This window comes from Vanessa cardui, chromosome 3, assembly GCF_905220365.1.
Source record: "Vanessa cardui chromosome 3, ilVanCard2.1, whole genome shotgun sequence".
Taxonomy (NCBI): domain Eukaryota; kingdom Metazoa; phylum Arthropoda; class Insecta; order Lepidoptera; family Nymphalidae; genus Vanessa; species Vanessa cardui.
In genome coordinates, this window is record NC_061125.1 from 3,350,436 (window position 1) to 3,422,524 (window position 72,089).

Genomic DNA, 72,089 nt, shown 5'->3' on the forward strand with positions numbered 1-72,089 from the left:
TGTTTTTTATCGAGAGGTTGTCTGTAAGAGATCGCAATACAACTACAGCCTGTAGATTCCCACTGCTGGGCTAAAGGCCTCCTCTCCCTTTGAGGAGAAGGTTTGGAACATATTCCACCACGCTGTTCCAATGCGGGTTGGTGGAATACACATGTGGCAATATTTCTATGAAATTTGTCACATGCAGGTTTCCTCACGATGTTTTCCTTCACCGCTGAGCACGAGATGAATTATAAAGACAAATAAAGCACATGAATCAGCGGTACTTGCCTGGGTTTGAACCCGCAATCATCGGTTAAGATGCACGCGTTCTAACCATTGGGCCAAAGTCAAGTAAAAACTGAATGTATATTTATGGATTATATACAAAATAACTTACAAGTATTACAATTTTCACTTGACTTCACCTGTTACAAACATGTTTTTTGTTCTCTTATATTTTATAAAAATATTAGTTTAATAACTAATATACTCCATCTGTAAAATTCGAAATAAGAAAGTATTGTCCGAAATTCTCATCTACAACCTAGTTGAAATATTGATCAAGAATGAGTTTACAATTTATGTACATTTGAATTGAATACAAAGAGAAAGCCATGCATAGCTTGTTTTTCAAATTATAACAGGTAGTGTTGACAATTTGCAAGAACGCTGTCTGATGAAATTACAGCCACTTCTGGTTTCGTTGCAGATGACCAAAATATATTTTAAATTACCCACGATGGCTACGGCATCATTTTTTATTCTTTTTTCAATTCCTGCGGTACTGGGCGTTTAAGACCTCGTATGAAAACTATAATAAAAGCTTATACAATGCGTATTAGACTCCGTTACGTCGATATGATGATGTGATGCGATCGAATTATATTTTTTTTAGTGCGGTACGTGGTTAAAGAGACCTCGTATGAAAGTAGGTACGCCATAGCATTCAGTTTTCAATAGGAATCATTTAAATTATTATATTTTTATTTGTATTTATCGCTTTCTGAGAATACATCAAATACACAGACGAGGAGTATATGACCTCGCTCCGCATTGAACGTGTCCCAATAATATATAATCTATTCTAAGTGAGTACTTAGAAATGTTAAAAATAGAAGTAATATCAAATGCAATAACAATTAAAGTATTTATAAATATCTGTCTGGTCTTGACAAATGTCCATCGCAATATTTTCACGGTCCGAGAAACAATTTGATTAATTCTGACCTCCTTCGTTTATCATTCTAGATAGAAGGTCGTAAATAGAATTTGTGTGGAGGCGTGACTCTTCAGATAATCGTTTTATCAATTATTTGGGTTGTTCATTTATTATTGTTATTTTGAGGTAATAAAACTAAGGCAAATGTTCCAAACCCTCTCCTTAATGGAAGAGGAAGCCTTATCCCAGCAGTGAGAAATTTACAGGCTGTGACTTTACTTTACATCGAAATCGTGTTATTTTGTATTAATGTAAAAAGTTAATAACTTCTGGCTTTGATATTTTTTAAACTTGAATGATTGGTCGATTTTTTATCGTATTCATCGTTTTGAATTCAAAGTGTATTGTGCCAAGATATAGTTACAAGGTTGCCGAGTCTAATAGTCGGATAGATCAACCAGTTGGGCCGGACATTGGGGTAAAAAACCGGACAACCCACATTATTGAAGATTTTGTGTCTCAGTATTAATAGATACTGAAAAAAAGTTTTAAAATTTAAAATCAAAGTTTTCTGATTATTACCATAAATCTTGTTAAATTTTAATAAAAAAATGGAATGTATCTGGTTTGCGAATATATAAATAAAATATAAAAAGTCCAACAAAAGTCGAACAAGCCGGAAAACATTTATATTCGCCGAACACGCAATCAAAAAGCCTCACAATTTCCGACTATAAAGTCGAAAATTTAGCAACCCTATGCGGACACTTAGCAACCCTATGCCAAGATCTGAAACAACTAAGAATAAGAAAAACAAACTTAGTGTTTCTTAAATTTAAGGGTATTTTTTTCAAATCTTCGAATTTATTTTTTATTTAATTTTTAATCAACAACAACAACATCCTGTAAATTTCCCACTGCTGGGCTAAGGCCTCCTCTCCTTTTGAGGAGAAGGTTGGGAACATATTCGACCACGCTGTTCCAATGTGGGTTGATGGAATACACATGTGGCCGAATTTCTACGAAATTAGACGCATGCAAGTTGCCTCGCGATGTTCTCCTTCACCGTCGAGCACGAGATAAATTATAAACATACATTAAGCACATGAATATTCAGTTGTGCTTGCCTGGGTTTGAATCCGCAATCATCGATTAGATGCAGGCGTTCTAACCACTGGGCCATCTCGGTTCATCCATTTTTAATTATAACATTAAATTAATTTTGAATTACTATTTCCGCTGTCATTATTTCGCTTTATTTCATATTGAATCAAAGTAGCATGAACTTTTAATCTTATTAATGTCATAAATTGAACGCAACATTTAACAGAACAACAAGTCTGACATTTAAATTTATGTCGACATTTTATGAAGTTTTTATTAGATTAAAGAGCCTTCTGCATCTCATCCGGGGCAGGTAACTCGTTGACAGGGCAATTTGTCTATAACTGTGTAAAACGTAGCTTAACCTCACAGAAGTTGTAATTATTTTTGAACAAAAACTAGACAAATGCAACTTAATTGGAATCGCGTAGCGGAAACGCTCGAAAAGGTCACATAAACCGCAGTATATTTAGATATTTGATTGAGATTCCATCTTTGAAATAATAAGATATCAGGAACTGAAATAATAAGCAGAATAATCATTAAATCTAGAATGTTCATTTACAACTATTGTGTTAAAATTATGGCTTCCAACATAGCGTATATGAAAGTTTTTAGTTACTTCAAGTTCTATTATGTTAATACGTATTATTTTTGTGTCATAGAACCGATAACTGTTAAGGTAAATGTGTTCTAGAGTGGAGACTGCGTCTTGGCAAACGTAGTGTAGGACGTCCTCAGGCACGGTGGAGTGACGATTTACGCAAGATGGGTGGCAGGAGTAGGATGCGAGTAGCCAAAGAAAGATCGCAGTGGCATGCATTTGGAGAGGCCTATGTTCAGCAGTGGACAAATATGCTGGCTGCTGCTGACGATGATGATGACGATGTAAATACGAAGAAATATGTGTTGTATAACAAAACTTCTTTTCGGCAACGTAATTTGTCTGTTTATAAATTGTCAGGAAAATCATATACATTTTACACAACACAACCCTTTTCGGTCCTTGTTCACATCTTGGCCGTAGTCCAGAGCCGCGAGACGCGAGGCCACATCTTATAATAATACTTCGCTAAGTTTTTATTCACTTCGATTGTCATTTGCAGACTAAAGGAAATGTTCTTCTCAGCCTTCGTATTACAGAAAATATACTCTTTATATTGTATAAGACTCAATCTCTAATTCCTTGGCTTGGTGGACTCATGTGGTAAAATTCTATTAATAAGTCACATCGAGGCTCACTATGAGCTTGAAACTGAATTATAACAAATTAACTATGGAAATGATTTGATATAATTATACGATTTCCTAAATTCATAAAAAAATCAGTATATCTCTAAAGAATAAAACCGAAGATTGGATCTTTACTCACAAATATTTTTTGTTATTTATTTTTTATGAATAATCTCCAACCAACCTTTGACCTCCACACCTCTTACGGGAACTAAATAATAAGTAATTGTGTTTCTACAAACTGCTATTTTTAAATCATATAGAACGCTATTCAAATATTAATTCTCTGAAAAAAATATTCGTTCTTTTGTAGTGTCCCGCCAGGTACATTTCACTGTATGTATTTTTTAAAATTTAAATAATCTTTATGGATTGGTTTTAATTTATTTTTTACCTTTGTCTTTCAGATTTAACTTAAAAAAAATACATTAAATATTAAAACCAATTCAGCGCTGCAATATAATAGCAATACTGAATATCATATTTCATTCTTAGCTCACATTTTACATTTATGAAAAAAAAAAAAACTTTTCGCTCAAAATACTCTCTCAATAGCTGCTATAATCATTTTCATACCCTTTTTGGTTGAAAAAAAAAAAAAACATTTGAAATTATGACAACCTTGTAAAAATATAAACTTTATAATATTTTTTAGTATTTTTTTCATTATATTTTATATTTTCATCTGCCAGTCATGCTTGTTGGTATATAAATAAACCCTACGAACACTCTTAAAGCGGCTTATTTATTTGGGTCTCTAACTTTTTCAAAAGCCACACGGCAATTAAACGCAAACTACAGCGCAAATATATTTTTACACGTTGTTCACATATTTGCAGGCCGCTAATGACGCAGTTTGGCATAATATAAAATAACATACGCCCTCTTTGCTCTAGTGGTTCGATATAAGGCTGCATATCCCGAGATCTTAGGTTCGACCCCAGGTCCGGTCGATAAAAAGTTGTTTGTTTTTTATAAAAATGTGAAAAATTCTCAGTAATGTCTCCCATACCTCGGAAAGCAGATGGAGCCGTAAGTGCTGCGCCTGAACTATTCCGGTCGTGTTAGAATTGCCATTCCATCGGATTACGAGGGTGATTACGACGTGGCTTGTGGACGCAATTGTGCATTGTAATATGTCCTGCGAATTTGGCTATTCTCCGTTGGGTTCAGCCGTGGCCGATATCGGTCATACGACATAATAATTTAGTTTTATAAATACTAACAACGTGTACCATGAAATTACGAAAATTGAAAATTCGCAATATGAAATGCCTCCATTTTCCCCTCTAACCAGGACTTAATTCCGTTGCAACTATTTCGAAACTCAAGCAACACCTAATATAACAACAGAATGTCATAAGTGATAGGCAACATAGCACAACAATCGAATTAACATATATGAATCAAAATAGCACACCTAGGTCAGCGAGTTTTCAACATATTTTTATGTGAGATACGTGTCTGAGTGAGTGTAATCGTACCTTTTCATTCTGAAACCGAAAGGCTTTTTGTTATATGAAAAGAGCAATATCCTAGGACTTAGTTATATTGAAGATTCAAGTAACAGCGTATAAAGAGATCAAAGGCCGAACCATTCATCAAAATTAATCCGAATGTGTTATTCAAAAAAAAAAAATGAATGAAAAGATTTTGGTGAAGGTTAAAATATACTTTATTCAAGTAGCCTTTTACAAGTACTTTTGAATCGTAATATAACAACTATATTGAGTAGCGGCAACCACCGGTTCGGAAAGTAGTTACTCTTTTTCAACGTTTAAAATATAGCTATGTTTGTTAATTACAATTATATATATGTATATTTAATATATCCTACCTCAAAAGTATTAATTCCATTTTTTATCGTCTGTATAGTCTTGTTGTTGCAACAGACTTGAAATCAATTAATTTACAACAGAAAAGTCCTCGACCAGCTGTGACGTCGTTTTTTTTAAAAGCAATCAATTTCTTCAAACTTCTTTAGCGGGAAATAAAAGATTCGCACAAAGAAAGACGCGGTTGAGTCGTTTCCTTAAAGTTTGAGTGTTTCACCCTCATATAGCCGACACGAGCGTGCAGCCATTGAACAGTTGAATGGATTTCTTTTCACGTTTCATTATACATAAATAGACACTCTTCATATATTTTAATAAAATTATTAATTAATTTTTATTTCTTTGGGTGTCAATCACACGAAAACTATTGATCGTATCGGTATGACACCAATCAACGAAATTCCGTTCTTGTTGTTAAATCTTTCACCCTTAATTTTAATGAAAATCCAACAAAGGTCGGGCAACATCTGGTATTAATGAAACTAGTGGCGTAATTTACAATGATAAAGATTCTGGCCTTGGTTTTGTATTTCTAAGCTGATAGGAGATCTTGAAGCGGAAAACGGAAAGCTTGAAATGAAAGAAAGAAAGACAGAAATGTTTATTAGGACACGGTACAGTATAAAAGAATAAAAAGTATAAAAAAATTAAAGCAAAGAAAAACAACAATACAAAAAAACACAGTGATACTTAACGTGTCCTAAAGGTTACCATTCAGCTTCCAGGGTTCCAAGAACCCAACGCTGATTTTCAATGGTACCCTGTGGGCTGTGTGGTTGTGTTGTTGTGTTGTTGTATGAAATGCATATGATACACAACATAACATACAATGATGTTTAAGCATATAGACATTTAATTGCTTGCCCGAGCTTGAATCTTGAATGTTTTATCCATCATTATTTTTACCTTAATAAAATATGTGTGGAACCTAGTCGCGCGTTTTGTAATGTACTTATTCCATTCTAATGGTCAGCGATGAAAGTGGAGTTGAACAGCCGAGGTTCCGTTTTCATTTTTATTCCATTACACGCAAAGCACATTAATGCCACAATTATGTAATTTGTTAGAGTTGACATAACCATTAAATATTTAAACTTGCATTAGTCCAAATATAATTTATTTTTCAGGAAATATAATGTTTGACTCTCTACGTAGAATATTACCACACACATAAGTGTTGTGTTTGTAAAGGAAAAACAAATAAATACGTAGTAATAAATAATATACGTAGAAAGTAAAAATTAATATAATAGAATTAATATAATAACATTAAATGCTTAAATATATACAAATAATAACTAAACCTAGTCACTCTAATCTGTGTGTATGCGTGTGTGTGTTTGTGTTTTTTATAAAAACAATGTTTTCATATCATTATTCTATATGAAAAACAACACGTTTCAAATCGAAAGTGTGATAATTTATTAGCTGAACTTGTATTTTTATTGCAGACATTTTGTCATTTACTAGGCATTCGTTCGATTAAAATAAAACTTATAATTTTTTGTAAAATAAAAATATGTATTTTTATATATGCTTTATAAAAAATTAAATACTTTGAAACTGGAATTTCACTTGCTCAAAAGAAAATGAATAAACCATAGTCGAGTTGCCTATGTAAATTTTTTACAATGGGTAGGAGTTTCAGAGGACGAGGAAGTGTTGTTCATCAACATAGTTTGTAATTCAAGTAACAGATACACAGTTGTGATTTTTGTATATTTTAATGCGACACAGGTTAATGAACTTAATCGAGATCGTCTAGCGGCTAACGTGAATCTGAAACGACGATGGCCGACCGTAATTCAGATTACCTGTGAGTTTTTACTTGGACGATAAGTGCATGTCGAGATAATTTTTGCAAAATATGTATCCGCATTAGAGCACTGCAATAATCTCCAAACCTTCTTGTCAAGCGCGAGTCCAGCTTTGAAATATTTACAAGCATAGGCTTTACGCATAAGCCTTAAAAAAAAACAATATAAAAATAAAACATACAAAATTGGAATGTTATACCAGCCTTATGAATATAACTTTTAGGTACGTTGTCGGTTACGTGAAGCCGCTAGCGGATACATTAAAAGTATAAAGTATTTCTTGTTTCATTATATTATTTCCGTTGGCTCTTTATAAGTAAGTACTGAAAAAGATTCTTTGACAGAGTTTTATTCATAAACAAATCATAAAATTATTCTTTCACGTCTGAGTTAAAAGTACTTTTAATTTTATTGGTCATTTGAATGCCATTATTATATTCGTAGCTATTTCCAGGAAAGAAAACATATTTTTTCCTAGTATTGCGAGAGAAATTAACGCGTTTTGAACGATGCAGAAACCTTCACATCTGGACTAAAGCGTTGTAGGTCCCATAACACTCTGGGTGAATTGTACCTCTCTTTCTTTTTTATATTATTATATTACTTAAACTTATTTTTTATTATTGTGATTCACAGACGAGTAAGTACCAGCTTTATTTCTTGTCTTAGTCGCATAATTACTTTAATTGTGTAACTATGGCAACAGGAAAATAAACGGGAAGACACTTGACATTTTTTTGTTCAATATAATTGTGAATAATAACATATTTAAATAACAAAAATAATCAACTTTAATTGGAGATAAGCTTTGATCCTTTTGTAACGTATCTGTCTTTATGTTTTTTTTTTTTATAAATTCGCTCAAATCATTTTGTAAACTGTAGAGATTTTCAAAGGCTAGGCATAGTTTACACTCGTGGACCGAATGATGTGTTGGGTAATGCACTTGAAATGCATATTAACGTCAATGTTTGATGTTGACGTATACACAGGTACTGTATATACAGATATTCATAGGATGTATTAGGAATTGATGCGAATGACGGCTGCTCGACCAATAATTTATGTATGAGAAATTATGCAATTACTATAGCCCGATGGGACTTTCCATTAGTAACACCTCAGGTAAAAACATACAAAATTACGTCTTCTAATTAACATTCTTTGGGAAATACCTTACAAAAAAGCTTTCTAAGTTTATATGTCATAATTTTTAACCAACCGGTTTAACCTTAGTGTTGTACGTCAGTCAGCTTAAAATATTTATTAAGTAGAAAAAATTATATTTAAAATAAATATATATCATAGGTTTATTTTTTATCTAAATATCGTAGGTGTGGAAATACATGGAATGAGTCTAAAAATACTGAAAATAGTTTATTATTAAAAGATGAATGAAAACATCATACGTAAACCAGTGGGCGTAAGAACCAACTAAGAGTTCGTTTGTTTCAATCGTATTTATCAATGCAAAGAGTCTTTAAAAACCATTTGGTAGAGGGATACCGCCCACCTGAGGCTCATTTCCAAGAGGCACGGCTTCAGACCGAATGCAAATCGTTTTTTTTTTTTCGTGTTATAAAATAGCATGCACCTGTTTAGAAAAAAAAATTAAGAGGCAAGTTCAGGAAGCGCTTATCAAAATAAATGCTTACTTTAGAAAAATTATATTTAGATCTATTATTTTCTGAAATTAAAGAGGCAAATATTCTTTGTAAGAAGTGTACAAGTGAAACTAGATTCTATCGAGAAGAACCGGCAAGTAAATTAGAAATTACTTTTTGAGATCACTTTAACTACAGAGTATGTCAGTAAAATATAGAGTTTTTTAAATTAGTTGATTTCTTGCTGTATTTTTTTAATGTAACAAGAAATCTTGTACTGAGAAACATACCTTATTTATATATTTTTTTTTTGACATGAGCTTTAAATTATTTTAATAGGACATGTTAAAACTAACTCTGGCTAATGTCTTGTCCATGTGGGACGTATTAACATTGCGATGACAGAAACTAGTTTATTAGTTTGCTTTTCCTCCTCCTGTCTACATAATGATTATATTTACGTTTCTTTCAAAAATATCTATATTTTAGTGAATAAACAATATTATTCTAAATATAATTGCTAAGCAGCTGTAAGTATTTCTACTTCATTAAAAACATCAAGAAGAGAGTCTCGAGCTCCAAAATTATAAATAGAACTAAGAAGCTCCAAATAGGACGCCGCTTATGTTATTGTGAAAATAGATTACTATTTTAGTTTTAATTAAATATAATTATATAGATTTTGTTCCCACTCATATTATGTTTATTATACAATAGATCTTTATTTTTATAAATTGATTATTACCTAATATCAGTTTATTTCACAAAGAACTTTTTATGAAGCGTATCTATAATACGGGGAAAAGTATATTTCTACGGTTTTATTCCACATTGAAAAGGAGAAAAAACTCGAATAGAATTAATTAAATTATTCTTTGATAACATTTGAAAAATATATATATATAAAATTACTTATAAACTGACATCCGAGATAGCCCAGCGGTTGATTTTGGTTTCGATGTCGGGAAGAATTGTTTATGGTATTTATTTGTGCTTGTAAATCATTTTATGCTGCATGCGTTGGTTGAAAATATGTCATCGTGTGTCCACGAATCCGCATTGGAGTATGATGAAGATGTATGAAAACAGACGAACATAAAATACACTAATTGAGCACATAAAAATTCAGCGGAGCTTCCCTCAACAAACCCGCATAAGTCTCCTAACCACTTAATTATCTCCATCAAAAAATTTTGCGTTTATTTCGCTTACTTCATTCCGTATAAAGTCACTTTTTTTTCAAAGAATATGGAAAATAAAACACCCATTACTGGAGACAAATTAATTATTCACAGAAGATTTTCAACGATCTTTCCTTATATTAATAAATTACACAATTATGTTACAAATGATTCAGTAATATGTCTATCCTCTTTGGTAAATATTCGAACAAATAAATCAATCTCATGATAAAATACAATCCGCTAAATAGATATTGGAAGTCTGAAAAGGATTAACTAATGTCTCATGGCTGGAAAAAGCCCTTCTTGTGTAAGAGGTTGGATTTTATTCACTATACTGCTTCACACACACATCTGACATTATGCCACACGTGGAAGTTTCTTACTCACGCACACATGTTCATTATTTTATCTCTTAAAACCGAAATGGTTCAGGTCGACAGTACTATGTTTTTCGTTTAATTCATGTACAAATACCAAAGGGATCGGAAAAAGACTGACGGACGTGAATCGAATCGTAAAATGACTGTTTGATTGAGAATTGTAGTAGTTAGGAATATTGCTTTTTGTCAATATTCAACTTGGAACTATTAATCCGTGATTTGCGTATTAAATTATTTATTATTGTAAATCGATTACAAGCTAAGTTACTTCAGCGAACTTGTCAAGCCATTAAACGGTTTTCAATTTAATAATCGATGTGAATCGTTTTGAGATAATATCGGAATTTTAAATTGAATTAGCCCGGAATAGTTATATTTATAAAATTGTAGATTATAATTTGAATCAAGTAGTGGTTTATATTTTGTTACATTATCATGAAATATATCATGATACATATCTGAAAAGTTATGACCACTTATCAATACATATCTTAAGTTACTATAAATAAGTTTTCTTTTAACATAAGAACTACCTGTAGTTCAGATGAACGGTTTGCCCTTACGCCGACAGATTTAAAAAAAAATGAATATAAAATAAATTTCTTTAAACAAAGATTATCCTAATTGTGATCAAAGTATTTTTGAGACCCTATATTTTTTTTAAATCTGTAGGCGTATGGGCAAATAGTTCATCTGATTACGTAAGAATTGTTAACCAATTCTTATAACCCCAGTTTGCGATCAGGCTTAGGAACTAAAATGTATCGTACGCAGACATCGTTAATTTCTCAGACAAGATGTAAATACATATAATTGACCGCAGAGCACAGTTCGTTCGTTTTTGTTCATTCGTTCGTTCCTGTGACGATTCCTTGTTTGGAATAGACAATACGTTAGTGGGAAGTCTGAACAAATAAACAAACGGAACTTCTCTCTCATAAAACGAGAATAGAACGGTCCATGCGCTTATTCAAATTATTTATTTATAAAAGGTTTATATCAAAAATAAATCTAGAATACTTTATAGCAGTAGTCGGGTTTGACTTAGAATGAGTTTATAAGCTTGTGTTAGATACAAATCTGTTAGCACCTGGCCTGTTTGATGAGAAACAGAATTATACTGTAATTGGATAAACTCTCAAGTTGAAAGTAAAATATTAAATTGTATTCGATGTAGACTGATTTGTTTAAATGAATTAATTCTTTACATATTTAGAACAAGTGCTCGCTTGAATTTAATAAAAAAGTTATTGCTGTAGTTACTCCTTATTTCATCAGCCTTCTGCCAGTAAAAGTCCCATCAAAATCGATCGATCGATTACAAAGATTAAACACACAGACAAAAATTAAAAAAAGATATATTATTTTAGTATGTGTACCGCGTATACATACTTATTGCATTTTCTACATTTAGTAAACTGTAATTATTCTTATATTACAAATAAGCACTCCAATCTAATTATATAGATATCCAATATGTGATTGTATGCGAAAATAAAATGTGATAATTTTGTATTAAAAACCTCAAAGAGATTTTTGTAACTATAAATTTATATGTTTAAAAATAATTCAAATAATATAAAAACAATAGAGGATCTTGATATGCAGGAATGTAGCAACCCATAAGAGCACTAATTAATGTTGATAACAATTAAACGAAAAACACAGTTTCGATATGCTTTTAAAATACGCATAATATTAAATACCTTAATATTGTTACTGTCACTATACAAGTGTAATGATTGCTTCTGAGCGTCGGCCCACTTCGGCACAAGGTTCGTAAGCTCAGCGAAGCACGGAATGTTACTTACGAAGTAATATTTGTTTATAATACAACATACACGACGTTATTCTTTGTATTTGTAGAACACATTGTTTCTATGCACTTAATATTTTGGACCAAATAATTAAGAACATTAGATTTATAACCTTATATTATCTTGTTGACTAAGTAACAAGTTTATAAAGTTACATATACTAATGTCCAGTTCATTTACTAATCGGACATTTGGGTTTTTGTTTATAAAATTTTATTGTGATTTTAGTGACTAGTAGCATGATAGGGGATTGCTGTTTTGGAAAATATTTAAAACCGTTTGTGTCTTTAGATAGTGTCGGATAAGTTTTCAATGGACTATGGAAAATAGGACTTCGCTATGATATATTCTGCGCAACTTCAGACTTTGTGTTTTTCTGCAGTGGCCGAAACCCGTCAACACGATTGGCTTACTGTCTCTATTACTTATTTGACTTGATAGATGCACAACATATTAAGAGGAAAAAGAGCCTTGAATAGACGCAGCACTCAGGAGTCACTAAAAAGTCTCGGAAAAACAAGAGAATATCGAAATCAATATAATGGACTTATAATTTAAAAAAATACGTTTAACGAAACTCGTTTAAGACAATTTTGCAACGTTTAAGTTTAAGTTTAAACGTTTAAGTTTCGACGTGTTGTGCTGTGTTTTTTTTTTTTAATTATGACTTACAACAATATTAACAGATCGTGAATTTCAAACTGCTAGGCTAAGGCCTCCTCTAATTATGAATTACTTCAGTCAATTACGCAATGACCCATTTGGCAAAGAGATCAACCTCATGTAGTACTGCGTGGCAGTAAAGGGGAATAGTTTGCATCGTCCGACACTATGACCATTTAATTAATACTATAAATCATCACTGCCATTCGCTACGGCATCATTCGTTGCATATGATAAATTGCTTTGAAATCAAGCAATTTCCACTGTGAACTATTCAATGCTAGATATGAGCTATATATAATTATGATTAATATCGAAAACAAAATAATAAGAATCACTACATCTACAATTACATGCACATCAAATATTTTAATAATAAAGAAAGATTATTACAAACGGTACTGTCTTTTAGTTGATTTGTGCTGTATGTTAATATATACTTAGTAGGTGTATGTTATAAATATCTTATAGTGAAAATATACGTATAATGCAATCCAATTTATTCTTTATTCCTTTATCAAAGTAATCATTTTCAAGCCCTTTCATTTATATATATTTTTGTATGAAATAAGCGGACAGAGAAATATCCTGAAAAATGAAGGTAAGTTGTCGCTAACGCTTATAGACACTGGTGATGTGATCGATTTTCAACCGACTTCCAAAAGGAGGAGGTTATCAATTCGTCTGTATTTTTTTTTTTTTTTTTTTTTTTTTTTTTATGTTTGTTACCTCATAACTTTTCACTGGGTGGACCGATTTTGATAATTTTTTTTTTGTTTGAAAGGTAGTGCTTCCCGTGGGGTCCCATTTTTTTATTTTTTTTTCCAATGATGGTATCCATGTGAAAACGACATAAGTCTTAAATTTGCATTACGTGTATGCGCGACAAATAGGTGAATAACTGAAAATCATGTTAGCCAATTTTGATAATTCTTTTTTTATTATAAAATATATACTTCAAGGGTAATTTGGTGAAAGTTTGGTAAGGTTCTGAGCACAGGATCCATGACAAAGTAACGGAACGGAAGGGAACGGAACAATTTTGAGGAGCACGTTAGCGATACTCAGTCTAATCTTTTATTTATAGGTTATTTGGATATTTGAGTCACCTTCCGTAATGTGGTTATGTTTATGTAATTATCATAGTCGAATATTATAATCAACTAGCTACCCACCCCGGCTTCGCACGGGTGCAATACTGATACTAAATATACTACAGAATTTGTTTATTTACGACATCACATCGCAAACTTCTAAAATTATGAGTGTTTCTTTACTATATTGTTCATGTATTATATACACAAACCTTCCCCTTGAATCACACTATCTTTTAAAAAAAACCGCATCAAAATCCGTTGCGTAGATTTAAAGATATAGGGACAGAGAAAGCGACTTTGTTTTATACTATGTAGTGATGGAACTCCTATACGGCTCGCAGTTAGGGTGCGATATGGGGCAGAATTTCTTACTATCTTTAATCAAATTTTGTGTATGTGATGTGATGTCATATGATGTACGAAATATAGTTGGTCTTTTTCAAAGTTTTTTTGCTGAGTTCGATTACAGCTCTTTCGAGGGATCCTTGTAGTTTATGCCGCGTGACGTATTAAATCCGCATTTTCGAAAGTCTATTTTTGCTTTATTCGCAATTTTCCTTTGAAATTGTCCTCGAAGTAGTTTCTGACTCATATAAACGGAACGCTTAATCTATCTATATTAAAAAAAATAGTTAGTCAACATCAGCTTCACTTAAAATCAAAAAATAAATAAAAATTTTAACAAAAAGAAAAACCGACTTCAAACAAAACACTATTTTAAAACAAATGAATATGCACGAAAAAGTAATAAAAATAATTGCGTATTCAACATATTTTTTAGAGTCTTCCTAAGTTAAATGAAATGAAAAATATTAGACTACTTAAAAGTCGATTAACGATTATATCATGTAGTTATAATTATTGTTATATTTGGAGTCGGTGTCAGCCAATAAAACCCTACAGTATATCTATCAAAAAACAATACGAGAATACTTTAACAAATATGTTTTTTACAAATTACCTTTTATACAATAATATACTGGATCAATCAAGGGGCTCGTATCGCTTCTTTCTTTTAATTGTTGAGGTAAGGGCACCGTGGCTGACACCGGCTCCAAATATACCAATAACTATAACTACATGATATAATCGTTAATCGACTTTTAAGTAGTCTAATATTTTTCATTTCATTTAACTTAGGAAGACTCTTAAAAATATGTTGAATACGCAATTATTTTTATTACTTTTTCGTGCATATTCATTTGTTTTAAAATAGTGTTTTGTTTGAAGTTGGTTTTTCTTTTTGTTAAAATTTTGTTGATTGCATCTAGTTGTGTTTACATCTCTTACAGGCTGAAGTGCTGTGTAGAGTTGTAATTGGAAAGCAGATTTATTGTTAAATATGTTAAGTACTATCTCATGTATCTAAATGTTTTAATCTGTTATCTGTTACTGTACCAAACAAAATAAATAAATAAATAAATAAATAAATAAATAAATAAATAAATAAATAAATAAATAAATAAATAAATAAATAAATAAATAAATAAATAAATAAATAAATAAATAAATAAATAAATAAATAAATAAATAAATAAATAAATAAATAAATAAATAAATAAATAAATAAATAAATAAATAAATAAATAAATAAATAAATAAATAAATAAATAAATAAATAAATAAATAAATAAATAAATAAATAAATAAATAAATAAATAAATAAATAAATAAATAAATAAATAAATAAATAAATAAATAAATAAATAAATAAATAAATAAATAAATAAATAAATAAATAAATAAATAAATAAATAAATAAATAAATAAATAAATAAATAAATAAATAAATAAATAAATAAATAAATAAATAAATAAATAAATAAATAAATAAATAAATAAATAAATAAATAAATAAATAAATAAATAAATAAATAAATAAATAAATAAATAAATGTGCACGGGTGCTTATTCGGATTTTTTTAAAGTTTTTTATTACGACCTGGCTTTGTTTAAACAGAAAATTACTTTTAAAATAAAAAAAATATCGTTCCTTAGCATTCATTACCCATTCATTCAATTATTTTCACCTCACTAGTCGAACGCAAATGACATATCAATTCAAGGTCAAAGTTGTTTATTTACATTTTCTCCTCTTCCCATTGGAATAGACTATATACATATAATAAAATTGGAGTTTCTGTTTGTAATGTTATAAAATAGCCCTTTTTTACTCAATGCATATGTATTTATACGTGCTACATATACCAAAATAACATTATTTTAAATTTTTGTCTGTATGTCTGTCTGCCTGTCTGTTTATCCAACTAATCTCTGGAACGGCTGGACCGATTTTGACGGGACTTTCACTGGCAGACAACATAACATATAATAGAGAGTAACTTATGCCACAATATTTTTTTTTTGATAAATTCAAACTCGTACAAGTTCTCGGGCACATCTAGTATTCGTATAAAATTATTGTTGTTAAATGTCACACTGCTACGAAAAGACTTTCGTATTGCTTTGATGGAAGGAAGATTTCTGTATAATTTACATATGGCCTACAAGTCAAGTATGTAACTTACGATATCTTTCTTCACCACCGACCATGAAATGAATTAAAAACTAAAATTCAGTAGTTGCTCGAATTTGGAACCTGCAATCTTTTGTTAAGATTTAGTTGCTTTTACCTCTGGGCTGGTTCCTACTTCGTGCTTTAATAAAAATTCACAAGTTTCAGCAATTTCACAGAAGATTGATTACAATTATTTGAAATAAAACATCTCAGCCTCAAATATCATGACAGACCAATTTTCCTTTAAACGATTACACTTGAATAAATTATAAAGAAAAACAAGTAAGCTAATTCAATCATTCTAAATTGTATTTTATGCTCATGTTTAATAAATTCGATATTATGTTAACATTATTCGTTTCCTAATAATATTTCATTTTCTCTATATGAGTTGGTAGACACAATATTCGTTAACGAATTATGTTGTATTTTATGAATATATTTCTTATAAATACGTGACGTGCCTCAAATGGATTTTCTAGTGTATTTGTGCGTATGAATGATTTGAAATACAAATTATGAATATAACGATATAGAGATACAAATTCTAATTAAATTTCTTATTAATAATGCGATGAATAACAAGGGTAATTTATTTAAATATCTCTAATTAGTAATATGAATTTGGTTTTTAAATAATAATATTGTGACAAACAGGTCCAATAAATGGTTGGAATTAACCGATGTAGACGTTTGCAGAACAATTCATGTTATGCTATACAATTTTAAATGATTCAATTATATAAATATAAGCTGAACTAATAATGCAAAAAATATATCACAACAAATACTCCAACAATTTTCAAACGAATATTTATCTTTATAGTAGATGACAGTCATAGTAATAAGTAGTAATAAATTAATCTGGAACGATGCAACATGACTTGAACTTGAACATGACAACACAGCAAATATAAAAACATGTTAATAAAATCTATTCCAATAAAAATTTCACTGAATCGTTTAAATTGATCTAATTTATAAATTATGGGAATGTTAAAACGAAGAGTTGAGTTAGCAACACCAAATATTAGGAATAAGTAGAAAATAAATTAACGGCACAGATTCCAGCGAATGCATAGTTAATGTCGGTGTAGATTAAAAATTGAAAATTGAAATGGATTTAATATTATATGGTTTATTATTATAAATCTCAGGATTTAAAAATAAATGAATATATGACAATTAAAATATATTTATGACTTAGTTTTCACCTACTAATTAAACTTTCATCATGTACGTAACAATCACGACAACAGCCTGTAAATTTCCCTCTGCTGGGCTAAAGGCATTCCTCAAAGGGAGGGAAGCCTTTGAAAATAAGGTTTGCAACATATTCCACCACGCTGTTCCAGTGCTGGTTGGTGGAATACACATGTGGCAGCATTTCTATGAAAGACACATGCGTGATTCCTCGGGATGTTTTCCTTCACCACCGAGAACGAGATAAATAAATGACAAATTAAGCACATGAATATATAGTGGTGCTTGCCTGGGTTTGAACCTGCAATCATCGGTCAAGGTGTACGCATTCTAACCACTGGGCCATCTCGCCGCTTATTTTATATATTTTACGTATAAAATTGGTATTAAATTTTGTATGTAAAAAGAAAAAACATGTTCACACAAAAGTTGGCTACACTGTCGTGTCGTTTAATTTTGAACTCCCAAATTTCATAAGAAGTTTTCCAAACATCGTTGAATGTCATTTGTTTTTCTTATCTTTAACTATAGCAGACGAAAATATCCTTTAATCCTTATACATTTCGGTATAAAAATAGACCTAAATAAATAGGTGTGTAATGTATATTACTAAACGGATAAGGTTACTGACCCGTAACGAAAGCCTGTGACAACATTTAATTAAAAGATATTATTTTCAGGATAGCGTTTCAATTTGTTTTTAAAGTATTTAAAGAAAAAATAAACCCTTTAATGGTGGATTAGAGGACCACCGCTAGTGGACATTAATAAAATTATGTTGTAATAAAAATAGAGAGAAAAAAGAAATACATGTTTTTTCCCGTCAAGGAAAACAAATCTAATGGCAACGCTCACATATTATAGTTTGAAGTAAAATCCTAATAGCTTTGAATTCCTTACAGAACTAATGATATTAGTACGATGTTTACGTCATGAAACAGGGTGATTTGTGCAGCAGATCAATAAAATTGGTTTAAACCATATTATTGTTGTCGGTCAGATTAATTTCGTCGAATACCAACGCTGTCTGTACAAATTGCCTTTGAATAATCAAGATTCCCAAGGCGTTACTACGCTTCACGCAATAGTAGGCAGCGCTGTTCTATAAAGTCTCACCTTGTAACTGACTGGTGAAATGATGAAAACTGATTTTAATACCTTGTTCTCAAAGTATTATAACTATTACAATCAATTTATATTTCTAAATAAAAATCATTATATTTAAACGCGTAGTTCCATGTCAAATTACTAAATCGATTAATATTTAACTTTCATAGTATTTTAGTTTCATATCGGACATAGACTAAGTATACATATTTAATTGTACATTTTTGAGTATGTTGTCACAGTTGATGTGACATTTGAGTATAACTTTATCGGTATGTGCGTTGATCCGTAGGATTGTGCAATATACACACAAACTGTATATTAATTGGTCCTATGTTAAGAGGCAAATTTCGGAAAGTAGTATTTACTGGAGAGCTGTTTTTATTTTGTCTAAAAAGTCTCTCAATTGATTTTTCTGAAATCTCGTACATATTAGCCGCTGAACTATTCGAAGTGGAAATGATAGCCACTTTATTTTTCACGGGCGGCCCACTTATGCAAGCTTCAAAACTAGAGCTGTTTCCGGGGTGAAGACAATCTGTCCTAGTCCAGGCGACTTGGGGTATAAAAATAATTAGGGTACCTTACAAGGTAGCCTAATTATTTTTATGTAAATACTTCTTTTTATATAAAACTACGTACGGTGAGCTATTTAAATATAAACAAGTTACTAAATTTAAAAAAATAATAGATGAACCGATTCATATGATACCAGCTTAAAACGTATGTAGTTGCTTTTGCTATACGAGTATTCTATGTATGAAATCACAGTCACAACGAAATAAATTAATAACGCTTCAGAATAGGATGTTTTCTGATTTAGAGTATCAAATTAAATTACAAGAAATAACAAAATAATGACTAATAAAATGTTAAATAAAAAGAGACACAATCAGAAAGAGAGATATAGGGCCCCTAGAGGGGGCTTAACGCTATTTTCTTATGTGATGTTTCAAAATGTAAAACTGAATTTCGTTAATAAATCCTCGAAATATTCATGTTACTTTCCAATCATATTATTTCGTTTATTATAGATTATTTTTTACTTTATAAAAAAAACCTTAATTCACAACATCATTATATTAATTATCCTGTTTAGTTAAACATTTAAAACTGATAGATTTTAATTCATTCCATTGCCTGTTTCGTTTACCATATATTTCAATTGCCAATTGGCGCGTGTTTAACATTGCGGCGTTTTAATATGGTAATGTAATTTTACAAAGCATGTCAAAACCATGTCACAGTCTATTAACCGCAGCCTAAAAGTTTATTAGATTTCAAATTATAACACAATGTTTGATATTAACGACCGGCAACTATAATACGAGTGTGCACAATGTACTTTCAATGAATTTAGGTACAAATACAAATAAGCCAATATTATTGTTCAGTGAAATCGAATAAAATTAAAATATGCTTCGGTGTGAAAGCAATTAATTAAAACCCATTCTGAATTTCTAGTCAGTACAGTATCTTAAATTAACTGTCTTCGAAGTGACATGACATTTCGTTTAATTTTAATTAATTTAAACTATATTATTGTTTTATAAAATATACAATTTTCTAGGATATTTTATGCTCTGTTATTATTTTTGAAATCATTTTTTTACTGTACTAGAAGCAGGCAATACAGTAATGAAAACATTAAAAAAATACTATTTTTATATTTACATAATCTGTTCAAAGTGGATACCTGTACCATTCTTTAGGCGACTGAATTAATTATCTTGTATTGTAACATTTTAGTATCTTAAAGTATTTATCAATATTTTTATGTAAGTTAACAACAACTATTGCCGAATGGTGAATATTTCTATTGGTAGTCCGTTACCATAATTTGTCCGTCCGTCTACCAATTCATAAAAAAAAGTTTAATAAAAAAAGGATTAATCGTTCTTGTTCTAATATTTATATGTTCGTAAGTGATAAAGTTTTAAACGCGTTAGTGGTTCACAGCTAGAATAAAACCAAAGCGTTTTACCTTTATTACCGTCGACAAGGGACAGTATAAATTAACATTGACAAATGGTTATTGCCTCGCGAGTCTAACTCGGTGATATGTGAATGTGTGCGTGCTGGGAAAAGCCAAAGTTTAGTGGAGGTTTATCCACCTGAGGACATAAAACACCCTACCTGCACCATTGGTTTTGTTCTTTACGGAGACTTTATTTATTTTAAAGATATTGGAACGAATTGTACTTAAAGCATTATAAAGTCTGGTTGGGAACTGTATGTATGCTTAAAACTACTTTCTCGTTGGATAAGTTCGTTGCTTCGGGCTTGGACCAATGTAAAGGTCTGAAATAAAAAAAAAATACTAAATGAAAAAAATTACACGAAGAAAATGGAAACTCTTTGCAGTCGTCTCGGTTTCGCCCCAAGGGATAATAAGAAAGAGGAATAGCGAATGCAATTTCAGGTGTTTTACGAAGCTGGCTAGTCTCGCTTGACAAAGGCTTGTCTGTCAGAGCGCTAAGATAGAAGTTTATCAATTAAAATTTAATAGTTTAATATTCCGCTTTGGAATTTATATAAAATAAAAATTGGTTAGAATTCGGTACGTGATGTATAATTTGAAAAAGGAGTTGTACAACCGGCCCAAACAAACCCGGTCTAGACTACACAAATAATATACTTAAATTATTAACGAATAGAGCTTCAGATATAAAAATAAAAACACCGAAACTGAATATGATTATGTCATAACAATGGTACCCAATAACAAACAGGGAAATATGTTATGTTTATTGAAACTAAATGTAAAGTATAAGTTAATATATTCTATTTATTCCAAAATAAAGCCGTAGTTAGTTCGGCAAACAAACAGCAGCTATCCGGAATCACAGCCAAAATACGTCATAAATACGTCATAATTACAAGATAATATTTGCACGTACCTATAAGTGACTGAATTTATATTTTATGAATATTTATTTGTTTGACAGTTAATATGTCTCAGCTCAAAACGCAAATCTAGAGATGCTCGTATAGGTATAGACATATTATTACATTCTTGTACAAAAGAAAAAAAAAAGTTTTATTTCGGACAACTTTGATCCATAAATTGTTAGTAAATAGGAAATAATTTCTCTTCCTCTGTGCCATTTGGCCGATCAGCGGACAGTCCCCACTGTTGGCAATTTCGCTCATTAAACCAAGTATAACACTCTTGTATTTACGTTGACTGGACCAATGTAAGGAATGGTTAATATCTCTTTTTTGCCAATGTCTATGTCATTGCCAGTTTGTTTAAAAAAATAAATATTTATAAATATTTACATATATAAAGGTTCAAGGTAACTTTATGAAAAATAGTTATTAATAAAATATTTGTTGCCAGGCATTATGTAGGTAGGAACTCCGAATGATTATTACGTACATAATATATTATTGATAATCGCTTAACGAAAATTCCCTTACTTGGCTCTTACGACAGGGGTTGATGGATTGATTGATTAAACCACAAAGCGGACGCATAATTACTGGAATTTATTTTGGGGAAATTTATGGAGAATTAGCGTAACTCGTTTTGCTTTAGGATATGTCATCCACTAGTAATTAAATAAATACCTTATTTGTTATAAGTTATTTATACAATTAATATTAGATTTAGCTCTTTATTTTATGACAATTAATCCTAGATTACTCTATTAATATCGATGATCTCATATGTTATTTTTTGTTATATTTGTTTCTTTCGACAATTTTTTTTAACCCTTTGAAATCACATAACAATTGTAATTAACAAACATAATAACCGATCTCCAAATATACATATATACTATGTACATTTATCTTATATATGAATAATCTATGAAGTGAGTATATGATAAAATACTACTCTAAAACAAATAATGACGGCAATTAACAATTCACAATGATATAATTACGCAAATTAAAGTCAGGGCACTTTTACGTAATTATGTTATTGAAACTGAACGCTCACAAAACAATATTTGAATAAGCTCTCGGCTAATCGTTGACAAACGATAGCATTTGTACAGAAATATAGACAAGTTTGATAAATTATAATTGCTGTCAGACGTCATTATACTGGTATGAGTTCTTCTTTATTTGTAATGGGTAGGCGGTCTGGCAAAGCCTTATGGTAAATGGACACCGCAATGGTTATAATAATAATAACTTAGTGGCAGGGCATTGTGCAAGCCCGTCTGGGTAGGTACAACCCACTCATCAGTTATTCTACCGCGAAATAACAGTACTTAGTATTGTTGTGTTCCGGTTTGAAGGGTGAGTGAGCCAGTGTAACTACAGGCATAAGGGACATAACATCTTAGTTCCCAAGGTTGGTTGAAAATGTAAAGAAATATTTCTTACGGAACACAACAATACTGCGTACTTTTGTTTAGCGCTAGAATATACGATGAGTGGGTGGTACCTACCCAGGCGGCCTTGCACAAAGCCCTACCACCAAGAATATTTTTTCCTTAAACTCTTGGCTTAGCAAATACGATAAATTTTTCAATGAATCGTTCTAATACTAAAATGAGCTTGGAAGCAGTCAAGGTCTGGAAAACTGATGACTTTTATAAAAGTTTGAAATTGTTTCTACATTACAAAAGTTCTTTAATCGTGTAACGGATTCTTGCAAAAGCTTTCTACAAATCCCCAAGAATTCCAGTTAAACATATTAAACACATAAAAACATTTAAATTGTCTTATTAAAAGTATTATTGTTTACTTTTGTCACTGTTTTCTCTGGAAGAAATTATTGATTCTGAATAAACGGATTAATGGACTAATCGAGTTTTGACTGTTTTGTAACAATGACCCAAACCATTTCTGCACGCGTGTAAATTACCAGAAAGGTTACACCTATGTAGAATCGGTTTAAACCTACACCTTACATCAATACATAGACAATAACCACAAGGTATCGCTTCTGACAAAATTATACCCTAATTTGGTTTAGCGAGCAACTTCCCCTATCCTCAACCCTAATGTAGTTTTATAAACCTGTGCGCGCATTTCACATTTTTTTTCATAACATGCCTAAAGGAGTTTAACTTCCAAAATATACATATGCGGCAAATTCAGTTATTTAAATTTAAAACACGAATAAGTTTAAGTTTAAGTCTAGGAGAGCTGGAACAGTTACAGATTTATTATCAATTCCACAGCGTATATCGTATATCATATACTTTAGTGAGCGCAGTAACTGTACTATGGCTTTTTCTAAACCCAGATTGGAAAGGAGAGAGGATTTTGTTAATTGAGAGAAATTGGTTCAGTTGTATATTAACAACACGCTCCAACACCTTTGAGAGAAAAGGAAGAACAGATATGGGTCTAAAAAATCTAAAGGTAAAGAAGGATTGGGAACTTTAGGAATAGGGATCACTACGGCTTTGCGCCATAGAGATGGGAAAGAACCAGTTGATAAGGAATAGTTAAATATATGACATAAAACAGGTAAAATGCTATTAAGGGTAAGGATAATCAGACCTCGACTTATTCCATCACAACCAATTGAGTCTGATTTGATGTTAAAGATGTGCTTCTTTAATTCGCCAATGGTGACAGAACTGAATTGGAAGGAAGGATTATAAGGGGTGGGCAGTGTATTGAGATAATTGATTGTATTAAGTTTGTCTTGTGCATTTATAGAGGAAGAAGAAATGAAATGTTTGTTAAGATCATTGAGATCGAAGTTAAAAGAAAAGTTTTCCCGTTGACGCCCAATTCCCAATGATTTTAAAAACCGCCAAACTTTGGATGTATCACTATTCTCAATAGCATTTGCAATAAACTTACGCTGAACATCACGGCAGAGTTTATTACAACGATTTCGCAGCTGTTTATATTTTTCCAGGTTACTGGTTGTCGCATTATTTTTATATTTGGCCTTCGCAACATTGCGTTTGACCATGAGTGTTCTAATGTCCTGAGTTAGCCAAGGTGCTGGTAAATGCTTAAGCTTTATAGGTCTCAACGGAGCATGTTTATCTAATAAATCAGTTAACAAATAATTAAAAACACTCATTTTTTCGTCAATTGAGCTGGCATTATAGATAGCAGTCCAGTCAATATTGTTCAAATCACTCATAAAATTGGTGTTATTGATCTTTTGGAAATTACGCCGCATCACTATTGTTGGTTTTGCCCGCGGAGGCCGAATTTTATAGGATAAATAAACTAAGTCATGGTAAGAAAAAGCTTCAGCGGGGAACTGACCATGAGTGTCAACATGATTAAGAGAGGAAACAACCATTAAGTCTAAAAGCGAGGGAGAACAATTTGGAAAGAAATGAGTTGCATTCGTTGGGAGTACATTAAGGTTGCAACTATCAACTATATACTTTAAGCGTCGGGCACGTTGATCATCCTTAAGTAGGCAGGTGTTGAAGTCACCCATAATTATCGTGTGATCCACGGATGTACTAAATTGCTCCAATAAATTTTCAAAATCTTTAAAGTAATTAATATTGAGTGACGGACTTAAAATACGCCCAGTAGTAGTTTGATATGTCCGAATAAGACCTCAATAAATATATGTTCCGATGACTCAGAGTATTGTGAAGGAGATTTACTTAAAATTGTAAAAGGGATGTGGCTGCGGAAATATATAGCTACACCACCGCCATCTTTACCTATGCGGTCATTCCGGATCAGATGGTAGCCAGGCAAACAGTAAGAAGTTGAGGGTAAGCTTGGTTTCAAAAAAGATTCGAATACAAGAATGGCATGAATATTTTGACTATCGAAGGAAGACAGGAAATCAGAGTAATGTGAAGGAATACTCTGCGCATTTATATGCACTACATTAAAGTTTCTAGAAAAACCGGAGAGATTTGATTCTAAAAGAGAATTTAGAGGAAGAGAAGCACTATGAAAACTATCATCACTTGATAATACTGAGTCGCTATAGTAGGTACCATTATCATTCAAATCGCTTACGCTGTAAAGGTTTGAAATCATACTATTCATATAAATAAATAATTGATGTATATAAATATATATGTATTGATTAAAATAATAGATATAATTGAAAAAATAATTATAATAATACTAAAATACCAAATAAATCAAACTACTAATATTAAGTTCTCGATAAGCTACTTCTCCATCCATCAGCAGCCAGCAATTTGTGAGTAAGAAATTACAAAAAAAAAGAAAAAGTAAAACAAATATACCTAATATTATTATGAACATTATCACATCACATCGGATATGAAATTAGGAAATAGAGAAGTAATAATAATTTAAGTAGCATAATAAATAATTTTGTAAAGGCAACCCAACGTAACCAATAAAACACAAAGCACGATTTAAATCCTAATAGTAAATGTTATAAAAAGAAAAAAAAATAATAAAAAAACAATACTTAATAAAATAATGCTAAGTAGATATTATTAAAAAAAAAAAAGAATGTTAAATAATGCAATGCTAAATGACAAACTGCAATAGTCCAAAACCAATTACTAAACGCAAATCAAACGTCAGATTGATGACATTAACATTATACCTTCAATTATAAAATTATACCGACATGTTTACAAATACCTACAAGTTAATACTAAACGGAATCCGAAATATAATTATAGTAATATGATCAAAGTAATGAAACTAAAATAGAATAACTAAAGAACTTATGCTAATGAATAGTAAAAACAAATTGAAGGACGGAGGACGAAAACGCGGTCTAACAATACTATAGCTTACTTTTTAATGGTTCTCTTGCTTCGTATGGCCAGAGTTGAATTGGCAGATTTTGGATTTGAATCGGTGGAACTGGTTCCAGCAGCAGCTACAGCAGCAGAGTTAGTTGCCAAGGGAATGTCATTCGGTGTGCGATTGATTGCGTTGAGCTCTGCTGTTGTGACAATCCGGTGTCGTTTACCGTCTGACCCGGTAACGATAATAACACCATCCTTCGTCCAGCATTTAGAAACTCCGTACTTCTGTCTTGCTGCCATAAACAGATCATGCCTCTCCTTAGTAAGGAATTCCGACAGAGTCACACCAGTATTTTTAAGAGACGTTTTCGAGTACCAGATTTTATTTCGAAGCATTACGTCACGGAATTTTACAAAAATAGGTCGAGGCTTATCTCTGGAATAGTGACCCTAATCGCTGACACCGACTGAGCTTGTCTATCGTGAATTCTGGTACCTTAAGATGACCTGACACAACATTTGACACTACCAATGGCAAATTCTCTTTTTTATCCTCGGAAACTCCATGCAAGAGAAGCATCTTCCTTCTGCTTCACATCTCCAGCTGGTTGTATTGCTTCGATAGGAGTTCCACTTGCATCTGAAGACCTTCCAATGCAGACCGAACAAAGACTCTGAAGGCGTTAAATTGGGCTGAAATGTTGGAGTTTGGACTCGTAGCCGGGTTAGAACTCTGAAGAGATTTTTAAAATTCAGCCATTCGTGTATTAAAGTGTTAGGTCAGGTCCTGGAGTGTTTGATGGACTCCATAGTGCAGTTACTAATTTATAAATATATGCTCAATGTTCTCGGTTTTAGTGGCTATATCAGTGCTATGGAGATTAGCTGGCAGGTAGGAAACAAACTTAGCACATTTCTACTCGTGAATTATTATTCATCCAATTTATATTATTAAAATTTATAAGAGCTCAAATAAAAACGTGTTGTCTTTTTTTGACACCTACCCGAAAAAAAAAATTATTATATTTATTTATAGAAAATAAATACATATGTGTTTCCGTGTACCTTTTTTTGAAACGAACAACACATTTAACCTACAAAAATGGGTTTATAAAACGTTTATATTTCAATAAATCATTATAGTACGACACAAATTAGATGTAGCATCGGCAAATTCAATAGAACCGATTATTGACGATTTATACAAACAATAGAAATAGCTCCCCATCGCGCCATTCGACGCTATTCGTCGCTATCGATTCACGTGTAATCGACGAGTCAAACTGAAGCATATATTAGGTCACACGATATTACAAGTTATTACGTTTGTGTAAAGATCATATTCACATAAAAAATAAATATTGACTATTTGGGATAGCGTACTTAATTCGAATGTGATCGGTTTTACGAATTTTGACGATGCTACATCTAATTTGTGTCGTACTTTGTTCAATGCGAATGTGGCACACTTTACTTTGAACTCAATATGTGTATAATTAGCGAACTCATAATAGCGCCAACCGAATTTAGATGACTTTGCTCCCTTTAGCTGATTGATGGGCTACGCTATAATATAACAAGTCTACAAGGACGTGTTATATATTTCGTAATAAAATATATTATCTCCTTAATGGGGCAATTTGAATTGTATGTCGATATCAGTTATTGGAAATAATTATGTTGTTACGTGGGAAAAGAAATATTTATGCGAATTGAGTGATATGAGGTTATATTAATTATAAAAAGCTTATGTCTGAATGTCTACCAAACCTTTTGAGTAACGCAGTAGAAAAAGTATCCAAACTTAAATATTACAAACTGGTAGATAATTTGAATTGTGTTTTGTTGTTTAGTTATATGTTTCGCAATGCTGGCAATACACTTCACAGACGTGTGCATGCAAAGAACAAAATGTGCAGTAATCATAAGAAAAAATCTAATTATCAACTCTCCGGTCAGCGGCAAAATAGTGACCAGACAACAGTGACCTCTGCTAGTTTCTTTGAAAAAGAAACCAAAGAGTTCATCTTTACTCGGGTACTCGCATCGTCCGAGGGTAAATTAATTATAGAATAATAAATAATTTAATTATTCTAATTAATAGACAGTAGTAAAACGGATATTGATTTCTGATATCCAATGTTAGAGTGTTTCTTTTTAATTTGGTTTTTTGTTACCTATTTTATTATTGTAAATAATATCTATAAAGGCCTGAGATTCCCCTAACTTTATTGTTTATATTGTGAAAATTATAATGGAATTTATTAAGGCAATATGTAACCAAAACCACGTCTTATTCAATTACTGGTAATATAATGGAATTTTGTTTTCGAAATAATAAAACAGATGCTCTGATATATCATGTAGTTGTATAATCTTAAATTGATGTTTAAAACAAGCTTTATTAGCTAAAACTGTACCAATCTATGTATTATTAGTTCATAGTTCAGAGCACTATTGCGGCTGCCTCGCTTCTGTAGCGCATCTAAGATGTTTGCGCTGGCAAATGTGGACAGCTTTGACGCAATCGTTCGGAAGAAAACCGCTTCATTGCTAAACAAAGTGCGTGGCAGCAGCCACAGTGTACTGAGCGAAATTGCCAACAGCAGAGACTGTCCGCTGATCATCCAAATGGCACAGAGGACAACGTCCTTTTTAGTTTTAAATTATTAATTGTTGTATAGCTACTAACATAGATATAAGTTTTTAAATTATTTCCTATTTACTAACAAATTTATGGATCAAAGTTGTCCGCAATAAAACATTTTAAATTTTTTATTATGATGATATGGAGCTGATTCGATGATGGAGTTGGAAGGTGGCTTTAGAAACTTTGCAATTAAAGAACAAAACCTCATCGAGTTTGGTCTCGTTGGAATTGTCTTTACGAGTAGTTTGTCTTTCAATGGCAACCAGGGTCTGAAAGGTTGAGTGGGCACAACTCCATCGAGTCTCACCTCGTTTGATTCGCCTTGAAAAGTACTTTGTGACTTGATAGTGATCAGGCTTGGTGATGAAGCTGGAAGATGACCACAAGGACTAACTATTGCTAAAATATAGAGAATACTTAGAAAAAAATGCTCTCTGGATAGATGTAAAAGCGTTTATAAGAAATTATTTAAATAAGATTTTTTTTTAGTTTTATTTATAAAAGGTATAAAATTTAACTGTGAAAACAAACCTTTATCGTAACCGAAATTCGTTTACATAACATTTCATCGGCTACGATTAAATTGCAATTTTAATAATTTTATCGGACGGTCACGTCAATTAATATGTGAACGAAACGCTCATATTTAATATAATCATCGCCATTAATTTCAATTTTCATTTTTATATTCATATCATATACAATCATATACAAACTTCTCTTTATGTTTAGTGTGTTTTACTCAACGTCTACCTATATGAGCAATTATATAAGCAAGTCATCTTCTATGACGACTTCCGTGGTTGAATAGACGAGTTCAGAGAAAATTGGAGTTAAATGATTATAAATAATTGAAATATAGACATATTCTTATAAAACGTTAACAAAATATTGATTGGCAACAAAAATGCCTGGAATGTAAGATTCCAGTTAAGACAGTGGGAAACATGTATTTCAATAATTAATTAAACTGAGCATCCAAATTTGTTCAGACGTGTTTAATTCAATCCTCAATTATTTTAAATATATATTTTTTTATTTTCTAAAAAAATCAATTTGCCTCTTCGTAAACTTGACTACTGATAGTTTTTTTGGTAAATAGATTACCGGCAAGCGACAGAGCGTCGGTGTTTCGTCGAACTCTAAGTCGCGTAGATTGATTTCATTAGAAAACAATCAAAAGAGATCATGGAACATACAATACTAACACTAAAAATTTCAAATAAATTTAAAAAAATCTCTTAAAGTTGATATTCCACGTCACATGCCAAAAATGTGAGCACAAATCGGCCCTAGTCAAAACAAATTGACGTAAATGGTTGCAGTTATAAATTTCGGCACTAAACTCAAAAAATGCAAATAGGTATCCACAAAACGTTTCATAAATAACAAGGGCGCATAGGTGTCGCCATAAATAGCCGCTTTCTGATATATAACAATCCAAATTGTAGCATCAAAAGTCGTCACAAAACCTTTAATCAATAAAATAGAATTGGGCAATCTCTTTGGGATTCGTATCGAGTAAAATTAATCTCCATTCCCAAAATTATAATTTAAAAGAACAACGTAAGAATCTAAACTTCAACTCAAATATAACAATAATTATAACTACATGATATAATCGTTAATCGACTTTTAAGTAGTCTAATATTTTTCATTTCATTTAACTTACGAAGACTCTAAAAAATATGTTGAATACGCAATTATTTTTATTACTTTTTCGTGCATATTCATTTGTTTTAAAATAGTGTGTTGTTTGAAGTCGGATTTTCTTTTTGTTAAATTTTTTATTTATTTTTTGATTTTAGGTGAAGCTGATGTTGACTAACTAATTTTTTTTTAATAGGGATAGATTAAGCGTTCCGTTTATATGAGTCAGAAACTACTTCGAGGACAATTTCAAAGGAAACTTGCGAATAAAGCAAAAATAGACTTTCGAAAATGCGGATTTAATACGTCACGCGGCGTAAACTATAAGGATCCCTCGAAAGAGCTGTAACCGAACTCAGCAAAAAATTTTTGAAAAAGACCAACTAAATTTCGTACATCATATGACATCACATCACATACACAAAATTTGATTAAAGATAGTAAGAAATTCTGCCCCATATCGCACCCTAACTGCGAGCCGTATAGGAGTTCCATCAGTATATAGTATAAAACAAAGTCGCTTTCTCTGTCCCTATCTTTAAATCTATGCAACGGATTTTGATGCGATTTTTTTAAAATATAGTGTAATTCAAGAGGAATGTTTGTGTATATAATACATGAACAATATAGTAAAGAAACACTGATAATTTTAGAAGTTTGCGATGTGATGTCGTAAATAAACAAATTCTGTAGTATATTTAGTATCAGTATTGCACCCGTGCTAAGCCGGGGTGGCTAGCTAGTTGATTATAATATTCGACTATGATAATTACATAAACATAACCACATTACGGAAGGTGACTTAAATATCCAAATAACCTATAAATAAAATATTCGACCGGGTATCGCTAACGTGCTCCTCAGAATTGTTCCGTTCCCTTCCGTTCCGTTACTTTGTCATGGATCCTGTGCTCAGAACCTTACCAAACTTTCACCAAATTACCCTTGAAGTATATATTTTATAATAAAAAAAAAATTATCAAAATTGGTTAACGTGATTTTCAGTTATTCACCTATTTGTCGCGCATATACATATTGCAAATTTAAGACTTATGTCGTTTTCATATGGATACCACCATCGGAAAAAATTAAAAAAAATGGGACCCCACGGGAAGCACTACCTTTCAAATAAAAAAAAAATATCAAAATCGGTCCACCCAGTGAAAAGTTATGAGGTAACAAACATAAAAAAAAAAATACAGACGAATTGATAACCTCCTCCTTTTGGAAGTCGGTTGAAAATACTATCGACGTTTTTACAGAACTGTTAGATCTGAAGAAAATCCCCGGCTCTCGTCTGTTATAGGAAAGAAGGGTTCATCTAAGAAATAATTATGAAGACTTTAGAACATTTAGAAGCGACGTGTTTTTTTTTTATTTATTTGAGAATTTTGTAAGGCTTTTTTACTGTGGAGATTTAAAATAAAAAAAAATAATATAAAATTTCGTGACATTCAACATAACGATAATATTCTACGTGTTTGTTTTTTATTATTTCATTCAAGTTAATATTTATGAAAGTGATATTTCAATTTTAATATATTTATCCGTAAACAGTTGAAAGGATTTCTTGCACATCTGAATATTTAGAATTAAGCTACTAGTATTTTCGGTCTGTGCCATAAAAATCTATCGAATTCTTGTTGTGAATTCATCGAGTTCACGGTACGATAAAGAAGTATACCTGTAGTAATTAGCACGATGCAGACTTTGGCGGCCAGAGAGAGCCCGATAGGATTACGTAAGTGATACCATCCCAAAGCAAAATGAACACTCTGGATAACGAAGAGAACATATGTGTTTGAAATTAAACGAAATTATACACTTTTTCTTATTGTTCGTTTTTTATTATTTTAAAAATAAATGAAGAATTAATAAAGTCTGTATATGCTTCTCTGCTAAACTATGGCATCCACTCCTTTGAAGAGAAGGTATTGAACTTATTCCACTGAGCTATTTCAATGCGCTGCGCTAGTTGGAGGGTGAAAATTTGGTACATTTTTATAAAGAATAATAGTCTTAATAGTTAGTTATGTAATGTTTTAAAACAGCTTTATTTTTGATATACTATGTACTGTTGTAAATTACCAAATATCAAATTATGGTTTTTTATCGTATCTCTTTTGCATGCATTGATTTTATTGCATGTTTAATATTTAAAATGGGAACGTTATTTTCGCATAGCTCAGTCAGTGCGACTTCCGCTTTAATCCTCATTACTGCAGGTAACGCCTCCTGACTTTAATGCATCGCACGTTTCGTAGAAGACGGCACATATTGGTCAGTAATGTTCACTTAATCTGGGCATAAACAAAGGCTATCTTACATTGGGTTGCTTAGGAACGCAATATCCCAAATTGAGGGACTGGAGCTCTATTTATCTCATTCGGGATGCTTAATAAACTAAATAAGTAAAAATATACCGTAAAAATATATAAACTAAACTAGCTGACCCGGCAAACTTCTTACTGCCACAATCGAACTACTTCAATAGTCTAAATGGTGATCACACTGGTGATCTAACAGTAACAATAAATAACTGATACATTGAAAACGACACTATCAATATTTTTTTCTATATTTTCAATGACACAGGAACCATGAGGTTGTGTGATAAATTACCATGTCGCTATAATTAAGTCCTTGCAACATAAAGTTTGCAAAACCATTTATTGTAAACTGGCTATACCATAAGTTTTAATTTGAAACTCATTTGCAATACAAATCAATATAATATCACTAAATACAACACAGATAAATAATATAGGTGGTCAAGTTTTATTATGGTGATGTCGCTTATAATATTTTGAAAATATTGTCTGATTTATATTGCTCATAAATAGTCACGTTACAACAATTAGATACTTACATAAATTAAAATTTTAACAAAAAGTAAAACCGACTTCAAACAAAACAGTATTTTAAAACAAACTAATATGCACTAAAAAGTAATAAAAATAATTGCGTATTCAAAATATTTATCAGAGTCCTCCTAAGTAAAATAAAATGAAAAGCATTAGAGTACTCAAAAGTCGATTTACGATTATATTAACGTAGTTACAATTACTGTTATTTTTGTTGTTATTATCGAGTCAGTATATTATCGTGTAAAACCAAGCCAGCCAAGAGCTGATACCGAGTCCAAATATGACGACCTCCGTGGTCAAGTGGTTTGTATACCGGTTTTCATGGGTACGCCACTCGGCGATCCCGGGTTCGATTCCCGGCCGAGTCGATGTAGATTATCATTCGTTTTCTACGTTGTCTTGGATCTGGGTGTTTGTGGTACCGTATTTACTTCTGACTTTCCATAACACAGTGCTTTAGCTACTTAGATTGGGATCAGAGTACCTAATGCATGTGATGTTGTCTCATATTTATTTATTTAATTGACCTTAGTAAAAAAACTTTGCAAAAGAGCTAATGTATGTCGTACATCATAAGGTCACACATCATGTTGAAATGCAGCAACGAACGTAAGCACATTAAAACTTTACTAAGGACAATAACCCACCTACCGCAACCTCGCTGTAAGCTGTTTAGGAGTTGCATTGATTATCATATTCGACTATGACTTGTTGTTGTTGACTTGTATTACTTGAACACGTTACGAAAGGTAACTCAAATGTCCAAATAACCCATATAAGATTCCGCCGAGTATCGCTAATGTGTTCCGCAGAATTGAAGAGTTTCGTTACTTTGGATCCCAAGCTCAATATCTAATCAAACTTTCACCCCTTAACAGATAACAGTACCCTTGAAGTATATCCTTTCCAATAAAAAAAGAATCATCAAAATTGCTTGCGTGATTTTGAGTTATTTACCTATTTATCGCGCACATTCTAATGCAAATTTAAGACTTATGTGGTTTTCATATGGATACCATCATCAGAATTGGATAAAATTAAAATGGGACCACACGGGACCACAGTTTCACTGCGTGTAATGGTTTAACATCTGCGTTTTTTTGCGACTGGAAGAAATTAGTAAATTCGAGAAATAGATGTAACGAACTCATATGTAGCTCACCGCATGAACCATGTATCATATTTTTAACGACAACGTGAAATAACTCTGGATCAAGAGCTTGATCTTGAGTTTCAGCTGATATAACGTTATCAATTTGATCCGGAGTTATTTTAAGGAACTGGCAAATTAATACATGTGCGTTAGGGAATCCCCTCTTTTGCTATTCAATGGAGTACATGTGGCACCTCTCCAAATATACATAATTTTACAATTAAATCTATAAGTGCTTTCAATTTTTGCCGAAAAACACGTTCTGTTATTTCATGATGATCAGTTGTCGACTGTTCTTCAAATAAATTGTTTTTAATATCATCCCACTGCGGATTATACGATTATACGATTATGTCGACCACATAAGAAATTGCGTCTTGTGCATATTCGTTCATATGCCGTGGGCAACTAAAGAACGAAGATGGCAATATAGTCAATCGCCCGTTGTCATTTACATTAGCATCATTCGCTATCGCATCTTGCAAATGAATATATTCTTCGGATCTTAATTTTGCTTTGTTAACGATTAAAATTAAAACGGTCAGTTTCTATTTTGGCATGCACGTCAACGATATACTGATGATATACTTTACCACATCTCGAGATATAATTTTGTGCTAGTGGACAATCAATCGATACGAATAAAAATTCATGGCACTAACCTTTTTTCTGTATATTTAGACATGAAAATAAATGCACACGCTGTACGTTCAAATATTTCTTTTTTTGAAAATAATAAATTGAAATTATTCGTGGATGAATTTTTAATTAATACTTACTTTTAATTGAACAGCACAATTCCTCGTCTGAAAAATCTCCATTAACAAAATGACCCGCCATTTATTGAATTCATTTGTTACAAAAAATGTGATAAATGTAGAACCATTTGACCGATTTTGAGCAAACTTCACATAAACCACTACTAAATAGTCCAAACAAACCCTGAAAATTTAGTTTGTATAGTTGAGCCCGTTCTTGATTTATAAAGTGACATCGAAAAATGCCACTTATTTTTGTAAAATATATTCGAAAAATAGACTTAGCGATGTTTTAAATAATGCAAAATCAATTTTAAAACATCTATGTTTTATTGTCTAACATCGCCAATCATAGAAAATCAATGGTAATTCTCTAATAAATCTATTTCTAAGGAAAAACAAAGATTTTTTTTTAATTATATTCCTAGCATTTTTATCATACTTTCTCACCTTCTAAACCTTCCCTGGACTTCCACCAATAATTCAAGACCAAAATTAGCCAAATCGGTCCAGCCGTTCTGGAGTTTTAGCGAGACTAACGAACAGCAACTCATTTTTATATATATAGATAACTCGTCAATTTACTTACTCGCCGCATATCAGTAAAGTTCATGATGATGATGATGATGATGACATATGTAATTACAGTATGCGTATTTAAGCTGACTTCTAATAATGAGGTTTTTTTTTTCAGCCTTTTGCCGTCCACTGCTGGACGAAAGCCTCCCCCATAGAACGTCAACCATCCCGATCTTGGGCAGTCCGCATCCATCCCGTGCCCGCCACCTTCTTCTAATCGTCTTTCCATCTTGTCACAGGGCGCCCTACACTACGTTTGCTTAAGCGCGGTCTCCATTCTAACACGTGTCGGCTCCATCGGCCATCAATGCGTCTGGAGACATGACCAGCCCACTTCCACTTCAGCGAGCTAATTCTCCGCGCGATGTCGGTGACTTTAGTTCACTGGCGAATGTCCTCATTTCGGATTCTATCGCCCAGAGAAACCCCAAGCATCGCGCGTTCCATCGCTCGCTGAGCGACCTTAAATTTGTGGACCAGTCCTACGGTGAGTGTCCACGTTTCGGCACCGTAAGTCATTACAGGTAGGACGCACTGATTAAAGACCCTGGTCTTAAGCGACTGTGGGATCGACGATTCAAAAATATGACGCAACTTCCCGAATGCCGCCCAGCCCAAACGTATTCTTCTTTTAGCCTCCTTCTCAAAGTTGTGCCGGCCAAGTTGTATAGTTTGGCCCAGGTAGATATTCCTGCACAACTTCAAGTGGAGACCACTGGTCCCGGGGATACATGATTGTTTGATGACAATGAGGTTATCAATTTGGTATTTTTTTATTTGAGATTACTTCGATCTTCCGAATTTGGGAATTGAATTTTAATTTCATATTTATTGAATAATGTTGGTAGGAAATCCTGAGAGTAATACAAATTGGTAACAACTATATTCCGTAAGTACCTACTTGCTTCCCTTAGACTGCACTTTCTCGTATGAACAACGTGCGTAGAAAGAATGTATGATAAAAAAAAACTCATTTAAGAACAAAATATATTTCAAAATAAAATTTGTCTTATAAAAAAGTAACTGTTTTAATCGAAAAAGTAAGTTTTTAAAGTTATTTAATTTTCCTCTTTGTTGAAATATATTTAATGAAGCGACTTTTATGGTACTGTCTAATTGAAAAAAATATTGAACCAGTTTACACAAAACTTATACGAGATCTCTAAAAATGCAGCACGTTTCGGAGAAGGTTTTAATATGTCATATTTACGTATAAATTTAGTGTCATTTCACTGGCTTTAAATTTAGTGTCTCGGCGAAATAAAATGTATACAAAGATAGTATTATTGTGTTGCAAAATTGTTAAGTTAATAGTTGAAAGCAAAACATACCATTCGGGTCGTAATTTAAAATTTATTCTGCAACAATAAATGTCTGGACATACACATCTTGTACATTGCGATTTATATAAATCGAAAAATATAATAATAAATTTATCATTGAAATTAAATTAACCCAACAAACCGATGATTGTGGGTTCAAACTCAGGTAAACACCAATGAACAATCATGTGCTTAATTTGTGTTTATAATTCATGTTTTGCTTGACGGTGAAGGAAAACAAAACTTCTCCTCAAAGCTCCCTTTGAGGAGGCCACCAATGGGAAATTTACGGGCTGCTGTTGTTTAGAATAGGGTTTTATTATTATTTTTAAATGTAATTATTATTATCTTCGCAATATTTATAGCTCCAAAAATACTGATAAAAGTTTGTGAATTTATTTCATTATATTGTCAAATATTATTAAACAAAATTAAAAGAAAATAAAATTATAAATTAATTAGTCAAAAATGTTACATAACAAAATTTTATAGGTATTCCCATAATTATTTTGTCCAAGTAACATCGTTACATTCGGAGCTGGTGAAATTCCAGTAAATAGAAATATTAGAGAATCAGTCAAAGTAATCTAGAAGATTAAATGCTAAACGGTTTCATTAAGCCGTAAACGTTTCAGATCTAAATACATTTATTTAGATCTGAAACGTTTCCGGCTAGTTTTCGAATGGGCAGTTTTATTCAATTGGTTGCATAATTTTACGGCGTAGTGCCATTGCATTACTTGAAGTGCTGGTCGGTCTCATAAAATCTTATTGAGAATTTCTCAACGTAGGATTTGAAATTTTGGCTACCTATGAAGGTGGTTACTCTTACTTGCTGAAACTTTTTATAATCAAGTTATCTACATACATATTCTCATAAGTTGCTATATGGACTAGTGCAATGGATTTAGTTTTTGAACTCAGCCTCGTGGATTCAAATATTGCCCAACTGCCAGGTAAAAAAACTTTCAAGGTATTAGTACCCCGGCCTCCGGCTACCCGGGCCTAGATGGCCTAGTAAGGCAAATCGCTTTCTATCCAAAATTCACTGAACTCCTTCCGGCCGTGTTTGGTTGCTATCTTTTGGAAAATATCAGTGTGGGAACAGAGTGTCTGGGATTGGGCACACAATTTTGTTCTGTAGCATCGAGTTGGAGTCTCCCTTACACAGTCCACAGCTGCCAAAATTGTTCAGAAGATATTCTTTCTTTTCTTGTTCAGAAGATTCTTATATATATAAGCATGTTATTATGGGACAAAATCATTTGATAACAAAATTAAATACAAACGCACATAGTGTAAAATCAATTAAACAATTGTAATCCGGAACAACAACCCCAACGTGCATCCGCGGCCGCCAGGCGGATCAGCGTGCAAATATTAGCAGAAAACACTCTATTGCAACGATATGCGGTCAAGTTATCAGTATTACATTTTCGATTAATGGCATTTAAAATTTAAAATGATTTAAGTTTAGTTATTCCAGGAAAACTATAAAAAGCAACTTTTAGTTTGAAGAACAAACATTAAAATAATTTCCGGTCAGTAAAGTTAAAATATTCGGCTTTACTTTGATATAATATGTATATGTTAATATTATATACATCTTTATTTTATATCACGCTTTTTGATGAACCGCATTCAATTCAGTTACATAGCTTAAAAGATCTAAACGTACAGACTGAAGGAAGCGACTTTCTTTAATACCATATACATACATAGATTCATAAGGTCTTCAATTTACACAAAGGTTTTAGTATTTTTATACCCGGTTTGGTTTAAAACTTTTACTCAGTTCATTTTCATAATTTTATTAAACCATTTTATTTATGCTTGTTACTTCACCTGCTCCTGCTGGGACGAGTCCAATCAGACGAAGGGAATTCAGGCCAAAGCCTTTGCTTTACCTGCCTTCCGAGGCTCCGCAGTATAAACCTTTAGATCTAGGCTATGAACTTCGGAATCTGCAGTTTGATAGAATAGCTGCTAGACTATGGGAGGTTATTCCTCCGTTATTTAGCTGGTTTTTTTTTTCCAGATAAACACAAATTTAGTACGAATATATACCAACACCTACCGTATATCGTATAATGATCTTTTTAAAATATAATATAGACCTACATATAACTTTTTGCGTTAACGTAGTAGAAATGTAAATTATTAACAAGCGCTTTGAAAGTGAGCGCTCCGATTTTTTTGTATAAAAAGGTAAAAAATATGCTATCTAATAAATCTGCACAATAGGTATGTCTACACATATTGTACATATTTATCGAAATGAACAATGTAGATAGTACGACATAACAGTAATCGGTTTTACGAATTTTGCCGATACTACATCTGAGTTGTGTCGAACTATAACTAACTATTAAGCGTTCGACGTGCAAAAAAAATATAAAATATTACCCATGCGAAATTAGGCCGAGTAGCTAGTCCGTAACTTAATGTTTGGCTGCAATATTTTTTACACCTTTTTACAAATGGCCTATTCGGGCATGTTTGCCACATGTCGCCACGTCATAATCTTAAAGACGTCTTAAAGCCGAGTCATGGTTACAGCCTTGAGTAGGAAGTAGGGTTTTTGTAAATAAAAAAGTTATTTTAAAAATAAATATTGCTTATTAAGCTAGAAGAGTACCATTATGAAAGCGTCATCATTTTGGGAGCAAGATGAGGAGTTATATGAACCATTCCATTTTTTTAGTTAACATTCAGAAATGTACCCGGGCTCATGGGGGAACTCGGGTACGTGAGATTTTTACCACCTAAAATTTATCAAAGTGCTCTTCTGTAATAAAAATATCATATTATACGATGATTAAATAATATTTTTATTAAAGTTCGATTTGACGTAGTATTTCAATTATAGTCACTAAGAATGAATGAGCTGGACAAAGCCCCTCCCACTCTCAAGGAGAAGAATACGGTTGTCGTGCAACGCTACTCAAATGCAACCCGCACTGGAGCAGCGAGCGAGCGCGACTACATTATGACGTGCACACTTCTTACTCGCCGATCATGATATTATTAATTACAAACATAAAGTGCTTAACACTTACACTGAGTGGTTTTTGCTCGAATATGCACTTAAATTATAGACTGAATATAATATTAATATAGGGATTCTACTTGATAAATTTATTTATGTCGTATAGTCAAAGCTTTTAAGTGGCAGGGCCACACAAAAAGCATACTTTCGGGTTGTAACCGAATAGGCCGGCATGCCCGGGGAAGTTTCACTCTCTCACTTAAAATTGGCGTAAAGTAGTGGCTAAGATACTGCTTTTCTTCGGTGTATGGTAGTTCCGAAGGTATATATAGGTAGATATAGTTTTCGCCGGCAGCTTTTCCGAACCTAATAATACCTTCAACAAACATTAGGTACATTTTCTTGAATATTCCTTTGTCGTATCGGTTCTCGTACTCCTTCCTTTAAGGAAGGCCGGCAACCCACCTGCAGGCCCCTGATGTTGCAGATGTCCATGGACCGTAGTAGTCACTTTCCAACAGGTGACCCTCTTCCTGGTGCTAAAATAAAATATCGATGACACTAATATTTCACTTAACAAGATAACGCTATATTTTAATAACATATTGTAAAAAAAATAACAAAATAAATGACTGAGAAAATAAGTAAGTTATGTCACTAATGCATAAGTTACAAGAGCAAACCTCCCGGCAGCGGTTCCCGTTAGTTAAGCGGGAGTTCTACCCCGGTGTGGACGTTACACGAGCTTCGCTTGGAAACGAGCGCGTTGAAGCGACCTGAAGTTTCAAGTTCACGATGACAAAGTTCTGTGGATAAATATATCGATACAAGAATTACTTAAAATAAAAGTGTATTAAAACAATCTATGGGACCATGTTTTTCTTTCTTCTTACAACTCTTTTGATTGCAAGTAAGTATTATTTTATATTGTTCTCCATATCGCACATATCGTGAGTCATATAAGCGGGAACAATATCATTATCAACTAGATATTTTAGACGTAATTAAATGTTAAAGAAAAAAACAAACGAGAAATGCATTTAAAAACATAAATTAAGCACTAATCGAAATAGACTAATAGGGAATTATTCATAATAATATTCAAAACTTAAAGCTAAGTGGATTGCGGTTTTCTTCCGGTTTACATTACGTAGACGTGTTTGAAGTGAATATATGGTTATGATATTTACCCTGATATTTTACCCGATAAGAGACATTATGCGCGGCTGAAGATCAAGACTTATGGATATTTGCTGCGGATGATCCCACACTATATTCCAGCAAATTGATTCTGTCGGATTACATTGCGTATCGTGTTATTCGTTACACATTACCGTGTGTTATTTGTAAAATATTACGGTAACTATCGATAGGGTAGTTTACTAAACAAAAACACACGTACAAACATGCTATTATTGATTTGTTTACTTTTCTTTTTTCATTTACACATTTAAAAGTAATGCCTATTATGGAATCTAATCTAGTATGAGTAATAAATTGTCGAGGAATTTCTGACTCTGACATTACATTTTATATGAGTGTCGAGGTCAGAACAGAGAGAGATTTAGATAGTTCTGCAAACAAATGGTTTACATGAGTTTCTTGGATGTTCATAAAATAATTATTAATTTGATTAATCTACACAGTTAGAAAATAAGTCGTTTCGTTATTTATAGAAAAGTATGAAAAAACATCTCTTTTAAATTAAACGAATTAACACATAAATTTGAAATTGGTTTTATGTTATACCAATATCAAGGCAACCAAAATGAATCGAAAAATATTTCTGAAACACCTCACTTCACCTACCAGTATACTAGAACCTCACCTGCACTAAAACAGTAGTGATGTTTTATTAATTCTGAAGACCAAGATAATTGGAGGTACAAATAAAGATATATCAGTGTTGATGTATTTTATTTCATTTTATTATCATGTAATAGAAACTGTTACAAACAAAAGACTATTCAGTTTCACAATACAGATTAATAATTATATAATGTAGCACAATAAACATTATATACCAATAATAAACGTTGATATTCTACGAAATAAGAAATATATCTCTAAAATGAACAAAAATAAAATATATACTATTATTGCCTGCTACAATGTTTTTACTATGTTATTAATAATAAGAAAACTTATAAAATCATAAAATATTCGCGTAAGCGTAGTGTTGATCCGTGCCGAGTTCGACAAATAAATGAAGAAAACGAAAAATACTGATGAAGCCGTAAACTCAGCTATCAATAGCAGTAGAATATATATTATGATTAATGATAATAAATATGAATAAACACCTACTGTGTTACTGCAAAAAGTCGTCTCACCAGAACAAGTAGGAAGGGAATAATTAAAAATAATTATAAAACTTTTTGAATGATACTGCTCAATTAGTATGATAAGTTCATTTTCGTATTATTAAATGTTACGTCATATTACATTACATTAACGCCACAGATATTGAAACTGTTTTTATTCCGCAAAAACGGTCTATTTATAGACTCGGAGCTCGAGAAGTTTTTAACAAATATAGGCTTAGAGTTGCGTCACAATATGTTTGTAACAATATTATGTATTTTCATAATATTATCACAAATCAAAAATCATTGCATAACTGCTAAAGGACTCCTCGCCCTTTTGAGGAGGTATCTGTCTCGTGTATCCCCGAACCTACATTGGAACAGCGTGGTGGAGTAAGCTTCAGACCTCCTCTGTACAATACTATTTCACTTAACTACTTAAGTAAACATTTAATTTTACTTATTAAGTTCCGACAACAGCTTCGCCTACATTTAAAATGTAATTTGTCTCGTTGATTTATTTAAGCCTTTGACCAACCATATCAAGTCACTTTATAGTCAAATTTATTTGTGTCTGTACAACTCCTGCGATTGGATCTAAAAAAATAATAATCTAAAATTAACTAAATAACAGTATACCACCGCTACTACACTGTTTACATTACATCGACGCGGTAAATACCTTCAATCTTAAAATTCTCTTTTTTTTACAAGACGTTATTGCTTATGTGATATTTATCAACTTTGTTCTCGAATAATCCAACTTGGAATATTAAAATGACAATAAGAATTAATTACATTTAACGGCATTATCACATTCGAATGAAAAATAATGTGTTATTATTATTTTGAAACCAATAATAGTTTTATTTCAATTAAAAAACCCAATCCAGTTTCCTTTGCAGGTTCTTTTCATGTCCTGAAATGTTTATTTCCGAACTGTGCGGCGGTAGACATTTTTCCCGATAAGAAATATAACATTTTCTCAAAATAAACTGACATTGTGTCTCGGGAATCGTTCTTAGCAGCTGTTGTAAATTTGTTACAAATTTATTAAGTTAGTGTTTATTAAGTTAGTATTTCGTAAAATCAACGCTCACACAAATCCAACTGCAACTAGTACTGTTGTCACGGTACACGTTAAAATACGCAACAGCGGGACACTTACAGGCTGTCACTTTAATACTTTCTTTATCGTGTGTCTCACATGCGAATGTTTAGTTCAATGCGTCGCCTATTTGGACGGGAACTTTTTAATAAAGATATCCCACTATTGTCCAAAATAGTATTTTCTATTATTTCTATCATCATCCTACTAATTCTATCATCATATGACGCTTTCATTAAATAACAATTAATATTATAAGATGCGGTCGGGATGTACGGATGAATAAAAGGAAAATGAGAACTGAGACGAGTATTATTGTATCATGTGAGAATATAATTATGAAAAGAAAAATTCAACGGTTTCTCCTTTTTATATAATGGAACGATGACTAATGTCTGACACATTTAAAGGCTTTTAATAGGAAGCCAAAGTCAATATATTTGATACTGAACACTTGCTTGATGATAGTCAAAAATCTACCAACGGTTCGGAATTTAACACCTTGGACCTGAGAAACTGCGAAAGAAACTCAGCGTGTTTTTTTTAATTTTTATGTTTAATGTACTGTAATAACAAACATATTTTTATTATTTGTAACAGTCTGGAGACGATCATTTCCAAATACTAATACTTACCTCAGATGGCCCATTTACACGTCCGCCTCAGTATGTCATAATAAAGAAAGATCATAATGAATTGAATAGGTATATTTTTTTCTATCCATATTTTATTATAACTGCTTATCAGAATCTCCCTGAGATGGTTGACTGACCTGCATTATGTAGGACAAAAGTCCAAAAATTAAGTGAGAAAAAAAAGATCTCTTTGTTTTGTAATTAAGGTTTTGTTAGCTAGTTTTGCTAATTGTAATAGTTGAAATTATTATGTTTATTCCTGCATAGGAACAAAGGATAATATATTTCTGGCATACTCCATCTGCAGCAGTCATTTTCATCGAAGACTAGCCAATTGTTACGAAGACATAGCACACAGCACACAGTACAAGGAAGGAATGATGAGTAAACGATGCTATAGTCCAAGCTCTCTGCTTCTAAGAAATACTTTATTAATACACTGAATATTATTTCTTTTGTGTAATTTGAGTCCATGACCTCGTGACCTGGCAGCCTTGTAATCTTTTTGTTGATTTTTTTGGTCGCAATTGATTAATAATACCCTTTACAAAAAGTAAAGAGCAATTGATGTATAATATTAATGAACCTATATTAGGTTAAATTAAATGTCAAGTCTTTTTGATTTTAATTTTTGTTTTTTTCTTTGTATCGGGTTACATAGTCAATCACATGACTAAACTCGCAGAAAAGATTATGTAAAAAAAAAACGTAATTTATTATGTTTAGGAAGGTACCAGGCCGGTTTCTTAACAACTATAATCTTCTATGGCAGTTTGACACGGATCGGAGAGGCTTCGGGATCATGTAATATATCGCATCTGCGGCCTCTTACTTGTTGTACTTTGAAAGTTTACATAGGTTAGTATTTCGCGTTAAAAGACAACGCTCATACACTCCACCTGCGACTAGTATCGTTATTAACCTATACAAAAGTAATACACGATTTAACAAGTACAAAAGTAAGTGGTAAAACTCGTTAGAAGCACTGGATAAAATGCTTGATTTTACCTTAAAGCAATAATTGTAAATCAGGTTTATTTCAAAAGAGAAACAATGCGAGATTTTTGCCGTTTTTGTAGTATAAATGAAATGAAATGAAAAAAATGAGAGGTAAAACTGTGACTCAGATGAAAATTCACTACGTGTGTATCCACCAAACCTTTAGTGCTGCGTGATTGGATAATCTCCCAATCGTTATCTCAAAAGGACAGCAGACTTAAACGCAGCAGTGCGATATTGAGGCTGTTAGTTTACTGCTTTAAGTTAAATCCCTTCCATATCGTGTGTCTCACATCCGACTCTTGTTTAATCTATTGTGACGGCTATTTGGACTAACCTTTAAACATTGACTGTTTAATACATATATTCTACTATTCTCCAAAATAATTGTTCATTTTATCATAATTTGACGCTTTAATTAAATAATAATTAATATTTAGTTTAATTTAATATTATATCAAGCGATCAGGATACGTTTGAAGTAATCTTTTGGGTCGCTAGCGAGTCTACGTAATGATATAATGAAATTGCTGTCATTTAACGAGTCACCTAATTTAAAGCAAACAAAGTTAATTACGTGAATTTTTTTTCATCGTATTTTTTAGAAAATTCGTAATAAAGTTTCGCTAATTATGTACTACGACAGTTATTTTGCAAACATACTTTTATCAAATATCTATTTATATCTTGACAATACGACCGACAAACCAAATTAATAACTTTTTCTTGCTAATCGAATATAATATATAAAAACAAACCATTTAATTACTCGCCTGAACAAAGTATGCAATCTAATAGGAATTCAGTTTCACGACCAAAACTTATTTAATAATCGCCTTCTCAATTGCAATGTGAAAACCAACTACATTTGTAAAAACTTTGATTTACTGTGCAGCTTATTTATAGCTTACTAACTAACTAAGCGCAGAGTTTTAATGGTATTATTATTTTGTTTATCCTACTGCCCTTATCCCAATTATATTTAGGGTCGGCGCAGTATGTCTTATCCTTTCATATTTCTCTGTCAGACTTCATCTCACAAGTAACAATATTTCTAACCATATCGTCTTTCACACAATCCATCCATCGTTTCCTTGGTCGTCATCTATCTCTCCATCCATCCACAACCATGCTCAAGGCCTTCCTCACAATACGGTCCTCATTCTCCCGCATTACATGCCCATACCATAATAGGCGCCTTCGACATAACTTCTTGAGTATTATTATTTTGTTAAGGTGCAAAAAGTAAATAGTAGTAGTAATATGAAAATCTAAAAGTAAGTGTAATGCTTCTATATTTAATAAAGGAATTTGAGTTTGAGTGAAATCAAAAGACTTAATAATCAAAATATAATGAAAATGTTGTAATTTATTATTTATAATACAATAATAAATATTTTTTTATAATTTATACGTTGTAAAAATTTCTGGTCACACTAAAGTCAATATAGCGTCCAAGAATGAATTTTTAAATGTTTCTTACATGGCGCATTTTTTGCCATAGTCGGGGAAGTATTTACTTATTAACATAGGTGGGATACTTATTAAAAACGTGACCGGACCCTGCACGACGGCTAGGAAAGCGACATTCACTGGAATATTTATTCGACTACTGAAATTTAAATACAGCATGCTATAGCTTTCACCTCTGACAATTTTAATTGCATGTTATTTGAGTATGTATAGAGTAATTAAAATTTCGTTTCATCATTACAAAATTATATATTTATGTATACATAAATAATTTATCATTCCAACGCCAGTCCCGACTCTACCTTCATTTAGCTCTCATATTTAATGCATTATTTGTATTTTATATATAGTCATTTTTCTTCGAATTTAACATTTTGAATCTATTTTTTATCAATGTCATTTATTAGTTGGCCGTGCTCAGATAAATACATATTTTATATTTATATACATAATGAATCCTTCAAAATCATAAAAGGTCAAACCTGACAAATGCCGATACTGCAAACAATTTGACTGGCAATTCGATGACACAAAGGTCGTCTAAGCGCTAGAGGCGCTTACGGGATTTGAAGCATTCATTTCATTTATATAATAAGCAATCAATAACGTTTCATAACATGTTTATATTTTGTTTCACTGTAATAAATTTCAATAAAAGTTCAAACTTGAAATAAAGCTTTTTGCAAATAAAAAAGTATTATACAAAAAATATATATCAAAACAGTGGCTGCAATGGTGGTTTTAGCCACGAGTAATATTTACTGAAATAGAAAATGAACCTGACCTCCTTCTCTTTTTTTATTGTTTTTATTGATTTATTAAATATACACGCTTTGTTTATATACTCGTAGACAACGATGTAACAAAAATCCCACTGGATTAATCCGTACATCGGTATTCGTTGTCAACACTTATACAATAATAATTAAAAAATAAATACAAAATAAAAAAGGCAGGTACATATCAAAACTTAAAATAATATAATTTTATCATATAGATAAATAGGCTGACGGATAAATGGTGGCAACTTGATGGTAAGTAGTCATCTCCGCCCATAGACAACAGCGTTACAAGAAATCACTACTTATACACCTACTTTGGGAATTAGGACCTCTCTGTAGTAACACTAGCTTATACATCATCTACACCGCAACACAACAATACTAAGTTTTGATTGTTGACGGAATATCTCTTGAGTGGGTGGCATCTACTCAGACGGCCATACACAAATCCATCGAGTAAACCTTTGTGGTGTTTGCTAATAATCATTTACATAATTAAAACTACAAACCTCTAGAAAACAGTCGTTTCTAGTTATTGGATTGATAACTTTAACAGCATACATAAATCTGGGACGGTCCAATTCGTGTTTTTAATTTGTATTTATAACATCTCATGCTCGTCGGTAAGGAAAACGTCGTGAAAAGATGTACATTTGTAAGAGAAATTAATCTCTGTGCTAATTTTATTCTGCAACACTCTCAGATAAAGTCATGTTACTTGGATAAAAAATATGAAATGGCAGTTGCACTCAAAATTCCTGGTATTATATTTTTGCGGATTTCATTTTATTTTACAACTTCCAATAATAATTTTCAACTGAATATATAACACATGCTTTATTTTAGTAGATTTGAGATAAAAATCACATTTTGTTCAAAACTTTATTTGTGTCATGTATGGATTTGAAATAAATACGAAAAACAAAAGCAGAACAAATTTCAAACACAATTTTGGCATAAGCCACAGCTCGTTGTTTTGTTTAAAATAATACGTAGAATTTATAACTGAATAACTGTTTATGAGATAGGTAACATTCATTCTACTTATAACTTTTTAGTTAAAAACAGAATGAATGTCCACAGCGTCGAAGTGGATGATGAATCGGTTGATTATGACACAAGCTGTAAGCAAGATTCAGACAGCATTGAATGAAAGCAAACCTTAATCCTTTAAGGAGACTTCTAATTTCTGTCAAGGCCAAAACCAAAATTCATAATTAAAAAACTATCTAAAGTGTTCGTTACTTTAGTAGTGATGTCTATTTACATATATATAGATAGACAAATGTAGTATTAGTTAATAAAATCAAAAACCAATCTATTAAATCCTAATTATATTAATAAATTCAATAAGATCCTTCGGGTTTTATTATTTTTTGCAACATGGGCAACATCATAACGAAATCCAACGAAATATATTTATAAGTAGGCTGCATGTCTACCGCACGTGTACCAACTGACATTAGATTATCGTGATGGAATAAATAGTAAAAGGGGAGGAGTGGCATTATGAACTCATGGAAATTGACGAGGACCAATTCCAAGCTGTTACTTAATTTTTACTTTTTATTTTAACTACGAACTCTGGACGTCTCATTAACGAAATAATGACATTGTTTTATATAATAACATCCACTCCATTATTTTGTTACAGATGGTGGCGGAGCACAAATAAATGAAGACAGCTGCGATCCTAGCGAGTTAAAGACCTGCGTAGACATGACACCGCGAACGCCAGTGGGCTTACCTCGCACGAGAGAAGAACTAGATGCCCATTGCCAGTGAGAATATATGATTTTTTTTATTTATATAAGAATGTCGTATACTTTCGGACGAAATAAGCCTAGCGAGTGATTAATTAGTGACAGATAAATGACGATTTCGAAACAAGCGTGTTATATTACCGAATATACGGATCCGTTAGGTGGTTTTTATAACTTAAGGAATAGACAGCCTATGCATATGACCCACTGCTAGGTTAAACTTTTCGTCCCTTTGAAGAGAAGTTACATCTCGTAACAAAAATTGTCATTTCCATACATTTAGTTTCCCTAACAATACTGTAGGCATATTTGATTGTTACCCACAAGTGTAAATAGATATCTAAGATGTTATGGCTTATGTGCTCGTAATTTAATTTAATTGGTCTCTCTTGTCATCGCAAAGCAGCAATAAGTCCAAGTCGTTATTATGAATCATATGTTTAATTATTATTTTAAACATATTATTTTAGCTTTTTTTGTATATTTACTTAAAATTATAGTGACAAAAAATTATTTTTCAAAAATATTAAGGGATTGTATTAACTATTTACATTTAAGTATAACTATAGATCTAGGTACATATGAAATCAAATAAGAAATTGAATTCAGAAGCAAGGGAAAATATACAAAGGCGGTCTAGTCGATAGAAAGCGATATCTTTCAGACAACCTTTGGGCATAGAACTCGACTTAGAAGCAGCGTTCAAGTGTACATAACAAGACGGTATTGATTTTAATAACAATATATAATAATAGAATAAAGTAATAAATTAAATTTGTTGGTTCTTTGCAATTAGAAAAAAATAATTGATTGCTTTGATATACATGAAACGAATATAATAATAATAATATAAGCTTCAATATAAATAGTGGATGCTCATTAGGTTAACAGATCACAAAGAAATGTCTTAAAATGTTGATAAAAGTAATGGAAAATAAACATTGATAATATATGTATAAGCACCGACTCTCCTATATAACTCGCTCAAATATTATGAGAGCCTTAAATATCAATTTATTCGAAAAAGATGAGATAGAGCCGAGTCTCAAAAAACGTGATTATTGACCTAAGATTGCGAGATCAAAAGTAGGGACGTCTCAAATCTCAATAAGTGTAAGTCCCACGATATGCATGCCGTGTTTGGGGGTGATGGATAACATCAGGAACCTGTGTGTTTCGTTTAAAATTACGCTATATTGGTGGCAAACAACCTGCATTGGATTGTCTTAAATCTTAATCTTTTTTTAAGAACGTAGTGCCTTTGGGACAAGAAGTTTACGTTATTCGATAAATATGACGTGCAGTTTATGTTCCTATGACAATCGATCAAGGCGATTGATCTCGAGGGAGACATTATAGCACTAAGAGTGTATCTGTCTTGTGTATACACATTTAGTAATATAGAAATGTTTACGCAAAAACATGCATGCTCTAATCCCAAAAATAGATTCTCTCGTAATCCTACGGAACGACAAATCTGACTACTCGCCCGATAAAAGTTTAATCGCAGGAACACTGGATTTACGTGTTTCCGAGTCACGGAACCATACAAACTTTCATGTCAAATTCTAGACTCCGGGCTGCTTCTAGATTAGATGAGATGATTTATTTCCCATTAAGAACAAAGTTCACTTAAATAGGAAACTTAAACTAGTAACATAATAATAAACATATATATAGTTAATGGTGACCTTATTTATACAAACATTCAAACATAATTATAAAGTTTGACAGTATGTTTTTAATTTAGTTTTAAATTTCAAAAAAGATTTTTCGTTAAATATTTCTTTCGGTAGATTATTGTACATTAGCGCTCCCTCAAATTGTATAGTTTTATTACCATAATGTTTAGTTCTAGACTTAGGTATTTGTAATTTATGTATATTTCGTGTATAGTATTTGTGTGATTTAGTCTTAAAAGTAGTTTGTGTGTGTATAGATCCTGAGAGAATTTTTCTTATAAGTATGCATGTTTTGTATTTGTATAATTGTGCTATAGATAGTGTATTAGTTTTCTTGTAAAGTTCTTTGGTTGGAAAGCGGTAGTCCGGTTGGTGTAGTGTTTTTAATAGTTTGTTTTGTGATATTTGTAAATCTTTTAAATTAGTTTTGTGTGCAGATCCCCAAACTTCTATTAAATATTCAAGTGAGAATAAATAATAAGAGATGCTTCTGAGAATGTCTAAGAGAAAATCCCAATTGTTTTTATCAGTCCAAACTGTTGTTTGTACCCAAGCCCTCCGAATCTCCCATTAAACCAACAAGGTAGTTAAGTTGCCTACATAACTTCGAATTATTTAATCTTGAGAGTCACTTATTAGGAATCAGTAGCAGTGTGTAATTATTTATATACTTATGACGACTATGCGGTCATTGTGGTGGTACCTAGTTAGGTAAGTGCGTAAGAAATGTTGTGATGGATATTTGTGCGCGTCAGTGTAGCTTCATTATCTATTCGCGTTACCCGATGGGGTGGCAATATAGAACAGAAAATATAATATTTTTAAATTATCCAATTGGCTATAGTCATATATCCATATATATTATTTATATATTTATTCAAATTGAATTTAAAGTGCATCTAAGCGGGACAAAGGTCTGAGTAAAAAATATGTAAAGAGATCGTTGTAGAGTGTAGCTTGAATGTAATCACTTACAAGAATTTGCATATGATGTAAAGAAACAAATTTTGTTTCAAAGGACGATTATTATATAAATGTACAATCCACTCCGGAAAAGCAGTTTTTTATATAATATTTTTAGAAATATATATGTTAGTTAAAATTTATTCAAGTAATTAGATTTTAACATATTTTATACAATTGACGATGAATTATTAGCCGTATGAACCACTTTTAAGTTATCACATTTTTTTGTTTTTTTTTTTAAATTGGTCAATTACAACTTCAAATATTTATTAAAGAAAAGTATCAATTATAATCTATTCCGAATTTACAAGAAATAACTCTCCTTTCCAAGTTCTCTTCGTGAGGATACTGTAAAACAGGCTGTGTGTGTGCTGTGCTCTGTTACAGAGTTTCTTGGACTTACTTATTTAATACCTTAATTAGGCTAAGTAATAAGTTGACAATTGACAATTTTACGCAAGACAGATTGTAATCTAAAAGTTTAACTTCGATAGATTACAATATAGTAAAATTAATGCGTTAATTGCAATCATACTTCATGGTTTACAATATTTCATCTGTTTACAATCTGACGAGATAATACATACAAACATCGTTGGATTGTAATCTAACGATATTTGTAATCTTACGGTGACATATACAAAACCTGCCTCTTAAATCAATATTAAAAAAAACCGCTCCAAAATACTCCGTACTCGACTACAAAGAGTCAGTATCTAACTCTTTTATTAGGCAATGTATACGGTTCTACAACATCTTGGGGATAAAACAATCGCCTCCTGGCCATTTCTATTCATATTCAATATAAAGAACAAATGACTCGTGCAATTATTGGTCAACTAGGTACTGGCGACGACCCCATAAAACGCGAATTAATTAGAATCACATTAAAAAAACAAACATCCATTTTTATAATGCATTGTATTTTATAATATCTTAGGGCGTATCAGACGGGTATGGCGTGTATGGATGCATGGATCAAACGGTGTCTGCCAACTGACGGTCAGAAATTGGTACAGCAACAAATCGGCGGCGCACGAGCTCTAATGCGATTCTTATGTACCAATGAAACAGCGCTACGGAGAGGTAAGATTTTTATAAACGTATGCCATGGTGATTCTTCTTGGTGATTGGTAACACACATCAGATATTCTTTTAGTTCCCAAGGTTGGTGTTGCATTGGTAATGTGACATGTCATGACATGCCATATAGTCTTGTCATCATTGTATACCATCGCAAATGCTCCACTAACCTTGGGAACTAAGAAATAATGTCATGTACCTGGTTTACTCCATTACTTATAAGGCATGTTTTTGAAATTTTCTGTACAGATTTCCTAAAGGAGCCAACATGTTGGGCATTAGTGTCACCGGACTGGTCTCGGTGCGTTGATGAACTGCAGCTCGCTGTCCGCGACATCTCTGAGCGCTCTCACCACATAGTCTACTTCAACAAGAACACGGAATTATGCTGGTAACTCGTCAAATACTACGAAAATTATATTCAGATCCTTCTTTTACGAATTGCGACGACATCCAGGAGGATGTCAATCATGTCGGAATATGATTAAAATTAAATAAAAAAAAAGAAAAAAAAATCAAAATATATAATCTTGTACTTTTACTTTATTATTTGCAAACTTCATAAGAATTAAAACTTCTTACTCACAATAATACATAGTTAAGCTTATTTAAACGTAATCCCACTGATATGTACCTCCACAAAATATGTCCTCAACGTAGGACTCCATTAGGTCGCAATTCCCAGACTTCACTTTTACGTATTTAACCTATTTAAAAAGAATAGTGAAATTTGAAGTCTTAATCTTCATTTTCCTTTTCTCAAAGTTACAAAGATATTATAACAATTCGGTACATAATTAGAATTATTTGTTTATTATATTAACAAATTCTACTTGTTCTTAATCATTTAGACAGAGAGTAGTAGATATTATATTTTTTTAATAACTATTGTATAATATAAATAGTATTGTAAACTTTGTTTGTCTGTACAAAAAATGATATGATATGTTAAAATTATAACGTGTAAGTTTGTTGCAGCACAACATACCATGACTGTATTGACGCATTTGATTTTCTCTCAGAATTAATTAATGTCAATATTCAAAAAAATGATTAAACACATTTGTAAAGCGCTTAATTGTTAAATTTATATTTTAATTAGAAAGCATCAAGTACGTCAAAACGCTGTCAAATTGAAAATGTAACTCATACATGCTTTACGTTATATTGGAATTACTTTGATTCTAGTTCGAATCGTTTCGCGCTAAAGTATTTAGTAACTAGCAGCGCTTTTACCATTTACTATTAAATGTATTATTATTTAATAGTAAATAGTAACTATTAACTAATACTAACTATTGAATATGTATTTAATCTAGTTACTGGATTAAAACATACGGTATGTTTTATTTTAGTGCCCGTGACGCATTCGTCGCATGCGTGGCAATGGCTGGACGAGCTTGTTCCGCCCAAGCTGGAAACCTGCTGCGTCGTATGGCGTGGGTGCTCGCGCAAGACGTAGCCGCTTGCAGCGCGCAGCCCCGCGCGCACTGCGCTGCGTCGCTGCCACCAATCGCGGCGCCGATTCTCACTGCACTATCCGGTGCATTACTTTACCCCCCAAGACTTTAAAACAATAGTTTAATTTATGTAAATAGTGATTTACGTAATGGTGGTTCCTAGGATAATAATAGTTTCTTTTAGCGCGTTACACACTGATTATGTTGAGTGTAGATATTCGTAATAAGCTTAAGTATGTAGTTGAAACAAAATCAGATTTAATCTTCGTTTTTAATTTTGTAAAACTAATATATCACGATGATTGTAAAAGGATGTACTTAATATCATAAAAGAAAATTCACCAATTAATCAGCTTTCTGACACATGAAGCTTTAGATATTGAAACTTTTCCATAAGTATACATATTTGTTAAGTCGATTCTTGAATTTAAAGAACAAGGGTTGAATATCAATGTACATTTCTTGTAAAATACTTAGATTTTGTCAATTTTATTATTCTGTATATAAATAAGCCAACTTTGTATAAATGTTAATAATTCAGTAAGATAAATTATTTTTGGATAATTAATTAATAAAAAAAATGTAATTCAGAAGGAAATATAACTGTTTTTTTATCAATTATTATAAGTACTTACAGATAACTAAACTTGTAAAAACCGAAATCCTTTTTTGTTATTTTATTCTTTTCATTTCAAAGGTTATTTTTCTGTTTAACTGTCTTGTCAAAAATATAATTTAAATAGTAAAACAAATTCAAATCATATTTTCCAAATGAAATGAAACATTAATTTGAATTTCAATATATTTTGTGTTAATAAAAAACTAAACCAAATGTTCAGTTGATGCCTTATACCATTAATAAACGAATTGTATAGTTAATGATATTTTGTCTCTAAATTTGAAATAGCTTATCCAAGACTAAAACCCATTAAGTTTGCAAATAAATATAATATTTTGGTTTAGTATAAAGTAATCAGCGTCGTGCTGCTGAGCTCTTTGAGGAAAAGGTTTGGAGCTTAATATGCCTAATATGCTCCAACGCAATCGCTGGGTATACGTAAGTAACGGATTTTCAAATTTTACTATTGTAGCTGAGATAACTTATGAATGTCAATTAAACGCCAAAAGAAAACCAAACTCTTACTTCGTGTAGGTAATAGATATTACAAATAAATTTCTCACATAGACAAAAAGGTTTCACAACAGAATACGAAAGAGCATTGTGTGCAATACATTTACAAAAATTAGGTACCTATTTTCAAAATAAAATACGTGAAAATGTCATGAATATATATTTCTTCTTTCGGTAACTTTTAACTAATATAACACCTTCTGAACATAAAGAATATAAAATGGACGCAAGTACTTCAGACTCTTTAAAAATAACCATTGGGCACGTCGTACAATTACAGATAATGGACCTAAACTTCTACATAATTCCACGAACAAAAAAAAATATACCTAACGAAATGAACTGCATACCTCGTCCAAACTGTAATATTTAAATATTATAAAAGTAAAAAGTAAAATAATGAAATATCCAAAATTCGACCACATACAACAATGAGACATTTTCATTTTGAATTATAAAATATGAATATTTTTCTATTTAAATATTCCATTATATTAAAGGCCGCCAACGCACCTGCAATCCCCCTGGTTTTGTAAATGTTCATGGGCAGTGGTAGTCACTTTCCATCAGGTGAACCTCCTGCTCGTTTGCCACCTTTGTCATAAAATAAAAAAAGATAATTCTTCAAAAATTTGGTCCAAACTTGGTACAAATAAACAAAAGTTTTAGCAAAAAGAAAAACCGACTTGAAACTAAACACTATTTTAAAACAAATAAAAATGCACTAAAAAGTAATAAAAATAATTGCATATTTAACATATTTTTAGAGTCCTCCTAGGTAAAATGAAATGAAAAACTATTTAATTTCCTATAAACACTTAAATGACTCGCCTCTATTTGTACTGTACCTCAGAATTGTTCCGTTCCCTTCCGTTCCGTTACTTTGTCATGGATTCTATGCTCAGAACCTTACCAAACTTTCACCAAACTACCCTTAGAGTATAAGTCCTTCATAATAAAAATTTTGGCACAATTTTGAGTTATTCACCTATTTGTCGCGCATATACATAAAGCGCATATACATTAAGACTTATATCGTTTTCATAGGGATACCATCATCGGAAAAGGATAAAATTAAAATGGGACCCACTATGGGAAGCACAACCTTTCAAACAAGAAAAAAATAAAATAAATCAAAATCGGTCCAATCAGTGAAAAGTTATGAGGTAACAAACATAAAAAAAATACAGACGAATCGATAACCTCCTCCTTTTTGAAGTTGGTTGAAAATATAAAAAGTTGTCTCAGCTTACTTCAATACGGTGAATTGAATTTGGTTGAATAACCTAGTGCTAGTCTATATTATTGTTCAGAGGGCAAACCAACTCCCTTTGTTCCGTTTTCAAATAGCCACAAGCATAAATAATAATATTTGACATTTACTTGAATGAGTTCCATAATTTAACAAGATTTATTCATTCATTCATCGTCATTCAGACCATCGAATTCAACCGCTGGATATCTTCGATAATTTCGAAGGCCGTTAAATCCTCCTTAATTTATAATTCATAGTCATAAGATTTTTATTTTTGAATTAAATGTAAATGGTAAGTATTCATATTTATTAGATAAAACTATTTTTGACATTTCTATTAATTTTATTATATGTTCGGTTTTATGTTTTACGAACCTTTTCTGTCCCACAATAACATACATTTTTTTTACTTCATCAAGAACTTATAACATATGTAGGTATCTATGATAGCTTGTAAGTTATATACTACTCAAAAAAATTAATTATATAAATAAACACGTAGAATCTTTGATGAATAACAATATTATCTGAAGAGGTCATTTCAAGATATTCTACCGCCAACCAGCAATAAATAAAAAACTGCTAATATTTCTTGCACCTATATGCGTGGTAACATACCATCAGATGGTCATTTATCCTAGCTCAAATGCAAAATACTTCAAATCCAACAACATCTTTCCGTTTACGATTGGGATAAAACTTTAAAGTATGGATATAGAAATCATATTAAAACATATTTTTACTAAAAGTATAAAATACAAAATGGTTTTAGTATACGTGTGTTTTTGATACTTATCCGGCGGGACCCTTTGATACGACGATAGCTTATATCCGGGGTGACCCTTACGATACTATTATGTATGGATTGGAGGGAAATGAACCGATTCACAAGGATTCTGATACGTCAAGAAAACTCAAAATGAACATAGCCAGTCAGCCAACCTCTCTCATGTTAAGACGTATAAAATAGATAGTACAATATTTATTCAAATGATTTTGGAATGCAATAATAATTTTATTACTCCATTGTATAGTAATCGGAGTAGCTAGGCGGCATTTCCCCGTTGATTTGATATTTCGGATTTCTGATTTGTTAGGCCAAACAATGGGCTATTATATTACCAGTAATGGAATAAGACGTGGTTTTGGTCGCTTATTACTATAATAAATTCCATTAGCATTTTCACAACATAAATAATAAGGTAAGGACGATACCAGGCTGATACAAGTATTATTTACAATTATGAAATTGGCAACGAAAAACTAAAACAAATAAAAGCACTCGACTTATCCAACTTTGGCAATCAGAAACCAACATCAGTATGACTGTTGTCTGTTAATCAGAATAATTAAATGATTTATTATTCTTACCTTAATTTCTCCTCGGACGATGCAAGTACCCAAGTAAAGATGAACTGTTTGCTTTCCGTGTCAAATTTTTTTCAATTTGACGACAGCCAAATCACGAGTTCACGACTTCTTTGGTCTTCTAGAAACTGACATATTTTTAAAATATTGCAATCTAAGACCACTCTAAATTTGCAAAGTTAAAGTTTATATGGGAAAGGAATGGTGAAAGCTATAATTTATCTGTAATATGTAATGCTATAAATAAAAGTATGAAAAAATTGTTGATTGATTGGTTGATGAGTTTAACAGCTAATGACTACATTATAGTCTAGTCAAACTTAAAACCCAATATTACATGTGTCTTTTGTCATTTGTTTTAACTTTTATTGTTAAAAATACCAGACTTGACAAGACAATTTTTTTGTACCTTTCGTATTTTTCAAATAACACAAACATTTAAAGACAAATAAAATGTTAAATAAAGTCATATTTCTATGAAGTTTCACTTTGATGAAGTACGAAATACGTTCCAAATTAGCACGATTCAGGCGTCACATCATTCTTGGCATTTAATAAATTTACCATGTTTTTATCTTTCAGTAATATTTATATAAATATATTATATTAGTATACGTTTTAGATTTCGCTGTATGTTAGATATTATTGATTTAGTCACATCTTCGTATTTATAGTTACACAGATGTAAATAAATATAAATTTATGATCGCAACAAAATTGTGTCCATGTAAGTAACACCTGGTTAATAAATACAAACTTGGTGCCGCACATTTTATTAAGGATTTAATTAAGGTTTCCGCATGAAATATGTTTATAGCGACGGTAATTTTTGAGTAAAATATTGTTATAAAATATTCGCGGTATATAAAAACCTACCTGAAGCTACTGAGGAATATGAATTTTGCTATCAAATAAATACACTCGTGTTTATTAATATTAACCAATATATCCATGCACCTGTACCTACTATGAATGTATAGAAATATGTTAGAATATGAAGGATTAATTGCAGTCGTTGCTATATTTTTTATCCTAATATTAATCATGGTCACACTTAGATATTTATAAATGAAAAACATTGTGATGTTGACTTTTCTTTAACATATTTAAGACCTACAAACTCATAAAATCCTATGAATAAAACCTTAATGGCGATTTTTATGTTCACTACGTAGGCATGTTTTATTTAGTTACTTTATATCTGACTTGTTTCAGTTTTTGGTTTCGGATAGGTGTAACGGTTAATATTTCTTACTTACTAAACATAAGTAGATTTTAATGTTAGAGTTGTAAATCGTGACCCACACTGAGAGATATATGTGTTAAGTTTAAATTCTAAATATATATTTTTTTTCAGGAAACAAACAGTACAATAACACTGAAAACACAATAAAATAATACATAAACCAAACCATTTTCCAATGATCTAACACAAATCAGAAGCAAATAATTAAGAAAATAAATACTACAGTAGCTACATAAAGAATTAAAAAAATTATACTATTATCTATTTAGAGATACATACATATACATATTTCTAAATATAGGTTAAATTATTCTTATTATTACACTATTTTTTTCTGTTTCATACACTTACATTATTTTTCTATTTACGCACCATTTTTGACAGACATGGGTTTTAAAATAATTAGATAAGCTACCCTTAGACCCTTCCAATTTAAAACATTTACCGCAATTCGCTTGATCAGAGAGAACACAGCCTCGGCGACTCTGATGTCGCGTATGTGTATTGTTGTGACTTGAGAATGTTCTTTTCTGATGCACCCAACACTTGAACACTCGTTGTTATTGGTAAGACGTCAAGTATTGTAGTGCTACTGTGCTAGTGACTTCATGACTTGTGTCTTACAATTCAACTAGTAGTCTACTTCTAGTAAGTAGTAACGCAAAGCGACTCTTCCCCCGTGCCTGACCGTACCAGGCACCGTACCGTCCGTCGCCGTACCAGGTACCGTGCCGTTCCACACCGTACCAGGTACCGTGCGTAGATTGCGCACTATTATAAGCGGAGCGGATTTATCCATCTGTTTAGTATTGAGGCCAAAGAGTAGCAAGAGTAGCGCATAGTCACTTTAGTTTATTAATAAATTAAATTACATGACATAAATATAATATACTTTCTAACAGTATAATTTGTTTCAACAGATAAATTTATGCTATATCATAGCTTAATCCAAAAGGGAATGATTTAGGTATATGTCGAAGAGTCAAATTGAAAAAGAAAAAAATACCTATATATTTAAATTTTTAATCGCAGCAATTGATACAATAAAAAAATCTTAAAAAATAAAAAGAAATTTTATATCGGCATAAGTTTTTGGACTATTTAATGTGTGGTTTAATGGCGTCGAAACGGCAGTCACTGTGTTCCTTGCTTATAATTTATTTGCTTTTAATAGACTTGCGCTGATCTGTCAGATCTAATATGAAACTAGAGTCACTATCGAGTAGAACTCGATCGACCGATAGTGATTACAATATTCATAATATATTTTTTCAAATAATCATTCCAATCCAACAAGCCGAAATGATTCTATACATTTTCTTTATTACTAGCTCATCAATTTAGAATATATTAATAAAATATGGCATACATAATATTGCTTGACATGATTTGCGAAGTGCATATTTCGTATTTATTTGTGAAGTGGGACCGAAGTATTCTAAATTTAAATAACCGAATTTGTCACATGTGTATTTTTTGGAAGCGAAACTCCTTTTGGCACGTTATGAAAAAATGAAGAGATTCGCGCGAACAGGGTTAAAAAACTGCAAGATGAAGTTGCTCGCTAATCCAATTAAGGATCAAGTTGAACGAAATAGACAACTTCACACATTATTATTGTTATTTTTCAATGTTTATTATTTGTATAGTATTTGAAATCCATAGTTTACGACGTCTCACCGCATGCATGCATTATACACTGTAAACTATAATTTCCATTGTGATACAGAACGTCAAAAACTATGTTTTTTATCCAAGGGAAAGCAGTAATAATAAAAAGACACTAATACTTTAAGGAAGACAATTTAACTTGGCAAGCGTTGTCAATCTGGTAGTGGAATTTGGGATAAGCCACTAATAATCCCTTTATAATAATCGAAAAATTGACGCGTTAAAATATTCTCTCCAATTTTGTTATAGCTATACCTTTTTATGTTAGTTAATTTTTATGATTCTTGTATTTAGCTGTTAATTTTAGTTAATTTATATATTACAATTAGCTCATTATTTTGTTTCACTCGTTTATATTTTTTGAAACTATCATTGATGTGTACAAATACATTAAGTTGTTGGTAAACCAGAAAAAGATGCTATAAGTATAATATATGTGTTTTATAATTATAATATAATTATATTGATTTCGATGGGTCCTATGTACAACGGCCAATATGAAAATTGATAACTTTTCAGTAGACGCTCTCAAAGTTTCAATTATATATAATTTTTACATGCTTCAACTTATATTGCTGAAATTTTGCACACATATTAGGACACCGATTGTTAACTGTTTTACCTAGTTTGATTTATTTATATATTATTAGATTTTTAGTTAATGTAGATATGACTATATACGTGACTTTTTTGTTTAGTAATATACTGTAAAAATAATAATAAAAAGGCCGATGAGTCACTTTGGTCGATTTACTTGCCAAAAAATTTTTTAAAAGAACGCGTATTTTAAATGTTTTAATGTATTCAAATTTATAGAAATATATTTAAAATAAATAGACAACTTATATTGATAATTATTTTGTAATAACTTTATGATATAATTCACATTTACACTTATACGTTATTTCATTCAGTGTTGTAAAATTATTAACCCTCAGTTAGACCACAAAAATAAAAAAAATTAACATCTCTCTTTATATTTTTTAAACGATACTAAATGTAAAAACCTTTTCAAAATCACTTTGGAATCAAAAAACTTATATAATTTTTTTTTTTCATATTAGTTAAAATTGCACGGCCTGAGGAAAAAGTAATAAAGTCTTTATTAAAAAAATCCCTAAATGCAGAAAATAAACCTTTAAAAACAAAACAAAATCACTCGTTGTCATCATTATCAGTAATAATCAACATTTAATTAATATTAGATGTTAATTCAATGTTGCATCTTTTTAAAGTCAAAAATCATGTTTTGAGATACATCTATAACATTATAAGGAGTTCCTTTCACTTTTGCCCATCTTATTAATGAACTCCACTCAGATGGTGTATAAATATTCTTATACCTTGAAGCTTTCTCAATTGTGGCATGTATGGAATCACCCTCGTTCTGTGTATATCCTTTTTCAAGAAAAGTATGTTTAATATTGATACTAAGATGTTTAGCTGCGTAGAGATACATAAAAAACATTATCCTATTTCTATTTTGATTAATACAATTATCTGACCAAAATCTAAGGTCATCACAGCGCTCTTCAGTCTTAAGTTTAATAATATCGTAAATACAGCTAGCTATCTCGTTTGAGCCCTTCATGGCTATTTGTTCATTTCACAAATAACAGGTACCAACCAAATGTCCAATATCATACACAGATAAATTATGAACTTTCAATAGCTTACAATAATAAATTAAGCTAATTTCACCACTAGGAGCCAGTTACATTTTCTGTAAATCAAATGTAGCACAAGATATTTTAGGATTATTTTGTGCTTTATGTTTATTGTTCTGTTTTAAAGATCTAGACTTTTTTTTTATTCTTGATGTGATTTTCAAAGTTTTGTTGTATGTCCGGTGTTATTGGATTGTTTTTATAAGATAGACAGACATGACATTAATCCTGTTTGGGTTTGTGAAATGACAGATTGATATTTTTATTGACCACATCTCTATACTATCTTAATGACTCGCATTTGCTACCATACTTAAATTAATCAAACCACTCTTTATATAAATTAAACATTCGCGTAAAACTTAATGATCCGTCGAAATAAAGTTTATTACTTTCCTTACGACAATAGTCTGAATCAACCGGTTCGAATGAGTTCACGCGATCACAAATACTTTTGATCATATCTGGGTCTATAGATGTTTTATGGTGACTATGCCTACCTCTATTTTCTACTAAAGCAAAGCTACGGGTCACACTTGATTTAGCTATTGCGGTTCTAATCATCTTGGGTACACAGCTAAGAGTATTTAAAAACATTTGTTTACAAACAATTAACTTAGATTTTTGATGGTTTTGAATATAAGGTAAATGATAAATGTATGTAAATGATTTCCGAGATTCACCATCTGTAATTGTTCTTTTTTATTTCTAATACTAATTTTAACAACATAGTTACTAATAAAATCGTACTGTCTTGAATGATCACTGATTTCCCAAAACTTAGTAAAAATTTCAATTCTTGTGTCGTTATCTAACTTTTGAAAAAAATTCAATTACATAAAAATCAATTAACACATGATAATACTATAAAACAATAAAATAATTACAAAGATCATGTGTTTATTTTCATCGTTTTTATAACCTAGTTGCTCACTCGAGTCACTATTATTTACATTACCAATAGCTAAATTTACTAAATTCCTACTTATACTGTATTTAGAATAATTTTTGGACGTCATGTTATACTGAATTATATCTTATAAAACATAATATTCACTAAAACATTGGTAAATTGTTATTACAGCACGACATCTTTCCGTGCGACGTAGAAGCGCTTAAATGACTGATCGGCCGTTGAAGTAAATTAACACGCGGGATTTCCCCGCGTAAAAGTCTCAAATTATCGTTTTGCCTTTATACGTTTAAAATTATGTCACATTGGCTCTTTTACAGCAACAAAAAATAGCATTTGCGCCTATAAATGTGTATTTTGTGTTAATGCAACTTGTTAAATAGACTAAAAGGAAGCATTTGAGACAAAAAAGTGAAAATGCTAAAATTGTTGCATTGGCCCATGTACGTAGGACCCATCGATTTCATCATGTTTACGTAAAGAGCATTTTGATTACAGGTATAGAAATTTCCTGTTTTTTGCAAAAGTTTATATTATACTTACTTTACATATAATAATAATAATTATTGTATAATAATTTTGTAATGTGCTTTTTTGTTTGTTTTCCTCGTATTTTTGTTTTATAATATACTTGTTTAATATTTGTTAATATATATACTAAAAATTAAAAAAAGTCTTAGCTAATTGCGTTCACGACCGCCGAATTATTCCAAGCAATTCCCTTAATCATACGTTCAGTCAAGTAAGTATATAATTTTTCTTTACGTTTTCACTTTATTTATTTATTTATATTCTCTTTATTGCACACCAAAAATAATAAGAGTAAAACAAAAACAAAGAAAAGAAAAATGTACAATAGGCGGCCTTATCGCTAAAACAGCGATCTCTTCCAGGCAACCTTTGGTAGAGGAGAGAGATAGGATGGTAGGGGTGTACAAATTATTTAATACATAAAAAATAGATACAATAGATATATATATATATATATATATATATATATATATATATATATATATATATATATATTCATATATATATATACGATACATAAATAAATATTCCATAAATGTATAATAATATAATAAACATACACATTATAAATATATACATCTACATACTATAGATACTTACATAATAAATAAAATATTTAATTGCAGTATTTCTTTATGAAGCAAGATAGTGCTCTTTTATCATATTTTTAAAAGAAGTAATAGTTGGTGCACGTCTTGCTTCTAGTGGAAGAGAGTTCTAAAGACGAATTAACTGGACTGTAAATGAGTCACTATAAAAAGACGTTGTATGGGGAGGTATTTTTAGCACCAAATTCTCTTCAGAACGAAGATTATGGCGGTGTGAATAACTAAGAAATTGAAAACGTTCTTTTAGATATGAAGGAGAAGACGGGTTGAACAGGATATAGTACAGAAGTTGAAGGATGTGAGTATTCCTGCGAAGCCGGATTGGGAGCCACTTTCTTCTATTTAAACATACTGTGTACGAAATATGTACTATTAACATTCTATAATTGAACTTTTCTTTTATTCATAACTTTGTAATTATTTACCGTCAGGTCTATTTACCAGTCCGCCTACCCAATACAAATACTCGTAAAGAAGAACTTATACCAAATAATTACGTCTAATAAGCAAACATAATTTATCAAAAGTCGTCAGCTTATTCAAACAATTTTCGTGAATGTTTTCAGTTTCAATAATATAATTACCATAATGTTTGTTAATAATATAATATATGAAAATCAATATTAATTAAGTAAATTGTCATAAAATAAAGCAGATTATTCTAAAATTAATTATAATAAATATATACCTTAATAATTAATCTTGTATAGTAGAGCAAAACCAGTTACGCAAATTCTCCAAAAAATCCACATAATAAATCCCAGTATTTATGCGTCGGCAGTGTGGTTTAATCAATCAATCCCTTAACTCGTGTCGCGAGAGCCAAGTAAGGGGATTTTCGTTAAACGAATATTGTTTTATTCGTAATAATCATTCACGGTAACGGGTAGTAACATAATATCTATCGGGAGAACTGTTTATTTGTCGATAATAAATAAGTTGCACAAAATTAACTTACGGTACAATCATTTGATATATAAATTTGTCGGACTGGTAAATAAGCCTCCTTATGGAAAAGGGTCATAAGCCATACATTGGCGCTATAAGAAATGTTAATCGTTCCATACAATGCTGATGCGCCACAAACGTTTATAGCTAAGACGTTAAGGTTTAGCCCAAGGTGCCTTTGGTTCACTGGTTAAAGCATCCATCAATCTGGAACACAATAATACTAAATTTAGTTGCTCCGCGGAATATACAACATAATATGCATATATCTATTGAGCGAATAGTACTTACCCAGACGGGTTTACCACAGCCACAAAGGGACGTGTAATAAAAATAAATAATTACTCTCACATTTCATGTCACGTTCTGGTTTAGATCAGTTATTTTATGCTAATTAGCGTTTTCCACTTCGCTTATATATATTACTAGCTATACCCGCCCGCTTCGCTGGGCAGTAGTCGCACAAAAAAAAAATTGAATTTTTAATTTTGTAACTAATTACTGATCATCGACAACGTACAAATAATAAAGAAATAAATAAAGAGAAAAAACATGCGAAATCTAATCAAATTCTTAAAAAAAAAAAAAAATTAATATTCGTCATCTATGTCATCTTCTCCAATGATGTTCTCGATAGGCTGCAGATTGGTCATAACACTCATAAATTTTAACGATGTTATATAGGTGCGATGAAATTTTTAATTAAATTTCTATAGTCTGTAAAAGTTTGCATCAATCCAACACGTCCTCTTTTTTATCCGGTTCTATCGAATATCGATGTTATTATATTTACAACCTTGTCAATACTTGCGAACGTACGTCAAAGCATCCTGAGCATATTCGTGCATATGTTTTGGACTTCCACTGTACAAAGATCTTTGTCTAATATCAGCAGCTACTTTATCATTCGATATTGTATCTCGTAAATAAATGTACTCTTTGGCTGAGAGTTTTGATTTGTTGTATCCAACGTAGTTTAATCGTTCGTTCTCGACCATAGCGTACATGTCAACAATGAATTGTTAAAATAGTTGACGACACTTCAGAATGTGGTTAGATTGATTATCTCTAATCATTATACGATACGCAAAAAAATCCATACAACTAATTCTTCGATGTCACAGAGCCTGTCGTGAGAATATTTTGATACAGTCCGAGATGATATCTATCTTCTGCTCGCATAAACATAATTGGATAATCGTTATAATTGTCATACGATTGATGTGTTTCAGCGACACCTTGATTGTTTTTGTACCGACAACTACAGCTGTGATTTCAGGAGCTATGGTAGCATTATAACGCCTTTCATGTTCTGCTTTCAATGGCGTTCTTTCTGCATTGATAATGACTTTGAATCATTTGTTGTTTCACCTTATAGAGCAGTTTTAAAATCTTTAACTAAACATGTATTTTCATAAAGCATAATCGTAAATTTAGCGATGATTGATAGAGTAATGAACATGCATCGAAGATCAATCTTTTTGTACGTTGTCCATGGAATAAATGTCCAGGAACTTGAGATTTTATTTATATACTGGAAGAAGTAAACCAATCATATGATGCACTTTAAACGTAGACGCGAAATTATTTTATTGTACAATATTTGTTGCTCCAAATGATATCATTTCAAAGCAAGAATTGTAATTTCTAATATGCTGGAGGAAATATTCAGACTCCTCAGTAGTTCCCGTAACGTAGATAAAAAGAGGTTCTGGTGGTTCAACCAGTTGTGGTAAATACATTTTGCCAGTGGAGTAGCACTATACCAGCAGTTTATTTTAAACATCATAGCGTGACAATATGGGCGTACTATATTCATTGAACCAATGATCATATCGGGGTTTATTGAGATTGGTTCTACGTCTTGACTTAGTCTGTTTTAATTGTTGATCATCCAGTCGTTGGGCTCGCTTGTCAGGTTTTTCAGTATCTCTTGATGAAGATGCTTGTTCGAAGATCTGGAACTTGATCATTACGTTGACTGTTTTGGCAGCTCTCAAAGTAGAAATTCGGATTCTATTTGCCTCTATACATATTTCTTGTTGGAGTGTTGTTTGCGTAGCTCTTTTGGATGACGCTGCGCATATATTGTTGATGTTCCGATCTTTTGTTTCTTCAATGGCATGGTGGTTTCTATTTACATAAATTATTTGATTCAATGATGATCAATGATTTGCATTTTTTATTTCATATTTTATACTTATCGGTTGATCGGTATAAAAATGCATCGTGATGCTCGTAAGGGCCATCTGTTGGATATATTTAATGATACGGATGAAATAATCACTTTCTCCTTGAAAAAAATACTTGTACGTACTCATTTTCATGACAATCGGTTGAACGGTGTAGATATATTTATATCGCAGCGCTACCTGGTGGCAGGTTACATCAATGGGGATAGCAAATTCTCTTTATTCATTTAATCTTAATGATCGATCAAATAGTTTCTGAGTTTATTGATGACATACATACAAACACATGTTCTTCCTGTATTCCAATTTTTATAAAGATCGGTGCATCTGCTCTTGAGTTAAAGCAGAACATATAGACAGACAAAATTGTCAAAAATATATGTAATTGGAAAGTTTTTGAAAATTGTCGTAATTGTCGAAATTACGACAAAAATAAGTGTACAGTCAAACTCTATAGATTTATATAGTAGTAGGTATAGATTTAGTATTCACGTGCGATAGCTTTATTAGTAGCGTATTTCAAGTATAACTTTGGTGTTTCTATACCGATTTATATGCTTCTTTTTTATGGAATAGTTAATATTGTTAACTTTTTTTAATTTGGTATGATTGAGAGTGTTATAAACGCAGGAATAGACAAATATCATCAGAAAGCTTCGAACTACTAAGCTATTGGGAGTGACATGTGTTATTATGAGTCAACCATAAAAGATAGACAAAGGCTGTCATGGGATATTTTTTATATAATTTTAAGGATAACATTTCCGTAATACACAATTTCTATGTAGCTTTAGCCATTAAGGTTGTACACGCGACAGAAGCTTAAAATATGGAGTAATTTTTCCCGTTTTCCCGATATTTTCCTTCACTGCTCTGCTCCTATTGACTGTAGCGTGATGAAAAGTATACTATAACCAGCTCAGGAGTATGAAAGATAATTGACTGTACCAAGTTTCGTTAAAATCCGTCGAGTACTTTTTGTTCCTATAACGGTTATACGGACAGACAGACAGACAAAAAATTTACTGATTGCATTTTTGCCATCAGTATCGACCCCTTTTCAACCTCTGATAGTTATTTTGGAAAAATATTCCATGTACAGAATTGACCAGCCTACAGATTTATTATAAGTATAGATTAAATATATGGAGTATTAAACATTCTAACCACTAAACTAAGAGTCAAATTTCAACGAACTACACTAAACATTTTCGTATAAATAAGCTCCTTAAACAAATGGAGCCATCTAGATTTTGTCGAAATAAATTTGGTCTGAAAGTATGCGTAGACAAATCTCCAATCTAGCGAGGAGGAGAAATTATGGCGAAAGATTCTGTCAACGAAATAACAAGTATATTATAATATATCTATATCTATTACATAGATAGATTTGCGGTTCAGAGGCTGGAACAAATGTATCTTAACTAAAGGCGTACGCTTTGGATCAGCACCAATATAGCAAAAATCATTTTGTTTAATTTATGAGTAAAACTGCGAATGAAGATTTTACTCAAGGTAGGATTTGACCAGAAAAGGTGAAAAGGACAATAGTCAGCAGGATACACATCTTGCGGTGCTTCGTAACGTATTTTGCCCGAGATTCCTGATATCTTTTGTTTGGTTGCCCAACTGACTCCAACTTTATTTTGGGCTTATATTTGCGTATTTCGACAATTAATCTTTGCTCTTCGTATCTCAGATCACAGATTTCGACCGCAAAGCATATTATTAATTATACATTTTAGTAAAAATATAATAAAATCTCTGCTTTATATAGTTGCCAACTTTCTGACTCCCGTTAACTTACACACATTTATAAACATTTGAAGTAACTAAAATTTTTCAATACAAGAAATTAATTTAAGTTGCGTCATACGACATATTTACAATAATCATAATATTGTTGTAAATATAATTATATATTCACATAACATTGATTACTTTAATAGAATCAGTGATAATTGATTAATTAATCATTGTATTGTGCATTATGCACGAGTCGTAAGGTTTAGCGCATAGGACCAAGTTTCTGACTCCATTCTATATTAAAATTTCCCAGATATTTTTAATATTGCCGATTCATAAATTGGAATATTTTGTAAACAATATATTGCTAAAGAAGGCATATTAATAACTCGCCGTGGAGCTAATATTGCTGACTTACAGGCGGGATGTGTTATACACATTTGTATTTAACTAACATGACTATGTATTTTTAAATGTTGAAAAATAGTAGCTATTGAACTTCTTGCTGGTTTTACTCGGTAGAATCTATTTTCCGAACCGGTGGTAGCTTCACTTAATTGTAAAATGACAATTCAAAAGTGCTTGTAAAAGCCTACTTCAATAAAGTTTTTTTTTATTTTGATTTTGAAACCTTAATCATCAGTTAAGATGCACGTGGTCTTACCACTGGGCATTCTCGACTCGAAATGCTCGAGGCTCGAGCTTGTGGCCGTGATCGTCTAGTGGTGAGGACCCTAGCGTTGTGAAATTCATACAAAGTTCCACACATATTATACTCCATACAATTAGTATTTTCTTACACTAATAACACAAACTTAATATTACTTCATTCACTCACACTCACAACATTATTTCATTAATTATTCTATTGAACATGTAAATCAGATACATTTACATTCAAGCCATTGGTTTAGTTCACATCATATTTCAATAGCCAATAGGCGTCGTGTTTAACAATTCGGCGTTTTAATATGGTAATGTAATTTAACAAGGCATGTCAAAACCACGTCACACTCTATTAACCGCAGCCTAAAATTTTATTAGGATTCAAATTGGAACACAATGTTTGGTATTAACTACACACAACTACATATATTGCGATTATGTACAATTTACATTCAATGAATTTAGATAGAAATACAAATAAGCTGGTATAATCTTCAGTGAAATCGAATAAAATTTTAAATATGTTTTGGTGTGGAGGCAATTAATTAAAACCTACTCTGTATTTCTAGAGTCTGTATCTTAAATTAGCTCTCTTGAAAGTTAACATGGCATTTCATTTATCTTTTAACTACTAGTTGACGCTCGCAGATTCGGTCCAGTTTTAGGAGGTTCAAGCTTGCTTCGTAACAAATTTCTTCAAACTACGTTCGTTGGTTTAGTCGTGAAAGAAAGGCAGATAGACAGACCGATAGATAGTTACTTTCATATTTACGATATTAGTATAGATGTATTCTCTAAAATATCTCATATTATTATGCTGAAACATCCCAATCTGTATTAGTTTACATTATATCTTTATTATTTAGTTGTCGTTATTACTATATGTTATTTAGTACACACTGTACGTATGTAAGTACAAAGTCGTATCCAACTCATTTCCTCTGCATCTGTCACGTGTCGACTATAAAGCCCTGTAGAACTATTCTATTCTATGGAAACATATTAGAAACTGCGGCGCACAATTGTAAAAGGTTGCATACTTTAAGGACACAAGTATTAAAATCAGTTTTCATCATTTCACGAGTGAGTTACAAGGTGTGATTTTATAGAACAGCGCTGCCTACTATTGCGTGAAGCGTAGTAACGCCTGGGGAATCTTGATTATTCAAAGGCAATTTGTATTCAGCGTTTGTATTCGACGAGATCAATCTAACCGACAACAATAAACCGGTTTAAACCAATTTTATTGTACTGCTGCACAAATGACTCTTTTTCATGACGTAAACATAGTATCTTCTTTAGTTCCGAAGGGATTTAAAAGCTATTAGGATTTTTATTTAAAACTATAATATGTGAGCATTAAGCCATAAAAGATGAGCTATATATAACATTACATTTCATTAGTTTTTCCTTGATAAATAGAAATATGTATTCTACATGTTTTCTATTTTTATAGTTTCAAGTAATTTTAATAACGACTACCAACGGTCAAGTGATGATATGTCTGTTTGATATCAAAACATATAAGCGGTAAAAGCTATTTTCATCTGCTAAAGTAGAAGAAAAAAATAGCAAATT

The 72,089-nt window shown here is 31.5% G+C and overlaps 1 protein-coding gene and 1 pseudogene across 1 annotated transcript; one reads left to right on the forward strand and one right to left on the reverse strand.

The window, feature by feature from the left end:
* Window positions 1-26,239: 26,239 nt before the first annotated feature.
* LOC124543862 lies at window positions 26,240-36,229 on the reverse strand (annotated as a pseudogene).
* Window positions 36,230-40,968: 4,739 nt separating this feature from the next.
* On the forward strand, window positions 40,969-55,050 carry LOC124543945. The gene is made up of 5 exons (XM_047122282.1): window positions 40,969-41,221; window positions 49,269-49,395; window positions 52,966-53,111; window positions 53,358-53,499; window positions 54,464-55,050. The coding sequence occupies exons 1-5, from the start codon at window positions 41,185-41,187 to the stop codon at window positions 54,678-54,680; spliced, it is 669 nt and encodes a 222-aa protein (XP_046978238.1). The 5' UTR covers window positions 40,969-41,184; the 3' UTR covers window positions 54,681-55,050.
* The last annotated feature ends 17,039 nt before the right edge of the window (window positions 55,051-72,089 follow it).

What these genes read in the sequence shown, in the direction of transcription:
- LOC124543945 (XM_047122282.1), top strand. Translation starts at nt 41,185, where the DNA reads ATGTTTTTCTTTCTTCTTACAACTCTTTTGATTGCAA. An exon ending in GAACTAGATGCCCATTGCCA is followed by an intron (nt 49,396 to 52,965) that starts GTGAGAATATAT and finishes ATAATATCTTAG; the next exon opens with GGCGTATCAGACGGGTATGG. An exon ending in TGAAACAGCGCTACGGAGAG is followed by an intron (nt 53,112 to 53,357) that starts GTAAGATTTTTA and finishes TTTTCTGTACAG; the next exon opens with ATTTCCTAAAGGAGCCAACA.